Genomic DNA, 72,089 nt, shown 5'->3' with positions numbered 1-72,089 from the left:
TAAACTTTTATCGGAAAACTCTAGAGCTTTAGAAATCTAAATACAGGAAGGGTAGGGTAAGAAAGGCTATCCAAGTTGTAACTAAGAAAAAAAAAGAAAAACAAACTCTAAATAAAAAGAAAGCTAAAGACAAAAACATTTTACCTTAGGGTTTCAACTTTTTCGAGCTGCTATGGTTAGGGTTCTAAGCATGAGAAATGACTAAGGGGGTGGTCTGATATTTATAGGCTGGATAATGAGCTCAGGAGAAGGTATAGGTTGTGGGTTACAAGCAGGAGCTGTCCTGGGTGCCCCATGCAACCAATTAGAGAGAGATTGGTGTGCAGCCACAAATCTGTCCAATTAAAACAAGTTTTGTGGCCAGCCACCAATTCAACCAATAGGACATAAGCAAGAGCTGCTTGGAGGATTCTCCAGTAAAGAAGTAACACATGTCTAGCTGCTTAAGGAGGTAGACAAGCAGCTGTATCCTCCAGAAGCTTCCAGATATGCTTAACACATCGTAGATGGGCCCGAATGGGCCGTATTTAAATCCCAAACGTGTTATAAGCTTATCCGAGCTGGAGGAAATGTTTCTCCTTCACAAAAACCTAGATTTCTTAGACCAAAATATTTCTAAAATAACTCTAAGGTCATTCCTATCTTAAGGCCTTATAATAAATTTTTGATTAATTTTCTCGTCCGACTAGGACGTTCTAGGCCGAACCGCGAGCATTTTCAATCCACTAAACTTCCTGAAGCATTTATTTATTCAGATGGAAAACTATTCTAAGATTTTCTAAATTTTTCTTATGTACCTTGGGATCCACAAACATCCACGGGAAAAGATCAATCCGACTTCCACTTACTTGAGTAATTTTCTCGGCTGTTACAAGATTTTTTCTTGTCTGCGTTTTACTCTTTAAAGAGGGTTATTACATGCCTCCTCCGGCTGCTCCCATTGCACCACTGATGCCTCTTCCTGCTGCACCAGACGATTCGCCCCTGCCCCTGCGGCCGGAGTTCATCCGGATTTTCTGATGCGCCAGGTGCACCTTATGCTCGATATACCGTCAAGGATCTTCTTGCCCAGACTGGATGAGAAGGTTTAGATATTTTGGACCCTGATCGACCATGAACTTTCTGGTACGTATTTTGCTCCATTAATTTTATAGTTTACAAAATTAAGTTCTACAACATTTACGTTTTTACTACTATTTTTTTGGTTAGGACTTGACAATCGTGTCGGACAGAGCATTTCTGACACCCTTAAAAGGTATTTTGTCGAGGCTCATCCGAACTGGACTTTGAAATCGGAGAACATTAGTTATTTTTTTAATTTCGCAAAACTTTTAATTTAATTAATTATCGTAATATTATTGTTAAATTTGTTTGTTTTAGAAAAAAATGACATCAGACTTTAGCGATCAACGAGAGGGTGCAGGCGGAGTTTGTTGCAAAAGTATAAGACCTGCTTAACAGACACCGTCTCAGACTGGAAGGACCAATGGGAGATCCACTGTTATGAGTGGAAGCCCACCACCATCACAAAGAACGTATGGGATGGGCTCATCGTGTATTAGACGACGCCCACTTGGTCTTAATCACCTTGCAGTGCTCCACTTTCTGTAGAACGGGGTGAGCACGGTAATTTACCGATGCTTTACACTACCGGGCAAAATCCCCACAGCGGTATCCGTCTAGAGACTGTAAGTGTTTCCATAGAATATAATTTCATGCCTTTTATTTTAATTATATTTTTACTTATATCTATCTTTAGGCCAAGAAGACAAGACTCCTACCATTTCTATCTGAACTATTCAAGCATACCAACAAGTGATCGAGTGAGATTTTTGTGGATCCTAAGTCAAAAATAATCTGCCACAACGTGGCTTATCAGATTGAATAGAACGAGATGCAGCTGACCCAACAGTCTCCAGATGGGTTACCCGTCACGTTGTCCACACATGAGGTGGACAACATCTTTGAAGAGGTAATCTATTTACTTTAATTATTTTTAATATTTAATAATTAGATATAATTTAAATTAATGTTTTTCTTTATTTTCAAGGTTGTCACTAAAAAAAGAGACGGATGTTGGGAATAGGATACATTAACGATGTCACAAGGGCGAGATCGTCCTATTTTTAGAGACAGAAAGAGGAGACGTCTCAGATTCAAACTGATTTGACTGAGACGCAGACTCGCTTGGAATCCCTTGAAAGTCTTCTCGACGTTTTGGCGGTTGGAAACACGCTAATCCAGAGGGTGTTGGAGATTAGAAGACAGGAAAGCGGGATCCCACATCCACATCCTGTTTGGCGGAGGAGGAGGCGGAGTTAGCGAGTAGGAGAAACTCGGAGTACTTCGATGGCGTCCAACCTAGCATTGTTTTTTTTGTTTTGTATTATAAACTTAAATATTTAAGAATATACATTACATGAAATTTCTATTATTTTATAATTTTAATTTTAGTTTTAATTTTAATTATTTAAATTTATTATTAAAAAATAAATTATACAATCGAAGTAAATTCATTGATAATTTTACGATAGTTCTATGTGGAAGACTTTGTTAAATACTCATAACATTATAACGATTTTACAAGGATATACTCGTAAAACTCCTCGTAACATTTACGGAGAGTTTACAAGGAAGTTCTAGTTACATCGTCGTAAACACTTAGGAGGATTTAACAACTACTTCAATCGTAAAATTTATGAAAGAGAGCGACGAGTTAACGTTCAAAGTTCACGACTACTTTACGAGGTGTTTATGACGAAACTTAACCACACATTTATGACGGATATGTCTGATTTGTGTTTACGACAAAAATGATTCGTTGTAACCTTAACAAAGAATTTACGATTTGTAACAACGGGAGATTTAAGATAAAACTGTGATCATCGTAATGCTCCAATTACAATGAATTAACAAGAAAAACCGTTGTGTAATGCCTATGTTTTCTTGTAGTGTTGGAATGTAGGTATAGGGTGGCCAGTTAGAACTGATCGGTGATGTTAGGCGGGGTTTCAGTTGTGCCCCCTGGACCGCGGATGTATACAGCGCAGCTAGAAATCAGTAGTAGTTTTTCTCGTCTCCTGTGATTTAGTGAAACCAAATGGAGAAGACAACTTTAGTGCTCATATATTTGTTTCTTTAAGTGAAAAATCTAACAAACTCTAATTTTAAGATCATTTCTACAATAAGGTATCCTTATAATCTTACACAAATTTGCATGTTAATTTAATTTGCATATAAATATTAATAATACCAAATTTGATATCATTGAAATTATAAACTTTGTCTAATATTTTTTTAGTTTTGATGTTTTAACTAGACCTGCATAGAACCATTAACAAAATAATGATTTCTATGAAATATTATAGACGTCTTGGTTAAAGAATTTGATGTTGTATTTCCAGCTCGAAGAATATCCAATTTGGAAATCTTGAAAATTTTCCATATGCGCTATTTCCTTCAATTCTATACAAAAGATAGACCATTCTCTTGGATTTTGAAGTATAGGTATCAAATCCTTACCATCAGTTCCAAAACACAGACGTGTGAAATACCGAGTCATACATTTCAGTGAAATGATTTCACTGTGCATAAAAGTGCATCTTCTTCCACATGTAGTGGCAAGAGTCTTCTCTTAACGTTTCTGATTCCTAAAAGCTGAATTTCTTTTGATGAATCTTTCTATGACCAACGATAACCGCTGAAAGATGAATTTTAACTCCAAAAACGATTTACTACACAAATACTATACAAACTTATGGCTTAAGTTAGTTGAGTATTTTAGTTTGATTCAAACTCTCTGGTGGTCTCCAGAATTCGTCTAAGAATTTGTGTCTAACAGTCTCTAAATATATCCCCATTAATAAATAACTTATATTATTAAATTAGCAGGTTATAAATATCCTCTTTAATACAGTGCTTTCTGGAATCAGTTTACCACAGAAAAGTAGTGTAACTAAAATCCAACTATAGAAAATTCAGTTCAACAAAGTTCAAAAGAAAAAAACGAATTCTGTTGAATAGCTTATGAATATTTGTATTTTATTTATTATTTATGGTCATATACAACAGTTCTAATTGATGTTTAATGATGATATATCTGGTCCGCAAATAATTTTTTTAAAAAAAAAATATGCATAAGCTATCCAACAGGGAAAATGTGTGAACTGAATTTTTTATGGATCTTTATTTTTTGTTCATTCATATTCTAGTGGACAGTAGATAGGACAAGAAGAGATAGAAACTCTAAGCCACACATATATTGAGGCCATGAGACAAGTTTCCACGGCCAAACCGTAACCAAAAACATAAAAAAAGAAAAGAGAAGAAACAAGCAACAAACTATCTTGAAACACAGTACGCCATGGCTTCTCCAGCTTCCACTTATGCTCGAACTACATGCATTTGTTTTCCAAAAATCCAAAACAGCACGCAATTCATTGACAGGATGGGAGCATTTAGAAATATAACGAGAAGAAGGGTGAGGCTTATTCACGCATCACAAGGTCCAACAAAACCATTGCCTGGAGTAGACACAAGAATCCACTGGGAAAACCCGGACGATGGGTGGATCGGTGGAGGATCCGACACGATCAAACCTGACGATACCAATCTTTTCAGTGATGACAAATTTGCTGAACTAATCAAAGATTCTTTTGATTCTCATTACCAGTAAGACCTCAAGATACTTGTATTTTTTCCAAATCGAATTACAAATGCTATCTGTATCATTGTCAGATTCTTGGGTGTTTCCACGGATGCTGATCTTGAAGATATAAAATCTGCTTACCGGAGATTATCGAAAGAGTATCATCCAGACACAACTTCATTACCACTTAAAACAGCTTCAGACAAGTTCATGAAACTAAGAGAAGTCTACGATGTTTTGAGCGACGAGGAGAGTAGGAGATTCTATGACTGGACACTGGCTCAGGAGGTTGCTAGTCGTCAAGCTGAGAAGATGAGAATGAAGCTTGAGGATCCGAAAGAGCAAGAATTTCGGAATTATGAATCTATACCCGATATGGTTGATCGGTTAGGTGGAAGGAACATGGATCTTAGTGATCAAGCCATGACTGCCCTTACGTTCGATGTTTTGATCATTGTATTTGCCGTTTGTTGTATAGTCTATGTGGTTGTCTTTAAAGATCCTTATTACTAGGTAAGGAGCTATATACAGGGAAGATGAAATTCAGGGAAATTTGTATAGGTGGAAAATGGAACATTTATAGATTATAACATAATCTGATTACAAGTGGTCGTCGTCTAGCCATAGTTAGATTCGGTGACATCGGTATTTGACAAATTTGTTACTTTGGTCTGGGCTCAATATCAATGAAAAATGTTAGTGAGGATGAGACTAGAACATAAAGAGTAAAACGTAAATGACGACTAGTTTTTTTTCTTTCAAATTCATAGAACAAGAAAGGAAATTAGACCAATCTGGTAATGCATAAACTATGTACAATTCTCTTGAATTACCATCGTTATTACAATAAAAAATTATTTAGGATAACTCAAGTCATAAATTAGACCTCACCATAGAGTCTAAAATTCGATCTATTAGGATCACATGACTCTGAACTAAACTCCCTTGAGTCTAGACTTCAATCTCTCTGAAAATAATTCACCAACTACGTCATCACCTAATGCAGAGCAATAACATCAAAATCTTGATCACACAAGCGCCAAATATATATCTCTCCGTTTTCTTATTTTGCATAGACAATTTTCTTCATAGAGACACGTCTTCCTTTTATACCATATATAAAATTGCTACTCAAGATCTTCCGGAGCACTTTAAACAACTTTCCTTTCTCTTTAGTGGAAAACTTACTCTTCAAATTTCCATATATGTTTATCTTCAAGCACATGTTCTTTTTTCCTTTTTCAAGTTTAACAAGTCTACGCACATTACAATACACAAACTCTAACACAACCCATCTTCATGACACACACATGTAATACCTCTTGTAATACTTCGCGAACTAATACAAAACCTTATATAAAACTGCATCTTCAATCTTCCCTTTTTTGACTTTGTATGTGAGCTCATAAACTTTAGATGAAAAAAACATCTTCAATCTCTCTCTATGAATCACATCATAGTCAAAACTAATATGAAGATCTACATCTGATATTTCATAGTTTGTACTGGTTTTTGACCATGATATAAGTCTGGTTTTAGAGTATTTCGTATATATTTTGAGTCTTTTTAGAGTCATTGCATATTTAGGTTCATTTTGGACAACATTGCAGCTTTTGGAGCAATTTGGAGACTGACGGACCATGAACCTGCAAAGATCTAGTTGGATTCAATTTATGAGTCTATGTTTTAATCGACACCACCCTTGGCCTTAGTCGTCACCCTCCATTTTTTACAAGACATTCCAATTTTAAAGATATTAAAAAGTTCCAAAGTTTTATTTAATGGCAAAAGAGCCCAATTTGTGTGTTTAGATTATATATTAATTTTTAGAGTTTTTGTAACTTATGCTTGGATACTGAGAGATTAGAGCATGAAGATTTTTGTGGAGAGAGATCTGAACTCATACCTGTTGAGAGAAGATTTTGAACTCTTTTTTTACTCTATTATTTAATTACGCAATTTATTCAGATTTTGATTTGTGTTTTCTTGCTCATGTCTGAGTAGTACCATTTTTAGATTTAGGGTTCTTCAAAGGTTAATGAATGAATTGTTTGACTCGATTGAATTGGTAGGGTAGTCAATTAGTTTTTCAGCTAAGTTGTTCTTAAAGCTATTAGATTCTAGAATAATTGATAGATGAGACAGCCTGATTAATTACCTGAACTGAATTTAGATGAGTTAAATTACGTATCCACAAATTTTGTATAAATTACTGATATTTGGTTTAGAAGTTTAGTAAACTAATTAAATACTAGACTTTAACCCGCACAACCGCACGGGTGTTTGTTATCACTTTAATATAAATATTTATACTATTTTTCAAACACAATAATATGTTTTAATATTTTTTTTATTAAATTAATTATTTGAAATTGTCATACGTATTTGTTACTTTTATTATATATCTATTTAATTAGATTTTTTGTTACATATATTAGATGAGCTAAGATATACAAAGTTCATCACATTTCAAATTATTTTTAACTTAACTTTTATATTGTTAAGACTAAAATTTTATATGTAAGTTTTCAGTTTATGTTATAAAAAATATAATTTAGTAGTTTTATTTGATATTTATAACAATTTTAAAATATTTATATACACTAATTTTTAAGCATTTAGTATTAAGAGTAGCAATAGATAGAGATATCAAAGAATAACAATCCTATTTGTGTCTAACTCAATTATCCATGATCCCTAACACCCTAAACCTAACAAGCGACTACTCAGCGATAAACAAAGAAATCACAGAGACAATAGATGAAGAAAACATGTTGAATCAACATATAAATAAGATAGGGTTCATGAATCTTCTCAAGGCGAGAGAGATGAAGCCTTCTCCCTTTCAAGGTAGCAAATCTTCAAGTACAAAAGTCTCAAATGGTTTCTTGTGTAAAAACTAGCGTAGAATAGTATAGAGAAAGAGAAAAAGAAGATATATAGAGGCCACAGGCGGCTGCGGAGGAAATAAAGAGAAACTAAGGCAAATCCCTAAATAGAATCTTTATTTCCATAAATATCGGGAACAGACAGTCGGATTTCTCCGCTCGATCGGGAACAGTCACTTCAGACTGTTTTGTGTGAAAATCACCAAATTGCACTGTTTTCTGTCTCTTTGGCTCCAACTGGTCCATCTCCTATCCAGTACAACTCCAGACCTGTAATGACTCGAAAAAGACTAGAAAGACTCGATAAAAACTCAAAAACCAATTAGAAAACATATATACAATGATATCAAAAACACCATATATCAATTCCCCCAGACTTAAATCCTTGATTGTCCTCGAACAAGGCCAAGTATCAAGAACATGGAGAAAGGTTTGAAAGTGTGGGAACTCTCCTATTTTCATCAACCATACTTTAACCACAAATCTCTGAACCATACAAGCAGTAAAACTAGGACAGCACACCCTTACGAAACCCCACTGACCGCTATTCAAGATCGGCTCCATACTCTATATCTCAAATCTACAAAAGCTACACCTTCCAGAAAAAACTCCTTACATTCAATTAAGAGTGGCGTGAGCTTCTCATCACATGCATTAGTCAAGGTTACGGTTTAGGTATCAAACAAGCCTTTTATGTGTTTAGGTGGAGATAATCAGTGTTTAGGGATTACCATTTTTCGTAGAGGATGCAGGATATCGCACAAAATTGCAAGAGCGGATAGACCCATTGATGTCCACAGCCTCTACTCGTTTTCGCATGTTCTCACTTCAGCACAGTTACTCTGATTAGGCGCCTGCTCTTTCCTTGGAACAGTCGCTCATATCATTTGCATTTCCTTCATTCTTTCAACTTGGTACCCATTCTTTCACTTGACCTTCCCAGTGGCTCTTGTTTCTTTTGAAATCTTCCGCTCCTCCATCACCTTATTCTGATGGACGTTTTTTTTTTGAAGAAAACATGGTGATGATGACGAAGAAGGAGGTAACACATGATGGTTTCGATGTGCGACTGGTGGTCCTGATTACCTTCTCATTCCTGTTTCTTTCAACTGCGTCGATCCTTTCCTCTCCGGCCATTTTGCACATATCTGCACATAAGATACTGAAAAGCAAATGCATGAGGGTGGAATAAAGGCTTAGGGTTTCAAGGTGGGTACTAGCTAAAAATGAGCTAGCCACTCAGGATCAACAAGATGGATAGAAAGAATAAGAAGTCCTAAGTGTGATCTCGTTACCCTAATCTAACGTCCATGACAAGAAGAATTGCAGTCTGATGTGATCTTGGCGAGCAAAGGAATTGATGCAAAGGAGATAGAACAGATTGTACCAGAACTTAAGGATAGAACAGCTTGTACCAGAACTTAAGGAAGTCAAAGAATGCGACTCGGTGGATGCTACATAATGGATGCAATCCAGTGGATGCGATTTTATGGATGCAGCTGAGTGGATGCGGCCCCGTGGATGCCATTCTGATGATTTAAACGTACCACTTGGTCCGATGACTAGGACTAAGAAAGCAAGGTTCCAACAAGCTCTTCACCAACTCCTACACACTATCCAGGGCAGTCTAGAGTGTGCTGATCCAACCACATTGGTTGTGATTCAAGCCGCCTAGCTCATTCATCAAGAGAGGTGTTGTGACTTGCACTCTTTTCCTTGGTTTGGTTTTGTCCCACTAGATTTTTCAAACAAGATTTTTAATGAGGCTTGGACACAACACTACCCATGAGCCTCTTGATGAAACCATGCCCATTTCTTGTCCCATTTTCGTCTATGAAGAAGGATCCATAAGTCTATCTTTTAAATTTGAACTTTAGTCTTTATTTTCATTAATTATATTGTGTTTCCAAGAAGTTGTGCATGTACAGTCTTATTTTCTATATATTGGTGATGATTGGTTCGACAGTGGCTTTAAAAATTTAGATGTAGATGTTTAGATGTAGATAAATTGGTTGTAGCTGTAAAGTTGTCAGTGTAGACTTTTTCTGCAGAGACTTTTGTTGTTGTTAAATTTGTTGTAGCTCTAAGTTATAGGCTGTAGATATTTTAAAATAAAATATATGAAATATGTGTTCTATATATAAAAATATTATTTTATATGAATTAAAATAATTTATATTAATATTTTTTAATAAATTATCAAAATTTATTGTAATTTAAAATGTGATATGCAAATAATATTTCTATTATTTAAATATCTTAATAATTAAAAAACACTCAAATTCAAAATTGAAATATTTATAAAAGTTTTTATTATGATTATATAATTTATTTGATATTATAGATATTTTTTTTTTCGTTTTACAGATTTTACAGCATATAAAAAGATGATGTAGCATTTTTGCCTAAAATACATAAGAAAAAATTTTGCTTTATTTTTTTTACTGTAGCTTTAAAAATAAAGCTAAAGCATGATTGGTAAAGCTAAATAAGAACTTGATGTAGACTTTAATTTTTAAAAGTAAAGCTACAACATGATTGGTAAAATTTAGTGATTTAAAAATAAATAAAGCTAAAGTAGGGAGATAAGCCCAACCAATCACCCCCATTATGGACGAAATTCCTCAATAAAATCATCAAACTCTTTTCTTTTCAAGGCATTCTCTGAATCTTGTTTGATCACATCTTGTCTAGTGTAATTTGGATCTTCGATCCTTACATTACAAGTAAATCTGATAGTCTGAGAGCCAATTCCACAACTCTTAGAAGTATCATCTCAATCCACTGCTTATTTCACTATCACAATCGTTGGAGAGCAATCAGGCAAGTGATCAATATTTCCAGGATCACTTCAAGTGGTATCACAGCAGATCTCCATAATCCGGTTGTGTTTTTCCAGTTCTGCAACTTTTAGACTTTTCGTTTTCTGTTGTCAGATCTGTTCTAAAGTTTGGATCTTGTTAGATTCGTGATTAATCTATCTAGATATTGTTAGATCCGTGTTTATTAAGATCAGATCTACCTAGAACAAGTGTTGAAATTGCTAAATAACTTAACTTGATTCACAAAAATTGCAGATAAAAGAATTAGGGTTCTTATTGAAAATTGGAATCTGATTAATCTAGATTCAAGTCCATTACTTTCTGTTATATTATGTTTCTGTGATCTCTTTTACTGGGTTTGTGTTTGGAAAATCAACAGGAACCATGGGAGAAGAAGACAATCGGAACAATGGAATGGATCAACTGCTACTTGATGCTTTAACTGCACACATGATTACTTTGATGGATCAGAGACTAGAGAACGTCAGGGCTGAGGTTGTGCATTCAGATTGGGAGAGACCCAGAAGAATTGCAAACCAACCTACTACAGAAAGTTACTATAGCCATTCAAACCGATCCAGTGGCTCCATAAGAAGAAGACAAGACAGAGGAGATATGCCACACACCAATGACTCTCTTGGTGGCTTGAAACTGAAGATTCCTGAGTTTAAAGGCACTGCTGATCCAGAAGAATATTTAGAGTGGGAAAAGAAGATTGAACTTGTGTTCAATTTCAGAGACTACACTCAAGAGTACAAGATGAAGCTTGCTCCTACTGAGTTCAAAGAGTATGCGCTAAGTTGGTGGGATAACTTGTTTACAGCAAGAAGAAGGGCTGGAGATTTTCCTGTTGAAACCAGGAACAAGATGAAGATGATCATGAGGAAGATATTCATACCAAGCCACTACCACAGAGAGCTGCACTTCGAGCTCAGGACACTGCCTCAAGGAAGTAAATCAGTTGAAGAATATTATAAAGAGATGGAAACCCTTATGCTGAGAGCTGATATACAAGAAGACAGAGAAGCAACAATGGCCAGATTCATGGGTGGTCAAAACCGAGACATCATGGACAGACTAGAAGTTCATCACTATGTCGAGATGGAGGAACTTCTACATAAGGCAATTATGTTTGAGCAGCAGCTAAAACGAAGAAGTTACAAGTCTAGCTATGGAGCCAGCAAGCCACACTACCAGAAGGACGAAAAAACCAGAGAATCCAAACCATTTTCCAAGCCTAGAGTGGAGGAACATAGTATTAAAGGAAAGGAAGTAGCCACTGCATCTAAAACCAGAGACATACAGTGTTACAAGTGTAAAGGTTATGGAAACTATGCCAGTAGCTGGTCCAACGAAAGGGTAATACTCATCAGAGAATATGGAGAAATTGAATCAGAGAAAGATGAACAATCATAGTCTGAAGAAGAAAGGGTGGAAATGCAAGCTCGTGGAGAGTTACTTGTCGCAAGAAGAACACTGAATCTACAAGCCAAGACTGTTAGAGATGAGCAAAAAGATAATCTGTTTCATACTCGCTTTATGGTTCAAGGCAAGGTGTGCATTTTGGTTATAGATGGAGGGAGTTGTACAAACGCTGCAAGTGAAACCATGGTTGAGAAACTTGGTCTGAAGATCATGAAAATACCAACAACCTACAAGTTACAATGGCTTAACGATGAAAGAGAGCTGGAGGTGAAACACCAAGTCAAGATACCATTGTCTATTGGCTCACTAGATCAGCTCTTGCCTTACTCTTAGCAAGAAACTTATTTCAATTAGAATGTTTTCACGATGAGAATGAAGCTCTCACTTTTATCTATCAATCCTAGGGCAAGTTCTAGGTAGCTAATCTAGAAACATGCATTAATGAACAATCCTAATGATAATTACCACAATTCAGCAATCTATAGTTGGGGCTAATCCCTCATAACCTATTTAAACCTTAAATCTAATAGTGAAACTACTTAGACATGGTCAAGCAATTCATGAAAGCAATTAGGTTAGAAAACTTCATAGAATATTAAAATAGATATTAATGGAGTTCCAATCACAAATTATAACTTTGGATCTTCTCTCCAATCTATCACAATTCTAAAACCTTTTGCTGAAAGTAATAAAACTAAAAAGACATAAAAGCACCACTTTGCCTCTAACATGGTGGCAAAGCTTATATAGTTAGGTTAAAACTCGTCAGGGGTGATCTTGTAAATTGGTGAAGACTTGGGCTTCAAGTTGGATGTGACCAAACATGCTTTATGCGCGCTTCGCTGTCGATCGATGTTCAGGTGTGAACATCGATCGATATCCTCCTCCAATATCGACCGATGGTCGAGCTCGATGGTCATCTCGGGTGCTTGCTCCAAATATCTCCAAAATGCTCCAAAATCATCACTTATCTCCAAATCACTCCTGATCTTAGAAATATAATAAATAGACTCTATAATATAATAATTGATAGTAAAAATACCTATAAACCATGGATGAAAATAGGTCAAATCCATGGTCTATCAATTCGCTTTGATTCCTCGCTGGGTGACGATGTAACCCAAGAACTCGCTGGAGGTGACGCCGAAGGTGCATTTTGCCGGGTTGATTATCATGCCGCATTCGTTCAATGTCTTGAAGCACTCCCTTAGGTGATTCAGGTGATCTGTTGCGTGAAGTGACTTTACCAGCATATCGTCGATGTAAACTTACATCGCGTTCCCCACTTTGTCAGCAAACATTCGATTGACGAGTCGTTTGTAAGTCGCTCCTGCGTTCTTGAGGCCGAATGGCATTACTTTATAGCATTAAGTACCCCCTGTCGGTGATGAATGTTTTCTTCTCTCGATCGTCTGGATGTATCATGATATGATTATAACCTGAGATGGCATCCATGAAGGTCAGGAGTTCGTTTCGGGCAGTCGACTCGACTAGTTGATCGATATGCGGAAGCGGATAACTGTCTTTTGGGAAAGCCTTGTTTAAGTCTATGAAATTGACGCAAACATGCCATTTTCCATTCTTCTTTTTTACAACGACCGGATTGGCTAACCACTCCGGGTATCGCACCTTAATTTACGATTGAACGGCTGTGAGCAGTTGCTCGACCTTTTTGTTTACGGCTTTGCTTTGTTCGGGACCAAGTTTACGTTTTTTTGGGGGATAGGCTTGATAGTTGGATCTACATTCAACTCGTTATTTTGTTATGGCGGGGTTGATACCTTTTATATATGAGGTTGTCTATGCAAAAGTAGACATGTTTTGCTTCAGGAATTCGATGATTGCGCGTTGCATTTCGTCAGAGAGGAACACGCCGATTTGGACCACTTTGCTTTGGTCGGCCTCATCAACCGAGATCTCCAGAATCTCGTCCTTCTGAGGCTGGATTTGCTTCGATATCACATTGATGTGAGGAGTCGACTGTTGCATCTTTACAGTAGCGATCAATAGATCGCATGCGGCCTGCTCGTCTCCTCGAAGGGTTTGTATTTGACCGCTGGGTCCCAGTAACTATATGCACTGATGGTACGTAGATGATATCGCCTTCATCGAGTGTAACCAAGGGGTTCTGAGGATCGCATTATATGGTGCCGTTGTGCGAATCACGGAGAATTTGACAGTGTGTGTTACTCTGCACGCATAGACTGGGAGTTTGATCATGCCGATCATCGTCTCGGAAGCTCTGTTGAATCCTGTGAAGGATCAGGACGATGGTTTCATGTCGCGCAAGTCGACTCCCATCTTATCGAGTGTATCGCGGAAGATCAGATCGACTGATCTGCCCATGTCGAATAATACTTTGGCGACGTCACACGTCGCAATATCCAATTCGACGAGTAAAGGGTCATTATGCGGCATGTGGACGCCGATGGCATCATCAGGCGAGAAAGTGATATGGTAATAATTCTCGGGTTTTGATGGCCATTTCTTTGAGGTCACAGCGTGTCGACGATAATCTTTGACTGATCGAACCAAGTCCCTGCAAGGAGGTGATCCCCCCCCCCCCCCATGATTACATTTAGGAACGGGGTGCACTCCGCTCGCTTATTCCGCAGTTGAGTCTTCAGATCGTCGGATAGGTCTTCGATGATAGTTATGGCCCGTCGCTAGCTTTGGCCTTTGTTTCTTCCAACCTTTGCCTTAAGTCGGAACGCTTTGGTCGATTGAGCTTGATTCTGACGTCTTCTGATTTTGAGTTGACCTGGTCGCGAAAGTCGACGACTCGAGCCTTTAAGTGTGGTTGAATGCTATTGTTGTCGACTCGTTTGGCTTTAGATTCTTTGATGACCGTTCGAAGGGCATTGTTGGAGTCGCGCGCGCTTCCGGCTGCTTGTGCCTTTCTCTTAAGTTTACTCCTTAAGTCACATGATCCGTTCGGGCTACTGCCACTTTCACTCGGTCGTTCGATAAAATGTTCGCGCGAGTCACGGACTACAGCGTCTTCTTCTTCATCAGACGAAGAAAGTGATCGCGCGAGGATGACCTGGACGCATTCGACTCGTTTGGCTTTAGATTCTTTGTTGACCGTTTGAAGGGTATTGTTGGAGTCGCGAGCGCTTCCGGCTGCTTGTGACTTTCTCTTAAGTTTACTCCTTAAGTCGCATGATCCGTTCGGGCTAATGCCACTTTCACTTGGTCGTTCGATGGAACGTTCGCGCGAGTCACGGACTACATCGTCTTGTTCTTCATCAGATGAAGAACGTGGTCGCATGAGGATGACCTGGATGCGTCGACGGTTGTGTGGCTGCTCGTTGTCGGCGCCGGCTTTGCATTCTTCTTGTTCGTCAGGTTGGTCGTCCTTTGTGTGTTTGGGTCGAGCACCAGCTTGAGCAGCCCTGTCCTTAGGCCTCTGGGCTTTCTTTTCTTTGTTTTTGCTCCAGCTCTTGGCGTATTCGGCCTCGGCTTGGGTTGCTCGACGTTTGACGTCCCTTTCTCGTAGGATGAGAATAGGGCGTCGACCAAATTCCTGCAGTTTCTGGTGTCGTGCGCCTTGGATTTATGGTAACTGCACCATTGATTTAGGTCGGTGGATCTAGGACTCGAACTTGAAGACGCCTCTCTGTCCCAGACATTCCATCCTTTTACGCGCACGACGACTTTTGACCCCGAGAGCTCGTTTTCATTAACAACATAAACAAAAATTTTCCTTTGGTTTGTTTTATTGTCAGGGGTCTGCTGTTGAGGTTCCTGGCGTGCCTCGAATTTTGGAACTGCTGGTTTGGTCAAGTTCATTTTCTTGTGTATCGCTGCTGTATCCTCCTCCATTTGGATGAAGTTGTTTGATCTGGCGATAGCGTCTTTAAGCAACTAGGTGGGGTTTCGATAGAGATCTTCACGAAAAGGGGAGTGAACGAAGAGAGTGTTCATCAGAGCATCGACGGCGATGCTGTCCGGGATATGTACTTTTGCGACGACAGCTTTGAACTTCTCCATGTAGTCACGGAGGCTCTGGTTTTCACCCTTAGATAGATTCCAAAGGTCAGATAGGGTTGCTCCCTACCTTGTAAACATGATGTACTGTTTGAGGAAGGTGGATGACAAGTCGTGGAAAATCACTGACAGAATTTTCTTTTAATCCGGTGAACCAGCTGAGTGCTAGTCCTTGAAGACTTTCAACGAAGAGTCGGCAATACCCAGCGTATCTTTCTTTGTCGGAAAAGTTAGTTCACCCCATCGCGATGTTGAATGCAGTAATATGGTCGGTCGGGTCGGTTTTTTCTGGCGAAAGACGAAAGACGGATTTTCTCCGCCGGTCGGTATCGTACGTCGGTGACTAGTCGGGTAAATGGGGTCCTTTGGGTTTCAGCGAGAATTCGTTCGAACAGCGGCGCAGAGGTGGGTGCCTAGAGGATCTTGTCCCAGATATCCAGAACCGACTGCTTGAGCTTGGTGAGCTCCCGGATGGTCGTAAGGTCTGGTCCTCCGGGAGTTTGGACAGCGTTTTTTTCTGCTGGGTTTTCGGCGCCGGCCGTTCGATAGGTGTTGAACAGCTGTCTTCGAATCGTCATGGCTAGATCCTCGGGGTTTCCAGCTAAAGGAGCTAAGATGGCGGCGATAGCGGCGAGCTGCTTGTTCATCGCCTTTTGAACGACATCTTGCTGAGCCATTCTTTCCATTATGGTGTCGACGAAAGCTGATGCTGTTGGAGTGGCTTTGTTCGGAGGTGACTCGTTGCCGGACGGAGAGTCTGAGTTAGCCATGATCTTGCTGATGCTACTTTGTCAGGCCCCACAGTGGGCGCCAACTGTTTGAACCGAGAACTATCGATAAACTAGTAAGAAGCAGAGACGAGAACTTGTCGTTGGGTCGAGACAAAAGCGTTTATTAGATTAGAGTGTCTTTCGGTCGATTTACAAATAAGGAAATAAGCGGTAGAAAGAAAACCGGTAAAAGCTTGTTCGCAGGAAGGTACAAATCGGCGAGAAATAGAAATGAAACCCTAGTTCTAGCCGAAAGAAAGTGTGTGGTGATTTTGCGGATCCCTTTCTTGGTGTACTTCCTCTCCTTATATAGTCGCTTCGACCTTTTTTGACCTAGTTCGTTTTGTGCTTTTGGGCCTCGGCCTGTCGGACCTTCAGAGTAAAGCGCTCTGGCGAGCCGTTGGAGGAAGGCGCTTCAGTCGCTGGCTCGAGTCGACTTAAAAGCAGTGGAGAGTCCTTCCAGCGTTCTATCGCTGAGCCTAGCCGACAACTCCGATTCTATCGGGCCGGGCCGGCTGACTGGTGGGCCTTGTGGGAGGATGTAATCCAGTCCCAACAACTTGCATATCCAAAAGCATTCAAATGGCTTCAAAACATTGAAAAGTTTCAAAAATAAGGTAGTAGCTTAAAACAACCAAAAGAATTTTCAAAAGGTAAGATTATTAAGCAACAAGAGGTTACCAAATAAAAAATATAATTTTTAAATCTACTTGAAATGAAAAACCTGCAAAAACAAAATAAATCAGTGAGAAAGACATGACATAAAAATGAAAAATTGATATAAAATTTGGTGTTTTTAGGTTCAAAGAGATTAGAGAGAGGTTGGAGAATTTTAGAATAAGAAACCCTACATTTTTGTTGTAGCCATTTGAGAGGAAAAAATAGAATGTGTAAAAAAAATTTAGACTTCTTACAATGAGACAATTGAATAAAATTTTCAACTGTTGAATTGCTACACTGGAACTGTTGAAAAACAAAAAAAAAAGGATGTGGCTTCAACTCAATTGAATTAATTTAACCTATTGAAAGAGTATTAATCGGGACCCACCAACTTCTCTTGCACAATTGTGAACACAAATTGGAGAAGGCTTAGGGAAATGTCTTTCTTTTGGCTGAAAAACAAAAAGATTGGATTGGCCCATGTGTCATCACATCATTAGTTATCTAGATTTTATATATTTTTATTTAATCTTTGTTTTTAAGATATATTATCATATTGGAAATATTTTTAAAAAAACTATATATATAAAAATTCATAACTTTTTATACTCTATAAATAAATATTTGGTTCATTTGATTTGGACACAGAAAAAAAATTCTTTTTACAATAAAATTGTTATTATTCTCTCTTTTGTGTAAAATGGTTCAAAATAATAATCTTTTTTAATACTCAAACCTCTACAAATCATCCTTATAATTATCAAAATGCCAACAATTACCAACCCCAAAATGTACAAAATTTTGGTTTTTCATTAAATTTTCCTATGACTTCATATTTTCCAAATTATCGCCCATATCAATGATGCCATATTCATTTCAACCACCTCTTTATTCTTCTACTTCCACGGGTAGTGAAAATGTTCCAAATGTTGGAACAATTGAATTTCCTGGATTTTCTACACAAACAACTCATGAAGGCATAAACGGTGTTCATGAAATCACTCCCAATCCAGAGGATTCAACTACAACTCGCCGGAAAAACCCCAAATGGACTACTACACAAAATCTGGTGCTGCTCGGTGGATGGATTAAATATGAAACGGATATCGTTGTTGGCAGAAACCAAAAAAGTGAATCATATTGGGGAAACATTGTTGAGTACTGTAAGTGGACATATTGGAGCTTCGTGCAGGAATCTTTATAACTACATGAACAAAATATTGGGTATGTGGATTGGTGCTTATGATAATGTTAAATGTATGCAGCAAAGCGGTGGTCAAAGAATGATGTTTTAGCTAAAGCGCACGAACTATACTCAAGTGGTAAGAATAGACATTTCAATTTAATGTCAGAATGGCTCGTTGTCCGTGATCACCCACACTATGGTAGTCAAGTAGAAGAAAACAATGGCTCTGGAAGTAGTTGATCTAAGAGTCCCCGAAAGTGATGCAAGTGACTCTCTAATTCTGTAGGACCGAGTGCAGGTCCAATGGGGAGGGATGCAACTAATAACAAAGATTTAAAAAAAAAAGTAAAGGTGCAGCTTTGGAATCGGTTAACGAAGAATGGAATGAATTCAAACAATTCAAGAAGAAAGAGTTGGAACAATTGAAAAAAACATCTATGAGGCAAGAGGAAACAAACCAACTGATGAAATAAAACACTAAAACAAAAAAAAATGAATATGTTGAAGTTATGTGAAAAAAGATCATCTTGATGACCGGGGCAAAGAATTGTTGGAGAAGTTGACCCCCAATCTATTTGGAAATTAGTAGACCCACAATCTTCAATAATGTGTGTTTGTTTTTATACTTTAATAATGTGTGTTTGTTTGTTTTAATAATGTGTGTTCATCTTTTTCAATTTTAATAATGTATGTTTTTTTTATGTTATGATAATGTGTTTTCGTTTCTTTATCCATTAATAATGTATGTTTGGCTCTTTTTCTTTAGTAAAGTGTTGTCTTTTCGATTCTTGTAATTTTGTTTGTATTCAATCTGTGATTTTTAGATTATGTTGATATAATGTTTGTTTGAAGTCTCTAAATTTCAGCTATTCAATTTCTTATAAATAAAGCTTGTTTCCAGATGTAACAATAACACAAATCTCATATTATTAAAAATCAATGGATTCGTCATAACAACATTTGTGGTATCGACGTGTCATCACAAGGATGATTCTTAGAATCCTTATGAAAATAATGTTGGTTCATCTAAATATATATTATACATTTTATTAAACTAAGTATTTAATTTATTAGTAGCGTACAAAAAATATTATTTATTCTTTCCTTAAATAAAAATGTGGAAATTTCAATTCTACCACAAGTTTGATAACACTTTTCAAATTTACCATTAATGAATGACTATTTTCACAAATACCTTAAATTTGTGATAAAATAACATTAAGCTAATTTTTTAAAAATATTTATAGGGAAATTGCTACAAATACCACATTCATAGTACCACTTTTCATGTTTACACTAATCATTTTTACCCTCATTTTAATGAAGGGTAAAAGACACTTATACCCATAGGGTTAACTAGTCTAGACTTAGAGTTTAGAGTTGAGGGGTGAGTAGCGTTTTTGGAATGTGAAATTTAAGATTCTAATAAATATATAAATAAATACTTAAAAATATATAAAAAATAGTTTCAAACATAATTTTCGATTTTCAAAAGAAATTTTGAAAAAAATATAAACAAATTTCGAAAAAATATTAAAAATTAATTTAAAAAAAAAAGTTCGAATTTGAAAAACTATAATTCGAAAACATAATTTTTAAAAAAAATAATAACTTATTATATATATAAATAACAAGAGTATAAGAGTCTTATGCCACTTAATGAAGAAGCTGTTTTTGAAAATGTTCATTTAGTAGTCGTAAAAATTAAAAGTGGTACCATGAAAGTGGTAAACATAAAATTTCCCTATATTTATAGAACATTTATAAACCTAACCCTAACCCCTTAATATTAAACCCTAAACAATAATCACTAAAGCGTAAACTCAAATGTTAGTATTTTTTTGATTGGTGGTGTTTTTGAAAAGTGTTACTTAACTTGTGGTATTTCTAACAATTTCTCAATAAAAATACAGAATTACCTAATATGATTAACATATATATGACAATTAATGATTTTGAATAATTAATATTTGATAACAATTTTTTTATCATCCATCATTTTTGTTTATTTTTTTAATAATAAAAAATTAAACAATTACATTAACCATATCATAAAATTTATATTTTTCCTATATCATATATTTTGAATTTTTTAAGCTGATATAAATTACTAAAATTGTTAAAAATATCACATTGAAAATTTTGTGAGTAATGGTTTAACTTTTTGTTATAAAATTTAAAAATGAATATGAAGTCTCATTTATTAGAAATTCAGACTATATATATCATATAACATTTAAAAAAACAGAAAATGTTAATTTATAAATTTGAATTGATAAGCTGATATAAATTACTAAAATTGTTAAAAATATCACATTGAAAATTTTGTGAGTAATGGTTTAACGTTTTGTTATAAAATTTAAAAATGAATATGAAGTCTCATTTATTAGAAATTCAGACTATATATATATCATATAACATTTAAAAAACAGAAAATGTTAATTTATAAATTTGAATTGAAAAACTACTGAGACCTTAATATTTTAATTTATTTTTTATTAAATGTTTAAAAGTAATTATAAATTACTTAAACTGTTGAAAATCTCACAATATGTTTTTTATGATTAATGGTTTAAATTTTGTCACAGCAATATACAAATGTTAATAAATCATATGAACAGAAAGCCACAATTAATAAATAATTACTAGGTGATAATATGCGCCCTGCGCGGAATGAGTAGATTTAAATAGATTATCACTTTGAATTTATAGACATTGTAAAGGTAAAAGTGATAGAAAGAAATACTACATGTTATAAATAAGGGTTTAAACGAAATTGAGTATGTGAATATAAATTAAGCTTCGATTTTTATTTTAAACTTGTGTATTTGTTTTTTGTTTATTTGAAGTATATATAGTTCGTGGAAGTGAATCAATAAGAGTCATCAAATACTAATATAAAATAAATTATAAAGTAAAGATAAACGAAACATAGGCAATAGAATATTTGTTTTCTTAAAATAAAGTATAAATATAAGATAAAACGGAACATAAACAAGAGACTAATAAAATATATAAGAAAACAAAACTAATTTTAAACTTGAGCAAAAAACAACTGCCGTGAACATTGTCTTCAGAACTCTTCGTTTGCAATCCTATTATGAGCAATAAAAAAGATATTACCTAAACACATTATTTTACAAAATCTGTGAACCAAATGTATTACCTCATTCTAAAAGCATTGATTTCTGGAACACCATTAGGCTCAAAGACAATTTTGGAAAAAATATCAATGTTAGTAGCATTCTTCAGTCAACCTTATTATGAAATACTCCATCCGCTTCATAATACTTGATGTTTTGTAATAGTGCACAAATAGACAGTAAAATCTAATTGGTTAAACAATTTCCAATAAAGTTAAATTTAAACTTCAAATCTCAAAACTTCATGTAAATTGAAACAAGATAGTCCTTCTAAAACATCATATATATTGAAACGAATGGAGTATAAAATATATTAGCAAAATATACGAATAATATCAGTTCCAACATATTTTTGGCATTATATATTCGATATCATTAGTCGCCATTATGATATTTCGTAATGCTAAATTAATATTGAATATATCGCTTACCTTGTTCTTTAGCAGTGCGATTTGTTTGTAATATTATAGGGAACAAATTAAGGATCTAATCAATCAAATTGAATTTAAAAATCAATCAATGATGATCACATATGCATTTGGAATTTGACCTGATGGAAATTTTGTTTCTATATGATATTTGATTCGGTTAGAATTATCAATGTTTTTACCAAATGTGTCCGTTATTAATGAGTACATATATAACCAAATTAGTGTCATCTTTAAATATTATACACTGCTAATTTGGAATAGTATGACAAATCATGCAATATGTCACGCAAGTAATACGTGATTGAAAGTTCATATTTGATCTTTAGAAACTTAAATTAAGCGAATCAATACAACTAATTAATGTAGGAATATTTATATTTCGCTTAATTTGAATCGGATTCATTTACAGTAAACTGCCATAAAATTATCTAATAGTATATTACATTGAGAAATATTGCATTGACTTAAACATAGTTAATCTGCAAATGAGGAGCTTTCCTACTGCAGTTGACCTTTTATGTCCATTTAAGTGTGTGATTGGTAAAATCTGAGCGTAAGTTGGAGTAAAACTTGTTATCTTGGACTAGGCCTGGGCATTTTACCCGGACCCAAAGATCCGATCCGAAACCGATCCGAAAAAACCCGGTTCGGGTAGGAGCCGACCCGATCAAATTATCCTATCGGGTCTTGTTGCAGAGGATCCGCGGGTCTTGGATCCGACCCGACCCAAACCCGAAATCCGATGGGTAGCTGAATTAATAATGTAAACTAGATTTTGACCTGCACGCCCGTACGGGTGTATTTTTAAAAAAAAATATGATGCTATTTCCTTTTTATGTCACTATTTAGGGTTGGGCAAAAATCTCGAATTCAAAGAATCGAACCAATCCGATCTCAATCCAAATAAGTAGTACTAAATCCGAACCAGAATTGATTAAATATCCGAATTACTCAAAATTTTGGTATTTGAAGAATTGAAACCTAATCCGATCTGAACCGAATTGATTTTTAATATATATAAAAACATCCAGAATATATATAATACTTTTAAGTTCGCATAAATACTTGAAAATATATACAAATAATTAAACGTAAATATCTTAAATAGTTAAAAAATACTCAAAACTCCAAAAATACTTAAATAATTATTAATTTTCTATCCAAATATTTAAACCAAACCTATTTAAATTGGTTATCCAAATCAGAACCAAATCCTCAAAAATCTGAACTGAACACGAAGTCCAAAAAAGATCCGAAAACGAACCCAAACACCCACCCATAATAACTATATATGTGTTATCATAGGTTACAAAATATGTGTTATCATATTATTAATCGTATTTTATATGTACCATCAAATAAGTTTTCTTATAATTAATAATATTCTATACGTACAATCATATAAATAATCACATATATTATATTTTAAAATTTAATGTGAAATATAAAAACCATAATTTAAGTTGGTGTTTGAAATTGGGCTTTGTATTGTATTTTTATTATATATATTGAAAACATTTTTATAATATTTACTCGAAAATATGTTAGTAAAAATCAAATTTTGAATATATGTATATTTTTGAATGAATTTTTGATATAAATTTATTTTAAATTATTATTTTGATTTGAATATATATATCAAGTAACATAGACCCATTACTTTTTAATATAATGTAATGGACTTTCAATTTTTTTAATAGCATAAGCCCATTATTTTTTTTTTCTAACTTACTACTATTCATGTTTCCAAACCGTACTATTTTTTTTAACTACTATCCACATTGCCAAACAATCTCATTTTGTACTTGAGTTTTAATAAGATAGATTAAATAAAATGCATCAAGGGAAAATTGAAGAAGGGTTATTTGTCTAGAGAACATGGGGCTCAACCACTAGGAGACAACGAATTGTTGTTGTATCTCGCATGGTCTAGTATATATATATACACATTTTAATATAATAAAAACACAAATTTTTAATAAAATTTTTAATATTTTCGGATATATAAATATTTTCAGATATTTTCTTTTTGTATTTTTAAGTCTTTTTTAGATCGAACCCAAACCGAACTCGATCCGAAACCGAACCGAATCCAAACCGATAAATTCTAATTATCCGAATGGGTCTAATTATCTAAGATCGGACCCGGCCCGGATCCGGCACGATCCGAATCGACACGGAATCGAGAATTTGAAATTACCCTATCGGATCGTAAATTCTTAAGACTCGAAAGATCCAGACCCGAAAGAATCCGATCCGACGACCCGAATGCCCAGACCTATCTTGGACCCACCTAATTTGGAGAAAACATTTTTTTGTTATCACATGTTTTATTTTTTTTTCAGCGATACTATTTCCACTCTATCACACTAACGAGAATGTTTACTCTACTTTGGTGGGCCCATATGCATTTTACTCTACTTTTTGTTACGCCAGCATAGGGGTGGGCGTTCGGGTACCCGTTCGGGTTCGGATCGGGTATTTCGGATTTTCTGGTATTTCAGTATAGAGGTGTAGAACCCGTTCGGGTATTTCTGTACTTCGGGTCGGGTTCGGGTATTTTTAGTTCGGTTTCGGTTATTTCGGATCGGGTTCGGATATTTAGATTTTGAAAAAAAATATTAAAATTTTCATTTTTCAAATTTCTTGTATTTAAATATATAACTTTCACTTAACTATTTTTTGTATTTTTAATAGATTGAATGGTTAATAGATTTGGACATAACATTTTCAAACTAAAAAGACATTAATTTGGTTATTGTTTTTAAATTTTGGATGTAACTTTTTGTTAATTATTGAAATAAAAAGTTTGATATGTATTTTAAGTGCATAGCAAATCATCTTCTACGTAATTGTATGTATATCATATGAATTTAAAGTATGTGTAGTATCAATATAAATATTTTATATAAAATGAAAGATGTAAATTAAAAATATAAGGTTAATTATACATATGTTCGGTTATCTTCGGATATCCATTCGGGTTCGGATATTACCCGTTCGGGTTCGGATATCCAATCTCTCCTAATTTAATACCCGTTCGGATATTTTGCTACTTCGGTTCGGATTTCGGTTCGGGTTTTTCGGATCGGGTTCGGGTGCCAGCAGACTAACCAATCACAGCTATAGTGGACGTTGCAAATTATATATTGCATTCAGATATACTGCAATCACGTTTTATGTCAATTTATAACATAGTGGACGTTGCAAATAAATGGATCGTTTGATGATATCAAGATATAACATTTTATAATGATATAGACCGGTTTTGAATAAACCGTTTTGATATATTGTGATATCGATTATACCATTTTATAAATCATTTAATAAACCGGTTTATAAAGATTCATTTACTTTTAAAGACATCGTTTTGAAAATAAAACACTACTATTTATGATCGTTTTGATATATTTCGATTATACCACTTTATAAACTGGTTTTATAAAGAAATAAAACACATTAACAAAATTGTCTGACAAACTACTGGATTTGATATTATCTCTCATATCAACGCATGTGACCAGTTAACATGACTAAAATATTATGTCAAGCTACAATTAATGAATAATGGCAAAGAATGTAATAAGTCTAGTAAAGAGAAGATTTTTACTTAAGAGGCTGAGAAGAAATATGGTGTTGTCACATAGGAAATGACATTCTTGTTAATAACATATGAACATAAAGTTAGTCTTTAAAAATGATCATACTTTAATACATAAAGTTATACAATATATCTATGTCAATATTATTTAAATTTAATTATATATTATATAAAATATCATTTAAATTTAGTTATATACTATATAAAATAAAAAATGATTAATCTGATTTTTTTACCAATAAATTTATTGTAAATAAATAAGAGTGATTATTTTGATTTATACATACTTATTTCAGTTTAATTATAAACATAATAGTTATTCAATTTTCAATTATTCAATATATTTTTTTTTTAATATGTAAGTGAAGACAAAATAAATAACACATGTACAACTAATTTGTATACGTGAGGGTGTTATTGGTTCAGATATTTTAATGGATTTGAAAATACAAGTCAAATCTAGTGTTATTGGTTATGTGATTTTAAAATTCATATTCAAATTCATTGTTATTGGTTATATGATTTTAAAATCTATATTCAAATCAATTGTTATTGGTTTTATGATTTTAAAATAGATTTTAAAATCAGGTGTTATTCAATAATAATAATTTGTTTGAAGATTTGATTTAAATTTAGATTTGAATGGATTTATGAATGATTTTAAGTTAAAAATACAAAGGAGCAAATATTGAGTTGAACCTTGATATTTTTGACAAATCTGTATTATTGGTTTTCCTAATATCTTTTCGGCACTTAGATTCGTATATATGTATTGCATACGTTAACTATAACAAGCACTCACAAAGATATGATTATTTTGTTAAACGGTAGTGTGCTTGTAACTTTTCCATTTAAAAACACCGAGTACTCATCACACTTTTGAAAGTTTTCTATTTTTCCAATTGTCCAATTTCTACATTTTCCTAGTTTTTTTATTTCTATCGTAGTGGTCGGTCTATCATAGTTATATATAATCTCTACTATACGTTAGAAAATTAACACAAGAAACAAACACTTTAAAACCCTAAAAGAGCATCAATGGAAGAATCACAACAAGAACCACAACAACGTGGAAAAGGTTCTTATGTTCAATGGAGTCCTCAAGAAAATAAAACTTTGATAAATCTACTTTTAGATTGTATTGCTGCAAGTTTACGTGATAGTAATGGTCTATTCAGCAAATTCACAGTAGAGAGAAGAATCCTTTTCAGCACTACTCAAACAGAATGAAGATTCTGAAAACAAAGTATCTAGGTGCTGATAAACTTCTTCGCTTTAGTTCTGGGTTCGAATGGGATGCAACTACAAAACGGTTTACGGCTCCCGATAAAGTGTGGACTGAATACATAAAAGTAAAAAGATACGTAAGACTATTTTGTTATAATTTTTTTTCTTTGTATTAACTTTCTTTTTTTAATTTTAGGCACATCCAAACTACAAAAAAATTCGTGATGAAACTTTTGAAGAATTTGATGATCTCAAAATTATATTTGAAAGGAATTTAGCAACTGGCAGAAGTGCGATTGGATTGGGTGATACAACTGATGCTCGAACAACTGAAACTGCGGAAGCAGAAAAGGAACAACCAAATCATGGTGAAGAATTTTCTTTTAATGATCAAGAAAATTATGAATCACAATCATCCTTTTTTGGCAGCCCTTCAAATGATACTGTGGAAAAGCTCCCACTACGAAAGAGACAAAAAACTAATTCTCTTCATAAAGCTGATGATCCATCCATTCAAAAAGAAGGTGTAGAAGAAGCTAGCTCTGAGATTAACGCTTTGACAACGATCACTCAGAAACTTTTCAATTTAATAGAAGAAAGGGAATCAAGACAAAAGCAAGAAGCTGAACAAAGAAAAGCAGAAACAAAAAATAATAACTTATGGGAAGCAATCAAAGAAGTTTCTGATTTGGAAGAACATGTACAGAGTGGAAGTTAATTCACTTTCATACGAAGATACAACTTGTATATAATGATGTAAACAGTGATATAAGAACCTGTAGGCATTATCGGGGGTAATAATATTAACACGTTATTATTATGGTATCTCTACTTAACTATTTGGCTGATTTATGATAATCCAGTTATTTTGATTTTGAAATCTATATCACTGATTCTGAAATCTACTTATTTGACTTTAAAATCTATGTATTTATCAAAAAAATTTAAATTTAAGAAAGAATCCTAAATTCATTAAAATACTATAACCAATAATCCCCACATTCATTAAAATACTATAACCAATAATCCCCACGTATATTTATCCCTTGTAACATGGATTATAACCTAGTTTTATATATTTCTGCATATAATATTACTACACAAATACTAGAGACAAATTTATGTTAATATTATTCTGTAAATACAAACGTGGTATTCTCACTCCATCTACAAACACTTTAAAACTGGATTAAACCATAAACACACCAAACCGGTTCACAATCTTTTCAATTAAAATTCGGTTTCTTCAGCAATTCCTCGTACCACAATCCATGGACACTACGCGAAACGTTCGCCACAAGAACCAGAATGTCTGAAACCTCTATCACCTTGTCCGAGAGAGAAGCTGCTCCGATTCTTCTTAGCATTGTTTCCACCAATTGCTTTCTCTTCGTGTTGTTACCCGCCATAACTGCGGCTCGTGTCGCTAGGTATATGGTCTGTGACACACGTGTGAACACTGGGTCTCCCGCCTGTAGGCTTTTCACAAGCATGTTTGCAATCACTTGTTTCTTCGTCTCTGCATCGCCAGAATCAAGAAGCTCGGAGAATGTTTCCATGATTTCTGAAAGACCCGCATCGGGTTTCGCATCTAACATCTCGTAGAGTCGGTTAATGCAGGTCCATGTAATGGTCTCCACGTCAGATGCTTTATGGCTTGCAAGTGTTTGCTGAAGGATCAACACACTGCAAGAAATACACAGCAGGTAATAAAAGAGATTATACTCTGTGATTGAGAGAGAGGCTATCAAGAGGTAAGTTTTGTCACTACTGACCTGATGGAGACTAGAATGATTTTCTGGATTTGGGATTGAATAGCTCTCAGCCTGGTGAGGTTGAGTTGAAATGTTTCGGGGATAGTTTCTAAAGTAAGACCCCCAATTTCGCTCACCATTTTTAAGAGGCCAAGACGAACAAGAAGATCCACAGTTTCTCCTTTGCACTCTGACAGTTCAATACCTGCAATAGAACATCACCAGCGTGTGCACATAAATCAACAAATGAGTACAGAGCTGGATTCACCGAAATATCATGGGCACATAGTTTAGAACCCTTCAACAGCCACATACAATATTGATACCTTGTTAAGATGAAATATTAACCACTTGGTTTGAGTTAAGCTGAACTGGGTTCTTCCCAAAGATACTATAAAGATGAGTAAGTTGATAGAATGAGACCAAACCTGGAAATGCCGACGAAGGGGCATTGCCTTTTGAGACAGAGGGGACATTGCCCCCAGTTCGCATGGTGGTTGAAGGGAGGCCTGATGATCCAGGGTTGTTATTTGTGACAGCAGAAAGAGCATCTTTATGTTCATCCCACTCCTTCTCCGCCTCTCCACTAACACTAAAAAGCCAACGCTTTGTCAACGGCAGAGAGGAAGCAGCTTGGTCTGGGGAACCATACCGGCTGGAAAATGACTTCTTCAGATATTCCAGACCAGCAGGTCCCTTGAGAAGTGGCTCCAAGAGTTTCAAACGAGATTTGCTGATTTCCTTCTTCAGAATCTGTAATAAGAGGACATATCACATGCAAAAAGTATTATCAAATTAGACATCATCTGTTTCATTCGGGGTTTTTAACGCTATTATGCTTATATGGTGGTTAATGGTTATGCCTATGTAGAGAGCTAAGAAACGATTAACTATTATGTCCACAAAATAGAGCAAATAAATTGGCAAACCTGGATCTGCTGCAAAACAAAGCGTAATCCCTTGACCATTAAAACTGCATATGACGAATTGGACTGGTCTTCAGTTGGAACTATCTCTCCAAGTTCTGTCATTAATTTATGGTGCGTACTCCTGATTTCCTCTTCGTTAGCTGGAGCCGAGAGTTTCAGCAAAATGCCAAGGGAGAACTCTAGAATATTTCCAAGATAACCCATGTCGACATTTCCCGCAGCCAGTAACTGAATCATGCCATGAAAAAATATACATATAACTACATCTCGTATTTGTTATAGCAACAGTTGAGTTAAGGCTGCGGTAATAAGCACCTGTGACAGCACATCTGTATCAATAGTTTGAACAATCTCTTGTCTCCAATCTTTGGGAGATATCTCACAGAGTTCATCCCTAACTTCGTTCATGAGTTTAATAACCCAGCTGAAATCTGGCTGTGACTGTTTCATGGACTCCATGACGCCATCCCAGAAGGCCTTTTCCATTGTCTCCTTAACCTTCACCTGTAAGTGAAGAAATATGAGTCTAGCTGATAAAATAATAGTTCACAGCTATATGGAATCAGAATATGTATAACAGCTTTATGGAGTACACACCTGAAGGTTGTTTAAATCCCCGGTGCCAGCATCGAAGCTATCAGCAAAAGTACTGCTATTTTCATGGACAATTTCATTTACGATTACTTCGTTCTCACTAGCCAACGTTGCATCTAAACCTGTCACATTTGGAGGAGAGATGCCCTCAATTCCTGCTAGAAGAATGTCGTGTCAGATGAAGACATGTTGTATAATCTGTGAGCTTTTAAAGGTTACTGATTGATAATATTACCAGAGTTCAAAGACGGAGAAGAACTCGATGACCCAGGAGAAGATGAAGATTGACCAAGCGAATCTGCAGATGCTTTAGATTCTCCTACTCCACCACCATCAGTTTCGGTGAGTATGGCCCGAACAGTTGGAGACGATACCTTCAGCTGAAAAACAAAAAGAGTCATTCTCCCGATCAAGCTTTCGACCTTCCATGGTTCATGTAGACAGAATCTTGTTAAGGTAAAACGGAAAGGAGAGTAGCATAACATACCGGCTTCTGATTTAAAGAAGTGTGTTTGGACCCCTCAGGGAGCTCTGGCTTTTGAGTTTTGGCTAACTCGTTTTCTAAGAGCTTAGCATCGTTAATCTTCCAAACAACAAATCCTTCCAGGTAAGAGCACCAAGTTTCATCAAATGCTTCTAACTGAGATTTGAACTTTTTTGGACCTGGAGTTAATACAGATACATTGTCGCCTGGTCCGTCCAATATAATCTTCACTAACAATTCAAACTCTCGAATAAGAGAGGTTGCAGAATCCACCAGCGCAATTTCATGTTCACCTCTTCCTCTAAAAATTGCATCTGGATGTTGTTTGATCATGTAGGCACAAAGAAATATTCTAGCAGGGTATCTCGCAATCTTTTTGAGATTTTCATGTCCCATCTTCTTGAAATTAGGTGACCTTTGCTCGCTTTGACTTACAGAACTAGGCGAGTTTCCTCTTCGAGCTGGTGGAACGATATGCTTAAGAAGATGATTAATATTCTTCACAGTAGATCCCTGAGATAGAGTGAGTCGGATCTCCAAACGATCAAGCAGCTCTTTCACTGTTCGAATTACAGCAACAGAGTTCATCTGAATGGCCAACTGCTCAAACGGCACTGACTCAATCGACTTTGCATCAATCCCCAGATCACGATAGGCTCTAGCCAAGACAATAGTAGATTTCTTGTACTTTGCAAATCTCCTCCAGCACCTGAGAGATTATTTAAGACGACAATCAGACAACCATCAAACTAAAACAGTGAACCATCTTAGAGGCTTTTAAAGGGCAACATAAAACCTTTCAAACATCCTCACAAGGTGTGCTTGCTTCTTTCGCATTGTTTCTGATCTCTGACGTGCACCGTCAAGGCCTCTCCTTCGCCTCAGATACTGTGCTTTCAGCTTCTTGGCCTAACAAATGCCAAAAACCAATGATCACAAATCATGGCCAACTACACAAAAAATAATAAAAGGTTGAAAATGTTAAGCATACCCTTTGAAGTCGTTCTTCTAAACGATCCTTCATTTTCCTTCTTTCAGCTTCCTTTAGACTCTGCACAGAACTAGCAGCTCCAAAAACCTGTCTCAACCTCGTGTTGGCTCTCCTCCTCTCGGCTTCAAGAATCCCCATCCGTTTACTCTCCGCAGCTGCTCTTTTCTGATAAATAGCCGCACGCACACTCTCCTTGTACCTATTATCCTGAATGGCTCTCTGCATCAAGCTCTGTGCAGCACGCTGTCTCTTAGCCGCTCGCCTTTGGGCCATGGCTTTAAACAGAAGCATCCTGTTCTTCTCAGCTTTTTGAACCCTTTCTTCAACCTTGGTCTCCAACTCATCACGCTGCTTCTCAACTCTTCGCAGAAGCCCGTTCTTTGCAGCTTGCCTTGCTTCATCTAGCTTCGCTAAACGAGCTAAATCCTTCTCCAGAATGCTTAACCTGAAGCATTACATCATATCAAATATTGAAAATCCCTCTCACATTAATTTCCAAATACCTCTTTTGTTGAGCAGCATTAAGCTTTGATTGGAGTCGTTGGCTAAGCTCCTCAATAGGTGCCGATCTCGGGCTTCTAGTCTTAGGTCGTGCCTTGGTCGACAGTGATTCATAGTAATGCTACAAAACGAACAACAAAAGGTAAGGATCTTTCTACGAATTCGGCTAATCGTCAAAGTTACCTGACGACGGAGATCAGCATCTCTGAGTTTGGAATCGATCTCTTCGGCGGAGACGGGGCTTTTCGGCTCGAGAAGACGGCGGCGGAGCCTCCGGGGAAGAGTCTTTGGAGATGAGGCCGTCGCGGAATCATCTTCGTTCGCAGGAAAACTCAGGGAGATTCCTCCTAATCGTTCTGGTTCTGTCATTAACGCGATTGCAGATCGCAAATCTGTGTATATTATCGAAAGGGGAAAAAAGAAAAAGTAACTTTTTATTGGAAAAACGAAAGCTGTTCAGTGTTGACGACGCGTTAGGTTTGTTTTTCGAATTGTTGGTTTTGAAGAAGAGGAGAGGAGGGGACCCCGTAATTTCTGGACATTTCCGAAATTATCTGGACATTTCTCTTCGACCTGAATTTTCTCATCTATGGTTCTGTGGGTCCACATAATCTACGTTGTTCGCGTTATGGTCTTCCGGCCTTATTATGGTCCAGATATACATAGATCGATTCAGAAGAAAATCTACTTTTCATTTTAATCCAAAACTATTACTTCTTTTTTTTTTACAACCAAATGGTATTCTATTACCCAAACTTGAGATTATCTTCCTAAGCAGACCGGAATATAACAATCAATAAATTTTGTATGAAAAAACCTTGCAGTCCTAGATAAAGAATCGAAAATCTGATTTGCGCTCGTAGAATATAAGAGATCTTAAAGTCCAAAAAGCATATTTACATTGCAGAGTCTATGTCCTCTCCATTTATGCTGCAAAAGTATTATTTAATAAATTGTAAACTTAACTATAAATAATGCCTGACAGTCACAGTTGAAACACAGTGATAGTTAAACTCGCAGATGCAATGCATGTGGTTTGAGACGTTTTTTTTTCAACCCACTTATATTAAATTAAACTTGGATAAGAACACATACAAGGAGGCAAACTCTTTGCCGATAAGTAGAAGCTACTTGTTCCATAACTGAAAATCAAACTATTAAAGAGATAGGTTAAACATTTTACTTCATAGAAGAAAACTGGAAGCTTCTTCAAATGGGCTTCAGAATCGATCGGTATGATCCCGATCTCAAGTTCTCCCGACATCAAAGGCAAGCGAACAATACTTTTAGCTCGTCATGTCTTCAAGACTGAGCGTTGAAAAGATCTCTCGAACCAGAAAACAATAGCGAAAGGGTTCACTCCAAAGTAGATGGATGTGGTGAAAGTGATCACTCCAAACATGAGGAAATTGGTGACAAAGCTCTCTCCATTGAGGATGAATTTATTACAAAGGACTAACCCATGGTGTAAGAGACCACAAACGTCTCAGATTTTGAAATAATGATGCAAACATGATTTGTGCTTACTGGGCTGAGAAAAATATTGATGAACATTAATGAACTCACCAAGCCCATTAAGTGAAAAATATTGTCCAACTCCTCACCGTCATGGAGACTGAGAGAAGGCTGTGACAGATGAGCGGAGGAGATGCATCAACCGCGTGATCAAGGACGAGTGGGACGACTACGACAGCTTGTTCTACAATGCTTGGCTTGGCTTCTTTATCGAGCCATAACGGTTCATCGACCCATACATCTTACGGAAACTCCGGATCAAGTCAGACATCAAGGAGATGATCACGCAGCTCGGACTTGGCACCATGGCCACTTGCACATACGATCTCCACGTCAACTTGGTCAGAAAATTTATGGCCTCAGTCGAGCTCACCTACAGCACCTCGAAGGTGAGGGTAGCAGGAGATGGTACACTAACCTTCTTCGCCAGGGGAATCCGATACATGATCTCCATCACCGAGCTCTGCCGCATCTATGGTCTCGACGGATTCTGGGAGATTATTGGTACGGGGGCGTGGAACTCCAACTCCGCTACGCAGACAGACATCCGTCACCCCAACCCCTCCGGTACTTTCTACGGGCTCTTGCAAACCAGCCCAACAAGGTCAGGATACAGGAGCTTACACTACTCTTCTGTGGAGTAAACGGCTTGGTAGACCTGACTCATCTTGATGAGAACGGCAACGTGTTGACTTCAAACCTCGGAGCCGTTTTTTGCTGCGCACTTGGTGACCTGAAGAACAAGCCCTTCACGGGCAAAGGCAGGAAGAAGGAGACAGTTGGGAGTTTTCTGACACCGATCTTTGAGTATCTAGGCATCCACCTAGACCAGCGCACACCCGACCGCTCCCACAGCTTCTTGGACGAGCGACACCGACTAGTCCTCCCATTTCTATATCTTTCCCTTATGCACTTGTTTTTCTATTTTTCGAACTTGTAAGATTTATATTTTAGACATATCTATGTTTTATGTTTGAGACTGTTTACTTATTTCTTATGTTTGGAGTGTCTAACAGAGCTAACCACACTAACAGATCACATGAGTTAGATTCCAGACATGACGCTGAATTATCTGTTCTTCGCCATCGATCGACACGGAGAGAATGGTATCGATCGATGTACGGGACAGAGAGGTACAACACCTTGCTCTAACATCTCAAACATCTAACTTTGCTTATCACCACCTCTAGGCACTTTACACCGAGACGGTGTAATTTAAGTCTGGGGGAGGTCGTATTAACGCCATTTTCTTGAGTTTTGTCAAAAACTTTTCAAAAATAATTTTATTGAGTCAAGAAGGGGACTATGAATTTATGACTTTTACTTGAATGTCTAACCAATTTTTAGCACAATTCTAGATTTACTAATCGCAGACAGCACTAAAGATGCTAAAGTGGATCAACCTGTCAACTATACACACTTGCCTAGCTTGATTGAAAGAACCAAAGCTAACCTCCAACACTAACCTAGCACTACTGCTTGTCTTGGGGCTTGGTATACATGGGATCGGATTCGTCAAACAAGTCTGGAAGGTAAAGCCTTGTGTAGATTTATCATATTTTCTCTCTCTATTTCGACCCTAGATTTATAAGTAGAGATATATATATATATATATATATATATATATATATATATATATATATATATATAAAACATAAATATATATATATATATATATATATTAGTTAAGAGGAATCCGAATAGGACTTGGTGGCTTTAACCATTAAGACTTGCTTCATAAGGATTCCAACAAAAAGAATTCGAACGGGACTTGGAGGCGGCAATCTTCAAGGCTCGATTCATATGAATTATTGGATATAGGTCAAAAAGAAGTGAACAGGACTTGGTGGCAATCACCATTGAGGCTTGATTCATGGAAGCATGTCCAATCTTGGTCAATGATCTTGCAAAATAAGTAGACTTTGACCAAAGAGAGAAATTAGTAGAAAGCAAAGATAAGAATTAACTTTTACTTGCAGATCCAGATACTTGTTTGACAATCTTTGAATCATATGATCGATACTCCCAAGGTAAAGCCTACACTTTTATTTATGTTAAGAAATGAGGTTGGTCGAGGGGAATGTCAGATAAGATTTGCTAAGTTGTTGGCTAGAGGAATTTGGTTGCTAAGCTAGGATATGGTATAATGTGCTTTGTGATTAGGACTTTTTAGATGTGGAATGCGATATTGTAGAGGTTATGACTTCTGTGTTTTAAATCTGTGAGTCCCTGCTGTTTTCAAACCTCTTTCAGAGAGACTGTCCGTTTGTTTTGCTTGAGGACAAGCAAAAGGATAAGTCTGGGGGAGTTGATATACCATGAATTTTACCCCTTTTTAGTTATGGTATATAAGTGCTTTAATATATATTTATCATGTTTTAGAGTCTTTTCAAAGCAATTACAGGTTCAGTTACTTGATAGAAGGAAATGATGCTTTTTGGACACTTTGGAGTACTTTTACGCATAGAGCATCGATCGACGCTTGAAGAGCAATATCGATCGACCGAAGCCAATTAAAATCGATCGACAACCGTTCAGCGTCATCGATCGATGTTGGATCACCCGAGGATTAATCACGAAATTAGAAGATTTCATTTCCATAAAGTTTATTAATTGCAACCTAGCCCTCAGCCGCCTGTGAGGATATATGTACTAGGGTTTTGTATCATTTTAGGGCAGACTGGCCTAAAAACCTAGTTTGGAGAAGAAGCATTTTGGCTACCATTAGAAAAGCTTAGGATTAAAAAGATAGATCTGAGACTGCATAACAGAGAAGATCTTGAACTCTTTTATTTCTATTACTCTTACTTTATGTGTTCAATATTTCATTTGAGTTTTATTCAACCCATCATGACTTTGTCTCTCATGAATATGTCTGAGTAAACCCAATTGTTAGATTTAGGTTTCTCATAAAGGTTGAAACTATGTGCTGCTAATAAGACTATTAAAAATGTGTTTTGATTGTTCTTTCATGCTTGTTGAGCTTAGTGCTAAAATTAGGATTGATCACCCTCATTTTAGATCTTAGGATTAATTGAGATAACCAACCGTTACCCTCAATACCTGAAATAGCCAGCGTGATCTAACTGACTAGATAACAACGAGAGTTGGTCTAGAAGGTTAGAGAACAGCTTCAAACCCGCTCGCAAAGCTTGCTAGAAGAACCGTCAATAGACACGACCATCGTTGTGTCGATCGATTGTTTGAAAGGTGTATCGAACTATGTGCATCAAGTCACGTCGATCGAATCTTTCTCGAGATCAAAAGACGGCAGTTGAGATCCAAGATCTAGTAAAGAAAGCTTATCTGGTTTTACCATTGTCTGAGTTCAAAAACCATCAAACCCTTTAGTTTAAACTAAGTTGCATGCTTTTCATACCTGAGAATTTGCCTAAGTCTAGCTTTTTTCCCATCCTTAAAACAACTTCAACTTAAACCGCCGAACAATCACCTTGTTCGACTCATCATTTACTGCTTTTAAACAAATAAATCTCTTAGTCTATCTTTATTTCTTATCCATTAGATCTGTTGAGTAATCCTAGAGTCCTTGTGGATTCGATCCCTAAGTACTACATCTGAACCTCTTATTTGAGAGAGTAATTCACTCCTTAAGATAATTTGAGTGATATCATAACACATATCAAACATATAACATGGAAATAAGATAACTTGAAGCATTTTCAATAATTCTATCAAGAAAGTGTTAAATGTGGTATCATTATAAAACACACATGTTCTCTATGATAGCTTGTAAAACTTTCAGGATGAGTTTCCAGAAAATAAAATGAATGTGTTTTCTTGCATAAGTTTGTTTTCGAAGAGAATCAAAAGAGTGTAAGGAATGTTAGACAGTCCTTGTTCAAGATGGCTATCCTGAATTGGAACTTAATCTTCTAGAACAACCAAAACAAAACAACATAATCAAAATCTATAAGAAAATTAATTGGCTATGGAAATCTCCAAATAGAGTTCATTGTCTACAAAACAGAGAACACATATCAAACATATCGAACATGGAAATAGGATAGCTTGAAGCAATTTTAGTAATTCTATCAAGAAAGTGTTAAATGTGTTATCAATATAAAACACACATGTTATCTAGGATAGCTTGTGGAACTTTCAGGATGGGTTTCCAGAAAATAAAATGAGTGTGTTTTCTTGCATAAGTCTGTTTTCGAAGAGAATCAAAAACGTGTAAGAAATGTTAGATAGTCTTTGTTCTGGATGGCTATCCTGAATTGAAACTTAATTTTCCAGAACAACCAAAACAAAACAACATAATCAAAATCTATAAGAAAATACATTGGCTATAGAAATCACCAAATATAGTTCATTGTCTACAAAATAGAGAACACATATCAAATAGAGAACATTAATCTACATACAAACAGAGTTAATTAACTAACTGAGAATTGATAACTTTATAGTGATTGTTGATAACTTTATAGCAATTGTTGATCTTTGTATGCAGTGATGACAGAAAGAGGAACTAAACCGTGACGTTCACCATCCCTTTGCAATGTTTCTCTAAGGTGGCTTCCTAGAGGATGATCAGCTGAAGAAACTCTAATGGAAACAACTTACAACATTAATAATGGCAAAAACTTAACATTTTTGTTAAACATATAAAATTATCCTTATTAGTGAACTAACCTCATCAAAGAATATATACTTTAACTCGTTGAACGATGTCATCCCAAGCTTGCTCCATAGTTATATCATCATCATCATCCTAAGGGTGAATGCCTAGCTGCAACATGAATAGTATTTTCTTCTTTAACAAATAAATAATTATAGAATAGAGATGGTACAAAAAGACGTACCTTCTCGAGAGCCACTCAGCAGTAGATTGTTCTGAATCTTGCTTTTTCTTGAAGACATTTGATACAACAGAAAACTCTGGTAGCTGCAAGCGGTACCAACAGAGACAAGTATTCTGAGAAGAAACATGAATTTGGTCAATCATGTAACTTGCTTTGACACCAAACTTCTGATGTATAGTTTTCTTTGGAGTAAGAGACAGCTTCTCCCCATCCGCTATTAAAAACTCACCGTAACATCTCATTTAAACACTCAGACAAACAAAATGAACTACATATGTAAGTACAAAGAGATCAAGACAAAAAGTTTGAAACTTTTGCGCAAATAGTGTGGTTACCAACACAAATTCCATCAAAATGGATCATAGCATAAATGTTTTATCAAATTGAGAATTGAAAAAGTAGATCGATACCATATACTTTTGATAAGACGAAATCCAAAATATATATTATATAAAGAGAAAAAGACTAGGATAGCACCAAACCAAGTTTATGTTCCCAAAGTAGCACTCAAGATTCAAAGTCACAAAAATAAGTTTCATTAAAGAGGTAAATATACACTTATATCCCTTGGGTTAATTAATCCAAACCTTAGGGTTTAGAGTTAAGGGGTGGGGTTTTGGAATTAGGGTTTAAAATTTTATAAAAAAAAAATATTAAAATAAAAAATAAAAATTTTAAAAACAGTTTTAAAAAGTATTTTTAAATTATAAAAAGAAAATTTGAAAAAAATAAAAAATAAAAAAAAAATTTCGAAAAAAAAAATTATAAAAATTTTGAATCTGAAAACATATAATCTGAAACTATAAAAAAAAAATCTTTTTTTCATTTTTTAAATTTTTATTTTATTTATTTTTATTTATTTTTGTTTGTTTATTTAATTTTAAACCAAGGGTATTAGGGATATTTTACCCTTTAATGAATGTCATTTTTGTGACTTTCTCCTTCTAGTGCTATTTTTGAGACATAAACTTCAAAAGGTGCTATTATTGACAATTGCCCTTATATAAATCTCAATCGAAATCAAAAATCTATGGATCAAAGATACTTTTATGAAACAGAGACAGCGGCGCAGCAGCAGAGCTAAGGGAGACATACATAATGAGTGACAGTGGAGATGATGACGGTGAAGATGAGTAACACCGAAGATAATGACGAAAGAGATGATCGACGCCGGAGATTGAGAGAAGCCGTCAACGTCATAATTTTATTTTTTGAAAGATTATTTATAATGTAAAAGATAAAGAGAGGGATAATATGGTAATTAGTCATACTTTAATGGAAATATTTTGTGATATTGGACCTTAAAGTCTATATTTGAAAGGAAAACTTGGTTTGAGTCTATTTAGGACCATTTCTCAACTTCTTATCCCATTTTGGTTTTCTTTGCATTAATCTATATATCAAACGTTACTTCTCCTAATTTATATCGCGTATAATATGCCACTTTTTTTTACCTTTTCAATAATTATAGATTAAAATTTATAATTTCTTTTAGTCCATTAACTCCGCATAGAACGCGGATCAATCACCTAGTTTACCATATATTTCATCACATTATTAAACGTGAAGACGTGTTTATAGTTTATCTAATTTCACCATTAATTAATTCATGATTCATCTATTTTCTTTGTGTCCAAATACCCCACATAAGGATACTACCATATATACCTTATGCACCGAGAGAGTAATGCATAACAAAATACCGTCGACCAGCCAGTAATAACTATAATATTCATAATACAATTATGTATATCTATTTTGCAGACTGTGTACAATTATGTACTTTGTTTATATTATTTTTTATGGCAATCTCATCATGCGCAAATTCCCGCACTACAATAAATAAAATTTTGGGGTTTTTGCCAAAACTAACCCATAACTTGATTTTAATGCCAAACCTATACCCAAACTTGAATCAAATGCAAAACTAACCTAAAAGCCTAGTGAAATTACAGCTCAGCCCCTTGTGACCAAACAAAAAAACAGAAGCCATTTTTACGAATATAGCCCCAGTAAATCGTCTGAATCGTCTGAGATGTTGGAAGTCGTCTGGACGACTGAAATGTAAGTCGTCTGGTACCAGTTTATTTTAAAAATAATTTATAAATCTTGTAAAAAAATATTTTGATGCGTAAAAAATAAAAATCAAGTAATTATAAACAGTTTTAACTGATATAAATTAAGATATGATAAAATTGATTTGTTTTGAAGATAGATGAGTGGAAGTAGTGAATCATGAAATACTTTGCTTTAGGAGTTTGGCAACCATATGTTGTAGTATTGTATGTATTGTTAGGGTTAGATTTTGGAAAACTAAAATGTTTTTTTCAAAAATTAGTTTTCACTTATATGTGTTTATTTATGTGTATAGTAAACACTTTTCAAGTTTGATTTGGTTTTATGAAGTGTTTAATTAGATAATTAAGTTTAGGAGTTATGTTTACGGTGTGGACGACTTATATTTCAGTCGTCTGTTGAATAATTTACCCGGACGACGTATATTTCAGTCGTCCAGACGACTTACTTGTAAGTCGTCTGGAAAGTCTTCTATTTTAGTTTCCCGCTAAAAATATTTAATTTCCCGCTAAAAATATTAAACTCTTCTGGACGACTTACATGTAAGTCGTCTATTTTAATTTCTTCACCAGACGACTGAAATGTAAGTCGTCCAGGAAGTTGTCTGAGTCAAAAATATTTAACCTAATTGGATTTTTTGTCTCCCTATATAAAGAAAAATTTACACATTCTCTCTCCTCCTCTCAAATGGCTGCAACAAAAATGTAATGTTCATCATTCTAAAACTCTCCAACCTCTCTCTAATTTCTTTGACTTGAAAACACCAAACTTTATATGAATTTTTCAGTTTTGTCTCATGTATTTCTTACTAATCTATCTCTTTTGCAGGTTTTTAATCAAATGGTACTCATCTTCCACTAATTTAGAGGTAGATCTATTAATTTTAGATATGTATTTTTGTGTGTTCTATAAATGTAGATTTATCTAATCTTTCACTCATTTTCTCTATTTTTAAGTCATTTGAACGTTTTTGGATATGCAGGTTTTTCAGATCTGGATTTGATGTGCAGGTTTTTCAAATCTGGAAGACTTCCGGGACGACTTACCTGTTAGTCGTCTGGAAGTCGTCTGGAAGTCGTCTGGACTTCTTGGAAGTCTTCTGACAAAGTCGTCTGGACTTCCAAGAAGTCGTCTGGACTTCCAGGAAGTCGTCTGGACTTCCAGGAAGTCGTCTGGACTTCTAGGAAGTCGTCTGGATTTTTCTGAGCGTTTTGGTAAGTTCTTATGTCTGATTTTTCTTCATTTGGTAACTTCTTGTTGTATAAAGTTCTTATTTTTTCCCAAACTAAAACTCTCCAAACCCACTCTAATCTCTTTGACTTGAAAACACCAAACTTTATATGAATTTTTCAATTTTGTCTCATGTTTTTCTTACTAATCTATTTTTTTTTGCAGGTTTTTAATTAGATGGTACTCATCTTCCACTAATTTGAAGGTAGATCTATTATTTTTAGATATATATTTTTGTGTGTTCTGTAAAGGTAGATTTATCTAATCTTCCACTCATTTTTTCTGTTTTTAAGCCATTTGAACGTTTTTGAATATGCAGGTTTTTCAGATCTGGATTTAATATGCAGGTTTTTCAGATCTGGAAGACTTCTGGGACGACTTACTTGTTAGTCGTCTGGAAGACTTCTGGGACGACTTACTTGTTAGTCGTCTGGAAGTCGTCTGGACTTCCTAAAAGTCGTCCGGACTTCCTGTAAAGTCGTCTGGAAGTCGTCTGAACTTCCTAAAAGTCTTCTGGCAAAGTCGTCTGAACTTCCTGGAAGTCGTCTGGACTTCTTAGAAGTCGTCTGGACTTCTTAGAAGTCGTCTGGACTTCTTAAAAGTTGTCTGGTCTTGTCTACTCAAGTGGAATCCAAGCTTGTCTTTGTAGATGAATGATCTATCATAGTTTTGTTTGTGGTCTGTTTTGTGAATTGCATGTATACTCTTTTAGTTGTGAATTTTTTGTAAAATCAGTAATAATGTTTTCCAAGATGTATTAAATGTGCTAACAATGTGTTTACACATTTACAAATCAATGAAATAATTGACTTCAGTAGCCTTTTTCTTATCTTTGGATCTCTCATATGCAATAATAAACTCCAATGGCCTTTTTCTCATCATTAAACAAGAATGTTGGTAAGAGATGGAAACAAACAATAGTAACTAGTCAAAGCATATCATATTTTTTATAAGTATGCATTGAAAAACTTAGTCAAATTTAGTAAAACTAAGGGAGAGAACATATTTTGTAAATATGAGTTTTACATATCTTGAAGTTACTTATCACTTTTAAAAATACAAGTTATTCAAAAACTAACGTAGAAGACTTAAAAACTAGTGGAGAAGACGCGGACGACTTCAATCTAAGTTGTCTAGACGACTAAACTATATGTCGTCTGGTCAACGCAGAGGTTATTTTTGCAATTGACTTTGAAATCTGTTATTTCGGACGACTGAAAGTTAAGTCGTCTACTATTGTTTGGTTAAAAAAAAAACTCCAAAAAAGCTAGACGACTTACATTTCAGTCGTCAGAGGTTAGTTTTGCATTTGACTGGACTATTTCAGAAGTTTGACTTTTTGGACGACTTACATTTCAGTCGTCTAGTGAAAATTAAAATAATAATATTTTTTTAAAAGTAGACGACTTAAAGTTAAGTCGTCGTAGGTTAGTTTTGCAATTGAAAAAAAAAACTTCAAGATTTAATTATACACAGACGACTTATAATTCAGTCGTCCACCAGACGACTGAAATGTAAGTCGTCCAGGATTTACGAGGTTTGACCAGAATCTCGGAAAAAAGTCCTGGACGACTTACAATTAAGTCGTCTGGTGGACGACTGAATTATAAGTCGTCTGTGTATAATTAAATTTTGAAGTTTTTTTTTTCAATTGCAAAACTAACCTATGACGACTTAACTTTAAGTCGTCTACTTTTTAAAAAATATTATTATTTTAATTTTCGCCAGACGACTGAAATGTAAGTCGTCTGGGGAAGTCAAACTTCTGAAATTATCCAGTCAAATGCAAAACTAACCTATGACGACTGAAATGTAAGTCGTCTAGGTTCTTTGGAATTTTTTTTGAAACCAAACAATAGTAGACGACTTAACTTTCAGTCGTCTCAGGTTACAGATTTCAAAGTCAATTGCAAAAATAACCTCTGCGTTGACCAGATGACTTCCAGGTAAGTCGTCTACAGCCAGACGACTGAAAGGTAAGTCGTCTACAGCCAGACGACTTCCCAAGTAAGTCGTCTGACGAACAGATCTGGAAAAAAACTCGATGTCATACCTTAAATTGGTGAGATAAGTTCCTTAGCATACATAAGGCTTCTCCAAGCACACAGAATCACAAACGAAAGTCACCCACCCATAATCGTTAGCTTCTATGACTCTATGTACCATAAAAATTTTAGAATCAAAATCTTGGGTTTTTTTAGCTCATTGTGGAGAGAAAGTGAGAGATATGTTGTGTTTAGTTCACAAGAATGGAAAAAGAAGAAGGGTAAATCGATTTTGGGAGCATTAAGAGCTTCAAATTGGTTGTTCATGGTGGTTGTGGTATTGATGACAATGGCAATCTTGTAATTACTTGAAGATGATGAGGGTGAGAGAGTAAAAATGTCATTTTCGAAAAAAAAAAAAAAAAAAAATTGATGGCATTTTCGTAAATTATATGAACTTGTGGGGTGAATAGGACAAAACCAATTTTCAAAAAAAAAAGAGATTAGTTTTGTGTTTGACTTTAAGTTGTAGGTCAATTTTGCAAAAATCCCTAAAATTTTATTCACAAAGCCAAGAGTGGAAAAAAATACAAAGTCAAAGGCTAATAGACTGGATCAACAATTACATCAGCACGACAAATAGGACACGTGGAGCGATAAGAGAACCATATGTCCACACAGTGAACATGAAAAACATGTCCGCAAGGTAGTATTAGACGCAGCATTTCGTCCTCTTTGTATTCGTTCAGACAAACCGCACATACTAGCTCGCCATGTCCTGGCCCAATCCCATTAGCTTCTGTGTAAATGAACGAGGGAATTGACTGGACGCCCTTAGCGTCAAGCCCTCGCGGTGGCCGAATTGGACTAAATACAGCCTCCTCGGTGTCCCCTGCCGCCAAAGCAACGTCTCGATTTCTGCATCGCCGGAAACAATAATTGATGCAGTAAAACGCTATGAACGCTAAACTGGCCAACGCAAACACAATGGTTCCTTCGTTTCTTCTGAAGTAGGACATGATGCTAACTGTATTTTTAACATCTTCTCGATTTTTAAATGGCAATAGATAAAGAGATAATAAGAGACTTAATCTAAGAGGGAATGGTCATATTCTTATATACATAGTGAGAGAGAAGTGGCGTTCACGTTTTCTTCGTAATTTCTAGCTAAGTTCCATGCGCCACTGTACTTTGCGTTTGATACGCATCCCCTGTTTGGCTTTGAATAAAGACAATGACTCTTCCACTATCCCAGTTGCTAATTTTGTAAATTAACTAGGTTGAGTATTGTTTAACTGGTCGTCGTTGATAAAAATAAATAAAAAGTTTAATGGGACCAAGTTAGTTCAAATTTAATGTCGTTTGAATAAAATCGATCAAATATGATTTTCCTTCTTATTGACATCAAAAGAATATTAAGTTATTCAGACTCGAGATAGTTCGGTTAACCATGTTGAAATAGAACAACCACTGAGATAAAGAGTGTACGCGTGCAGTTCTACCAAGAAAATCATCACTTTTAGATTGGTTAAATATTTTTTATGCTAAACATGTACTTCAACTTTAAACTAAAAAAATTGATATCTGTTATCTATCCAAATGTTTTACCTAGAGTTGTCAAAATGGGTAAACCAACCCAAACCAAACCATATCCAAATAAATCCAGTCTTCTATTGGTTATGGTTCAACCCAAACCATTTACCTAATGGTTTGGTTTAGTCTCTAATTCATTTAGATTAATGAGTTAGTGGTTTTAATGAGTTGACTCACTATTATATAGTAACAATATTAATCAACAATACCATAACTCATATAACCTTTTTTTTCTCTATAATTTATAAATTAAAAATCATAAAATTTAATACAATGGAGAAAATTGTATAAAATGCATGTTTCACAATAATATTTTCATATTCTCAGCAGTTTCATGAAATTAAAAACTAAAGCATAGATTTATAAAAGACTCTTAAGACTCTCCTCTTCGTCACCAACGTAAAAGCTTTCGAATCTCTTCGTATTGACAGAACCAATCTCTTCCTTACCAGTGCCTGAAACATGAAATGAGCTCAGAGTGAATCAACTTGCGAAAGCTCAGAAAAACTGTCTTTGACTGTTGTAAATAGGTACAAAGATCTGAGCACACAACTAAGATACTATCAGAAAACAACAAGGTACTATAAGCTAAAGTACAAGAGCTTCATCAATACTCAATGAATCTAGTGGAAGGAACAACACTTTAGCGCTTGTAAGAGAAAAAAGGTCATTGAAGCTAAAACGATGATTAAGTTTCACAATACACTAAACCTGAAAACTAAAGCGATGATTAACTAAGTATCACAATACGCTCGAACACACCATAAAATACACAAACCAGCGGCAAACTACAAGTCTACAACAGTTCCATCAAACTCAATCTATCTATAAGCTAAAAAACAATACTTTGAGCGCTTGTAAGACCTCAAGTTTACAATGTTTGGATTGAAGGTTCTCAGTTCTCACCGGTGGAGGACGTCGAAGTTAATTATGGATTGGATTGAAGGTTCTCAGTTCTTTGGCTGCTTCCAGATTCTTCTACTCCATTTGGGCTTGCTCGAATAGTAACCATCTCACCTTCACCATTATCTGCAATACAATTGTACTGTTAAATTCATCTCAATTCACAGCAAATAAATTATGCTAATCAACAGACAAAATACTTTTACCTTCATCATCAAGTAGGTAACCATGTATCCAAGAACGCGTACACAATAGAGCCTGAACATTACTAGGCAACAATCTACTTTGATACTTGCTTATAACCTGAGAACCAATACTAAACGAAGATTCAGAAGCCACTGTAGTTATAGGAATGCTAAGCACATCCATTGCCATATATGTCAGAGCGCCAAAACGATATCTATTTTCTTTCCAATACTGCAGAACATTCAAATTAGGATGGCTCCTCATATCTAACTTTGGATCCTCTAAGTACATATCCAAAGCTGACTTTCCTTCTTCCAAATAGTCTGGAACATCATCTAAATCGAACAGATCCTGTATCATTTAAAGAGAAGTAATCAAAGATCATTTGAAACGTAAATGAATCAACGAGCATAATAAATAACTCAAACAGAACTTACATCTTGTACATCCAAGTTCCTCTTTCCTCTTTTAGCAACACGCGAGTCTACTCTTGTAGAGCTCACAACAGGAGTTAAAGGATACTTTTTCCTATACTCTTCAAAAAGCTTATAAAGCTTATCCTCTAGGTGTTTAATCTTTTCTTTCGAAGTGAAGGGATCAAGCTCATCATAACAACGCTTCAAAAGTCTAAATTTCATCCTAGGATCAAAGACAGCCCCCATTGCTAGAACAACGCTATACTGCTCCCAATATTTATCAAATTTTATTCTCATCTTAGAAATCATCTCTCTAATGATGCTATCTTCATTGCTCCTATTCACTTCCAACAAACATTGGATCTTCCAAATATGCCCAAAGTACAAGTTAGATGTAGAATAACTTGTCCCTGACATTAGAGTTGTAATACAGTAAAAGGGCATCAAAATCTGGTGGATAAGCTTTGCTCTCTTCCACTCTTGACTCGAGGGACAATGTCTGTAGCTTTTATCAACCACTTTGAACCTATTTAAAGCACGCTCATACTCCAAAGCCTTCTCAAGCATTAAATAAGTTGAATTCCATTTATGTTGAACATCCAAAGAGAAGACAGCTTCTTCATCACCTTCTATACAATCAGAGAGTGCAATCCTTCTAGCTGTTGAAGCTTTGAAATACTTCACAGTATCTCTGATCTTAGACAACGCACCACTAATAACATCTAAACCATCCTGTACTATAAGGTTTAGGATGTGAGCACAACACCGCACGTGAAAAAATTCTCCTTTACACAAGAGATTATCATCCAAATTCAGCCTATCTTTCAAAATTTCTTGCATACAATCGTTAGCTGTGGCATTATCTAATGTCAAAGTGAACACTTTTCTCTCAATTCCCACTCCTTCAAGCATTCATGAATTTTACTAGCTAAAACATCACCAGTGTGTGGAGGAAGCAAATCACAAAATGACAAAATTTTGCTCTGCAATACCCACTTTGCATCTACATAATATGCAGTCAAGACTATATATCCATCTCCTTTGACTGAAGCAGTCCAACAGTCAGAGGTTAAACATATCCTACTAGGAATATTTTCTAACTCAGACTTCAATTTTTGCTTCTCTTTCTCCCAAGTTTTAACCATGTCAGCTGCAGCAGTGTTCCTAGTATAGCACTTATAATCTGGGTTTAAATAACTAAGATAATCCCTAAGTTCTTCATATTCAACTGAACAGAAAGGAAGGTTATGCCTGATAATTACTCTACTGAATTTTTCCCTAGTAACTTTATCATCAATCTTCCTCTCTTTTCTTTCACCATCTAATCCAAGTGAGCATTTCTCAGAGTGACGTTTGAGGTTAGAAGTTCTACTAGTTCTAAGCCACAAGTAGTTTTTGGGGCACTTCTTACAATACGCTCTTTCTTGGCCATTCTCATCTTTTCCTATTGTAAAGTAGTCCCATGCATTTGATCTTCTAGCTCTTTTTGAATGAGAAGAACTTACAAGCATATATTGTGATGCACTTGATGATTGTCCACCATTAGGTCCACCACCAACACCATTTGGAAAACATTCTTCATCATGTTCCATCACTTTTAGACACTGAAATAATGTAAAACGAAATCAGTTTTAGATACTCAAATATGTTAGTTCTCATCGACCAAATCATCAACTTTAAAACAAACAAAAAATCCTAAAAAGAACACTGCTCCTAAACCAGCATACAGAGCTCAAATCAGATAAAAGCAAGAAGAGAATCAGAGCTTTCTCTAAAAACAGAATCTCTACGATACAGAACCCACAATATTAAAAACATCAACAGAAGCTCTACGATACAAAAGCTCTACGATCACCTGAAAGAAACCCTTCGATGACGAGATGAGACTTCCGGATACCGCAGATGGAGATGAGATCAAGCCTCCTAGATGACGAGATGAGACCTTCGAGAGGGTCGCAGCCGAAGAGGGTGATCGAGAGGTTCACCACCGAATAGGGTGATCGTGAGGTTTACCGCCGAATAGGGTGATCGTGAGGTTCGCCGCCGAATAGGGTGATCGAGAGGTTCGCCGCCGAAGCTTAACAAGAGGGTCGCATGGGAAGAAAGTGAAATCGCCGGAGCTTTCGCCGAAAGGAGAGAACGATGGAGAAGACCCGTTTTTTTTTTATCGCACGAAGAAGAAAACTAATTGAATTAAAGAGGAATGGTTTGGTTTGGGTTATTCATTAACTCATATCAGTCCATCCCATTTTAAACCAACTCATTAAACCCATTTATCCATTATACCCAATTATCCAATAATATCCAATTTTTTGACTCATTAAAGTCCATGGATTGGTTTGGTTTGGATTGATCCACTAATTTATACCCATTTTGACATGTCTAGTTTTACCAATGATACCGTATGTTTATAAGAAATTTTATACCGTATGTTTTAGTAATGATGTCAAATAATTTCACTACAAGAAAACACATTTATAACAACGATGGTTATTTCGTCGTAAAATAGGATATACGACAAATTAAATACGAAAGTCATTTCCTCGTTAAACGTTTGTCGTAACATATATTTATTCGCTAATTCATAAATTTACAAGGAAAGCTTTCGTCGTAAAGTATGGTCAAAAATTTCCTCGTAAAAGCCACGTAAACTATTTCCGCGTAAAAGCCACGTAAACCCTTTCCTCTTAAAAGCCACATAAAATTTTTCCTCGTAAAGTACACGTAAAGGATTTTCTCGTAAAGTACACGTAAACAGTTTCCTCGTAAAGTAGACGTTCAATTTCGTCGTTATTTACACGTAAATTTAGGATGAATCTGCGTGTCTTTCTTGGTAAATTCCTCGGTAACAATTTTCAGTTTCCTCGTTAATTAGATGTAAATTAGTTACGAATTTGCTTCGATTCTTTATTTATTACAAAAACAAAAATATAATCAAATAAAATTTAAAATTTATTTCAAAATTCTTTAAAATGTAAATAATATAAATCAATACGAAAATATTTTATATATATTTAAGTTTCAAATTTATAATACAAAATAAAAAGAAGAAAAAAAAAACTAAGGGTTGTTGTTGTGAAGCTCGTCGAAGAACTCCTGACTCCTCCTCCACATTTCTTCTTCATCCTCATGTGTGTAGGATGGCTCTGGAATGGGATTTCGTGCATTCACATCTCCGCCAACATAGTCTCAAAATGAGGATTTCCAGCCACTATAACGTCTAGAAAGCCCTCGACTGAAGCCATACGAGCTGAACGCAGACCGCGTCAAGTTCATCTCGAAACGCAGCTGAGTGAGTTCATCAGCCCGTCTCTGACCATAAGACTATGTCGCTCTTGGGACAGCATTGACGGAACCAAACCCCAACGTACGTCCCTTTTTCTTAAGGACAACTTAAAAAAAAAATTAATGTTAGTGATAAAAAAATTAGATTAAATGAATAATAATAACAAAAGATTTGAAATTTTTTACCTCCTCGTAAATCTAATCCACTTCAAGTGTGGATAATGTGACCGGTATTTCATCGGGAGACTGCTAGGTCAGATGGGTTTGGCGGTCTTCAATCCGAGCAACCACCTCGTTGTAGATTTGCGCGGACCTAGGATCTACAAATTTCCCAACCTTGTTCTTGTGGATCATCTCGTAAAGATCCTTAAGACACGGGAGTTCTCCCGTCTCTTTGGCCTAAAAAAAATTTAAGAAGTTAGAATATATTAAAATTAATAATTAATTAATTAAAATATTTACCATATCCATACGGACACCGGCGTGGGATTTTTGACCCGTAGTGTGAAGCATCAGCCCGTTTCCCTGCGCATCTTTTGTCTGACAGGAGGCGGAGCAACTGTTAGAGACTTTAATGGACGATGGCAGGGCCCAATAACGGATGAGGCCATCCCACACAGCTGTGGTGAGCTCAGCAGGCTTTACATGCTCCTAACCCTGCATGATCCAATCATCCTTCCAGTTGGATACCGTGTCCAACAATCGAGCTTTCGCCTTCCCGATAAATGATTTCTTCACCCTCTCGTTCACCCCTATGGACCAATGATATTTTTTTTGTAAAAATAAAAATTAGATTAATAATTAGTTTAAAAATAATAAAAAGTTGTAATAATAAAAAATAAAGTTTACATAATTAATTAATAGTAACTTACGGTGAACATTTTGAACCACGTCTTTCTGACGTGGTCCGGCGTCAATTTCCAGTTCGGATGAGCATCGGGGAAGTAGCCTTTGATCACCTCGGTTACGTTCCGAGTGACAGAACCCCAAACCTGAAAAAAAAACAAAAAAAGTATTTAAATTATTTATTTTTGTTATAAAATAATTGCACAATAAAAATGTAATGTACCACAAAGTTCCGTCCGGTCGGTCGGGGTCTAAGACTGGTAAACCTTCTCTGCCTGGCTGAGCGAGAAGGTCCTCGACGGTGCACATAGCATAAGGAACACTCGGCGGCACCAGCAAATCAGGATGAATCCCTCGCCGCAATCGGAGGAGGTGCCTCCTCTGGAAAATGATCATCATGCGCGGGTGGCGCATAAAACCAAGGAACCGGTAGCGGAACATACGGAAAAACCGGTGGAACTCTCTGAGAAGAATGAGAGCGGGGACAGTCTCCGGAAACAAAGAACCGAGAGCTGAAGAAGATGATGCGCATGTACGACTAACAGGTCACCAAACATCTCTATGTAATGCGGTGTAAGCTTGTTCTTTCGAACCATCTGAAAAACAAATTTTAATTTTCATTATTAACCATATAAAACATATAAATATTATTAATTAACATTTAAAAATCATCATCCTATATTATCAACAAATTCCATAAACCTATCTACAAGTTCCCTACAATAACCACCTAATCAACACTAATTACCCTAAACTAACCACCTACGCTAAATTAGAGAGGAAGTAGAGAGGAGTACCTCGCTCTGAGGAGGAGAGGAAATGACAACAAAATGATAAATGATTTGGTTCGGGTATATATATAGACTTATATTTCGTAGTAAAATCCTCGTAAACTTACGATGAATTAGCAAGGCCCGCGTTTTCTTTTTATATTTCGTCGTAAAGCCCACGTAAACTTATGAGGAATTAGCAAGGCTCGTGTTTTTCTTTACGAGGTGTTTTCGAGAAAATACCAAGGCCTGTGTTTTCTTTTACGACGATTTTACAAGGAAGATATGTAAATCCCTATAGGCCGAAACCCCAAACCCCAAGGCCCATGTTATTAAATTCCGTAGTAAAATCCCCGTTAATTAACGAGGAAATAACAAGGCCCGTGTTTTTGTTATGAGGAAATAACAAGGCCTGCATTTTCTTTTTACGACGAAGTATTTTTCAATTTACAAAAAAACCTGAAGGAAGACACCAGCACCAAAACAGTCATTATCAATTCCAAATAGCATTTGAAACTGATCAAAACTGTTCTGCTGACCGTGCACTCCCTTCAGGTTTTTTAAACTATTGATTAGTTTTTTTGTGTAAGTTTAGAATGGGAGGGGTGTGCTTATTTATAGAAGTAGTTTTCTTTGTAAAATCCTCGTCAACAAGGCCCGTGTTTTTGTTACGAGGAAATAACAAGGCCCGCATTTTATTTTTATGAGTATTTTACGACGAAGTTGTTTTCAATTTCGTCGTAAATTCCTTGTTAGTTTACGAGAAAATAATAAGGTCCGTGTTTTTGTTACAAGGAAATAACAAGGCCCGCGTTTTATTTTTACGAGTATTTTATGACGAAGTTGTTTTCCATTTCGTCATAAAGTCCTCGTTAGTTTACGAAGAAATAACAAGGCCTGTGTCTTTTTTTACGAGTGTTTTACGAGGAAGATATGAAAATCCCTATAACCCGAACCCCAAGCTCCTTAAACTTCATCACTCAATCTCTTCTTTCTAAACCCCAGACCCCCAATTGCCTTACACAAAATCAAATTCTATATTTTAATTTTCATGATTAAACAAACTAAACACATGCATTAAGTCTGAAAGTAAATCATATTAAAGAAAATTATATCATCATTCGGATACAAAATTGACATTCTCGCCATCACTAGAAACATCATGTTTTTCATTAAACTCGTCTTCAACAGCTTCGTTTGTTGTATCGTCAGGAAGATCTTCGTACTCACGATTATGCGGATCAATAAGAAGGATGTCATCAGTTTGTTGTTCAGGTTCCTCGACTTTATTGATGTGTTCTTCTTGCAATGGTTGTTCTTCTCCACCGATTATTCGTCCACGAGGTGTAACTTTGATAACGACAAACCAATTGATTTCTGATTCTCTCATCCGAGGGTATGGAAAGAAGCTGACTTGGTCTGCTTGCGAAGCTAATATGAAAAACTCAAATTTGTTGTACTTTCGTCCACCATTAACATCAACTACACCGAATTTTTTCAATCAAACACCTATGTTGATGATGGGGTCGAACCAGTCATATTTGAAGAGGACACATATCAGCTTCAATAACCCTGGAAATTCCACTTCAATAATCTCTTGCAAGATCCCATAGAAATCTGTTTCGCCTTTCATACATATTCCATAATTATTTGTCGCCCGCTGTCTACCATACTCATATGTATGAAAAATAAAGCCTTGTGTGAAATACATCGGTGATGTGGTGATCTTTGCAACTGGACCTTGAACTAATTCATGAAACCATGTGGGGTAATTTAGATCGTCATAATCAACCTGCAAAAATAAAGAGAACGTTGAAATTAATTAATCATAGTAACGGCGAATACAGATCACGTATGCCAACTTACAAAATTAGGTTAATACCTGACCCTTCAACCACTTAATAAAGTGTTGATCTTTCCTTCTGTCTACCTCACTTTTGGATATACATGGAATTGTTTCTTCGACTTGAGAAACAAATAGGCTGCAAAATCATATTTTATATTAATTAATCATTTGAAAATTATATAATTTATACATATATGTGTTTAGAAGTTTCAATATATGTTACCTTTCAAAATAACGCATCAATAGATCCTCGAAATTGAGTAGAATATAAGTGTGTGTACTATGGGCGTCTTCATCACTCGGCCACCAAACCTCTTTCAATTTACCACTGAATCGCCCAATCTGGCAAAAGATGTCTGGAACACCAGCAACTACATATGTTGGTGCGACACCACCATCATCATATCTTCTTGGTGCTCTTTTACGGGTACGTACTTTTGGTGCAAAGTAGTACGATGTGAAGTGAGATGTTTCTTGAACTTCCAGCAATTATAGAACCTTCAACTTTGGCGAGGTTTTTTGCTTTTCCCTTCAAATATTTCATGAGCTGCTCATACTGATGCATCCATCAGTAATGTACATGTCCACGAAGCAACGCCTCATACGGGAGGTGGACAGCTAGATGCTCCATGACGTCAAAAAATGGTGGAAGAAAGATCTTCTTCAAGTCGCACAATAAGATGAGAATGTTCTCATGAAGTTGTTCTACGAAATCCTCTTTAAGAGTGTGTGTGGCCAGATCCCTGAAAAATGTTCCAATGGCTTGTATAATCCAATTAAACACATTATTAGTCATATTATTTATTTGTGCATATAATAGAGCAATAAAAAATTTAATGCGTAATATATTACCTACAAGTGCTTTATGTATATTTGTTGGAAGTAGCTCCCGAAATGCAAAGGGAAGTAGCCATTGCATAAAGACATAACAATCGTGACTCTTCATCCCGGAGAACTTTTGACTCTTTTCAACACATCTAGAGAGATTTGAAACATACCCATCAGGGAACTTCACTTCTGATGCCACCCAGTTGAACAACAACGACTTTTGTTTGGAAGACAATCTGAATATCGGAACGGAAACTTGTCCATTGCTTTTTATATGTAACTCGCTTCTTGAAAAAATATCAGGCAAGTCCAATCTCGATTTCATGATGTCTTTTGTCTTCCCTGGGACATTCAGTATTGTATTCACGATGTTCTCAAAAAAAAATTCTTCTCTATATGCATCACATTGAGGTTGCGGCGCAAAAGAAGATTCTTCCAATATAGCAACTCCCAAAATATACTCTTCTTGTGCCAGTTGTGCTGAACTCCGTAAAAATCAGGCAATATTACCGGGAACATGCCAATTTCCACCACAGCGAACGGTTTCTTGAGCTCCGTAGCAATCGATTTGCGCTTCATTTTCTTCTCCATTTAAATATGGAGGAAGAGTGTCTCTCACAACGCTTTTATGCCTATACAATTTCTTGTTTCTTCGGTACAGATGGCTAATGGGAAGAGATCGATGGTGACAATTGAACCAACTTGTCTTCCTATCATTCTTCAGTTGAAACACATCTGTCATTCCATTACAATATGAACAAGATAGTCTGCCATGTGCAGTCCATTCAGAAAACATCATATAGGCAGGAAAGTCAATTATGGTCCACAAAAGCATCGCTTGCATCGTAAAATTCGTCTTCGTTGAGCAATCCTATGTCCTCACCCCTATTGACCACAAATCTTTCAACTATTTTATCAGTGGTTGTAGAAAACATCCAGAGACCTTTTTGGATATTTTGGACCAGGTATTAAAATTGTTAAGAATAGAAACTCCCGTTGAATATTGTCTCCGGTGGCAGGTTGTATGGCGGAAGAAAGACTGGCCATAATGAATATTGTCTCCCTGACATTCCAAATGGACTAAATCCATTTGTGCATAATCCAAGATATACATTTCGGCTATTGCTAGCGAATTCTGGATGTACTTTGTTAAAATGTTTCCAAGCTCTTGCATCTGATGGATGAGTCATCTCACCATCCGTCGGAGTATGCTCGGCATGCCATCTCATCCCCCCGGCAGTCTGCTCAGATTGGTACAATCTTTTCAATATGTATGTAATTGGTAGGTACCACATCCTTTGATACGGTACCCGATTATGTCCTCGTCCTTGTGGTTTGAATCGTGGCTTGCATAATCGACATTCTTCTAACTTCTCATCATCTCCCAGTAGATCATGCAATTGTCGATGCAAACGTCTATCATCTCCAAAGGCAACCTAAGACTATAAACCAGTTTCTGAATCTCATAATAAGAATCAACAGACACATTGTTTCTGGCAAATACTCTTTAAACAAGTCTGCTCATGCGTCCATGCAACTTTCACGTAGATTGTGATCAGTTTTAATATTCATCATTCTAGTAGCCAACGATAATTTAGAGAGACCTTCTCTACAAACACAGTAATTGGCTGATTCGCAGCATCTAACATTTCATCAAACTTTTTTGCATCTATAATAGGTTCTTTGACTTCATCATGAGCTACAAATGCATCAGCTACCATATCATGATCCCTATCACACTCTATCATTTGCTCCTCCTGATGGTAACTATGTTCATTATGCAAATGATAAACCGGTTCATCCTGAAAACTGCTATTACTACTACTAAATATAGTAATGTGGCGTGAAACCTCTATTTATTAAATGCTTACATACATTTCATGAGTTGCCAATTTTGAATTGTTGCATTTCCGACAAGGACATAACATCTTACTGCTTTCCTGGGCGAGCGGAGTAGAATCTGCTTGATGCATAAATGTCTCCACCTCCGAAGCTCTGTGCGTATACATCCACCTCCGAAGCTCGATAGTATTTCCATCAGCCGACATTTTGTTTTTTTTTTCACGTTTTTAGTTTTTTTTTCTTCTTTTTGGTGTGTTTGAAGTGAAACATGATATACCATAGATTTTACCCACTTTTGGCAATGGTTTATAAGGGTTTTAATATATATATTTACTACGATATAGAGTCTATTTAGAGTATTTGCAGGTTCATGGATGATTTGGAAGAATGTGGTAATTTTGTGTCTTTTGGAGCATTTTTTATTGCAGAGCTGCACAGACGCGTCAGATGTTTAGCTATGGATGGAGACCTTCCCACCGTTAGATTGATTCCATCATTAGATAAAAAATATATCTTTGAGTTATCTTTCCAATTGCACCGGTTTGAGGTCAATCAGCATCCTATAGCAGACGTTATGCCCATTTTACTGAAGAGTGGTCAATCTGCCTCGCGAGAGAAAGCTGTTGAGGAGATAAAGGACTGTCGATCGACGGTGCACCCTTACCATCGATCGACGGTGATGCCAGAATATGGGCCAAGCATATTTTATGACCTACTGAAGCCCAGAAGCAACCACAAATTACTAGAATACCCTTGGACGACCAAGAACCCTATTTATGTGTTTTCCAAGCCATTGTTGACGGCTACGCTTTCTTTTATTCATAGTTCTAGGTTAGGAGAGAAAGGAGGAACTCCTTCGGAGTCAAGGAGTTCCTCGTGGAACTCCTTTGGTTTCTTTATTGCTTTTATCTATTCTATTCATCTATTCTTTCTATGATTTTCTGTGACAACTTCATGTCTCAATAGATCCACATATTAGGTTTAGGGTTCAGATAGTTACGAGGGATTAGCCAAAAATATAGAACTGCTAAGTTGTTAGAATATGAATCAGTGGAATTGTTCTTAATGCATGTGTTCTAGAATAACTAACTAGGACCTTACCTAAAGATATTAGGACGCAAGCAAAATCTCGGTTCTCTGTCTGAATTAATTTACATTGTGCTAGGATTGTAAGAAACAAGCGGAAGCTGATTTAGGAATCGTAGTGAACTTATCAAACCTGTTTACCTGTTCGCTAAAGCTTGCTAGAAGGGTCGTCGATTGACAACTCGGTAGTTGTATCGACCGACGGTCTGAAATGTGTATCGATCGACAACTCGTTGATAGCGTCGATCGACACTTTGTCAAGATCAATATTGATACCACTCAAATTACCCTAGGGATCAAATCCACAAGGAGCTAGGGAACAATTAAATCTAGTGTTTATTAATTCTAAAGGTTGCAAATGTTTAAATGAAATAGCAATAGTAACAAGCGAGTAAATAATAAATGTAACTTGGTTGGAAATGATATTAGATGCAGGGTCACTATTCGGTGTTGGAGATTATAATACCTATAGATGCCTAACTGTTGCATGCATGATATATTAGAGCTCAATCGCCTAACTTAGTGATCAGTTGTCGCATGTTTCACTGGTTAACAGACTAGATCTCGTGTCTCAACGGTTAGTATGTCGACAACGAGAGAGTGTCGATCGATGGTCTATTAAGACGTCGACCGATACACCTTTGCCAACGTCGATCGATAGTCAGTTGAGGACATCGATCGACGAGTTCTAGCCAGGCCTATGCGCGAGTATGATATGCCCTATTAAGATACTAAATTGGCGGTTAGCCCTCTCTATCAGTCCTAATATAATAGATAGATGTCAGGATGGGATAACAAGGGTGCTTGAGTATGCAATCCTATGATCAACTTCTAGTTAGCAAGGCTAAAACAAGCAATGAATACAAATCAATCATGAATATCACAACAAGGCAGATCTATAGTTTGGGGCTAATCCCACAAACCTATATGAAACCTGGATCTAATAATTGAACTACTCAGACATAGCAAAACAATTCATAACAATAAAGGAATAGAAACTCATAGTATATATGAAAAGAAATGAAAACAAGGAGTTCCAATCACAAGTGATCTTCTCTCCCAAATGAAACTTGTAACAAAACTAGGTCTAGAAAAGCTCTCTGCCGTCAAAACACTTAGGCAGTATATATTCTACTAGGTTAAAAACTCGTCAGAGCATTTTGGTAATTTGGCTTGGCCTTGGGTTTTAAGTCTGCTGAGTCCAAAATGTCGCGTGTCTGGTGTGTCGACATCGATCGATGGTACTTGTGTACATCGATCGATATTAATCTTCATCTGTCGAGGCATCTCCTGGTATCGATCGTCAGCACTGAGGCGCATCGATCGATTGTTCTTCCTCTCGTCGACCTCTACGTGGTCAGCTCGAGTGAAATGTCCTTTAAGCTCCAAAATGCTCCAAAGTCATAGGTTTACTTCGAAATGCACCTGAACCTGAAAACATACATAGAAGAGAAGAAAACATAGATATATATATATATATATAGTAAAACACCTATATACCATGGATAAAAATGGGTCAAATCCAAGGTATATCAACTCCCCCAGACTTACCATTTTGCTTGTCCTCAAGCAAAACATACAGGCAGTCTCTCTGAAAAAGGTTTGAAAATATTAGGGACTTAAGATTTTAAAGCAAGAAATCTTTCTTCAACAATTTTGCAACCACATTTACAAAGTCCTAATCACAAAAGCACATAAAACAACTCATTAATTCACGTCTGACATCCCCTCTACTGATTTCATTTCTTAGCATAAATATAAAGTGAATGCTTTACCTTGGGAGTATCGATCACAGGATGCAAGGATTTCAGACAGGTATCTGGAGCTGCAGGTAAAAGTTAGTTCCTAGTTTCTCTCTCTCTAATTTTCTCTCTTGAGTCAAAGTCTGCTTCCACTGCAGGATCAGTTACCAAGATTGGACAGGCTTCCATGAATCAAAACTTAATGGTGGTTGCCACCAAGTTCTGTTCACTTCTTTTTGACATATATCCAAGAGTTCTTTGCGAAAGCGAGCCTTGAAGATTGCCACCTCCAAGTCCCGTTTCGAACTCTTTTATTTGAGTCTTTATGAATCAAGCCTTAATGGTTTTAGCCACCAAGTCCTGTTCAGACTCATCATAATTAAACAATAGATCTTATTTTTTATTTTTTTATTTTTTTTTTATTTTTTTTAACTTACTAACTAATCTAGGGTCGAAATTTAGAGAGAAAAAATATGGTAAATAATCTACACCAGGCGTTACCTTCCAGACCTGTCTAAAGAATCTGATCCCATGTATACCAAGCCCCAAGACAAGCGGTTATGTCAGGTTTAGTGTTGGAAATCAGCTTTGGTTACTTCATACGGTTCAAGGCAAGTGTGTAGTTGATAGGTTGATCCCCTTTAGCATCTTTAGTGCTATCTGCAATCAGTAAATCTAAAATAGTGCTAAAGATTGGTTAGATATTCAAGTTTAAATCAATATAAGATTATAGTCCTTATTTTCAATAACTAAGCATAATTTATTAAAATTCCTTTTCATATAAGAATAAAATAAATTATATTCGTAAATCTCCTCCAGACTTAAATTACACTGTCCCAGTGTAACTCAGCCGAAGTTATGGTGGATAGTTTATGATGTACGAAATGTAACAAGTAAGGAAGATACATCTGACCGGAGTAGATATTGATCGATGTGTAAGTGTTATATTGATCGTCATGTGGTTGTCTCTGTCGAACGATGTCGACGTCTCGTCGTCGGTCGATATTCAGGTCCTCCTACTTGGGTCTCCTAAATCTGAAAGAAATAAAACGAAAGTAATTAAATGCAAGCTAATAAAACCAAAGTAAAATACCTAATAGTGGGTTGCCTCCCACTCAGCGCTTGGTTATAGTCATTTAGCTTGACTGTGGTAGTGATTGGCTATTGGGTGGAGAAACAGATGCTTGTTGGAAAGCAAGCATCCACGTCATCTCTGCACATTCTGGACCAAGATGCAATGAAACTTCTTGTGGCCTCATCATTTCTTGTCCATTTGTCATCCATCTTCTCAAGTACATTGGAGATGTTCTGTAGCCTTTCTTGAACGTTTTCAATGCTGATCTGGTGCCAGCCTATGTTGTCATAGGCGTTTGCTGAAAGATCTGTCAGTTCCTTTTGCATTGACTCTATCGTCTTGTGTATCAGCTTCTCACTGACCTCGTCGATCGATGCGATTATGTGTTCATTGGTCTATCTCGGCGAGTTGCCATCGATCTATTTTGCTCGTGTCCTGTCGATCGATGCTGATATCGGGTGTTGGGCTGCGAGTTGCCTCTGAATGGCTTTGACTTCTTTCTGTAGCCATTCTGCGTGGCTGTCTAGTCTACTGATTTTGTTGTCGAATGGAAAGTAGATGTCATCGCAGCGTTTGTCAAGTCGTTCCTCCATGGTATCTAGAGCAGTGTAGATCTTGGATGTGATCTTGTCAACCTCTGCTGCTGTGTATGGAAGTAACTCCACAGGTTTCTTGCCATCGATCCAAGGCCCTCGTAGCCTGTCGATCGATGCTGATTTTGATTGCAAAAAACTTTGATTAGTAATGTTCTCAATATCCATTTGGGCATGAAGTAATTGACTAGACAATTTGTTTAAATATATCATGACTGGTGATATAAAGCGGTCATGCATGTCCTCGTAAGTCCTCAGCCTCTCATTCATGGCTGAGACTTTAGCGTCGAGCGTTGTGAAGGTACACATGGCGATCGATGTGGCTGGTTGTTGGTCCTTCTTGCGAATGGTGTCCAGATCTTGCTGTAGTAGCTCGATTTTAGTGCTTAGCCAATCCACGTTGTTGTTGAGAGGGTAGTAAACGTCTTTTATCCTCGTGACCATGTAAGAGACTTCCCATTCATCCTTGTGTTGTGTTGAACATTGCGGTTCTGCAGGGATCTGGGCTGTAGGAAGACTGACGTCGATCGATGTTGCATGTGTTGCGTCGATCGATGCTGAGGTCGTAGCTTCCTTCTCAAGCTGTTGACGTAAACTCTCAATTTATGTCCTCATTTCTGCCATACTTCTGAAAAGCTCATTGTAGCCTCTATCCAAAGGCTGATGTGTATCTTCTACCAATGTTTTGAGCTCCTCTCCCAGTTTCTCCTGAGCTCCACAATTACCAAACACCATCTCATCGATTTCATCTTTGGTGTAGAGTTCTGGTGCCAGTCTTGTGAGTGTGAAGGAAGTGGCATGTTCTGGAAGACAGATGTGGCTCTCTTCAAAAAGAGATGCTATTTCCAGTTGAACAACAACGACTTTTGTTTGGAAGACAATCTGAATATCGGAACGGAAACTTGTCCATTGCTTTTTATATGTAACTCGCTTCTTGAAAAAATATCAGGCAAGTCCAATCTCGATTTCATGATGTCTTTTGTCTTCCCTGGGACATTCAGTATTGTATTCACGATGTTCTCAAAAAAAAATTCTTCTCTATATGCATCACATTGAGGTTGCGGCGCAAAAGAAGATTCTTCCAATATAGCAACTCCCAAAATATACTCTTCTTGTGCCAGTTGTGCTGAACTCCGTAAAAATCAGGCAATATTACCGGGAACATGCCAATTTCCACCACAGCGAACGGTTTCTTGAGCTCCGTAGCAATCGATTTGCGCTTCATTTTCTTCTCCATTTAAATATGGAGGAAGAGTGTCTCTCACAACGCTTTTATGCCTATACAATTTCTTGTTTCTTCGGTACAGATGGCTAATGGGAAGAGATCGATGGTGACAATTGAACCAACTTGTCTTCCTATCATTCTTCAGTTGAAACACATCTGTCATTCCATTACAATATGAACAAGATAGTCTGCCATGTGCAGTCCATTCAGAAAACATCATATAGGCAGGAAAGTCAATTATGGTCCACAAAAGCATCGCTTGCATCGTAAAATTCGTCTTCGTTGAGCAATCCTATGTCCTCACCCCTATTGACCACAAATCTTTCAACTATTTTATCAGTGGTTGTAGAAAACATCCAGAGACCTTTTTGGATATTTTGGACCAGGTATTAAAATTGTTAAGAATAGAAACTCCCGTTGAATATTGTCTCCGGTGGCAGGTTGTATGGCGGAAGAAAGACTGGCCATAATGAATATTGTCTCCCTGACATTCCAAATGGACTAAATCCATTTGTGCATAATCCAAGATATACATTTCGGCTATTGCTAGCGAATTCTGGATGTACTTTGTTAAAATGTTTCCAAGCTCTTGCATCTGATGGATGAGTCATCTCACCATCCGTCGGAGTATGCTCGGCATGCCATCTCATCCCCCCGGCAGTCTGCTCAGATTGGTACAATCTTTTCAATATGTATGTAATTGGTAGGTACCACATCCTTTGATACGGTACCCTATTATGTCCTCGTCCTTGTGGTTTGAATCGTGGCTTGCATAATCGACATTCTTCTAACTTCTCATCATCTCCCAGTAGATCATGCAATTGTCGATGCAAACGTCTATCATCTCCAAAGGCAACCTAAGACTATAAACCAGTTTCTGAATCTCATAATAAGAATCAACAGACACATTGTTTCTGGCAAATACTCTTTAAACAAGTCTGCTCATGCATCCATGCAACTTTCACGTAGATTGTGATCAGTTTTAATATTCATCATTCTAGTAGCCAACGATAATTTAGAGAGACCTTCTCTACAAACACAGTAATTGGCTGATTCGCAGCATCTAACATTTCATCAAACTTTTTTGCATCTATAATAGGTTCTTTGACTTCATCATGAGCTACAAATGCATCAGCTACCATATCATGATCCCTATCACACTCTACCATTTGCTCCTCCTGATGGTAACTATGTTCATTATGCAAATGATAAACCGGTTCATCCTGAAAATTGCTATTACTACTACTAAATATAGTAATGTGGCGTGAAACCTCTATTTATTAAACGCTTACATACATTTCATGAGTTGCCAATTTTGAATTGTTGCATTTCCGACAAGGACATAACATCTTACTGCTTTCCTGAGCGAGCGGAGTAGAATCTGCTTGATGCATAAATGTCTCCACCTCCGAAGCTCTGTGCGTATACATCCACCTCCGAAGCTCGATAGTATTTCCATCAGCCGACATTTTGTTTTTTTTTCACGTTTTTAGTTTTTTTTTCTTCTTTTTGGTGTGTTTGAAGTGAAACATGATATACCATAGATTTTACCCACTTTTGGCAATGGTTTATAAGTGTTTTAATATATATATTTACTACGATATAGAGTCTATTTAGAGTATTTGCAGGTTCATGGATGATTTGGAAGAATGTGGTAATTTTGTGTCTTTTGGAGCATTTTTTAGTGCAGAGCTGCACAGACGCGTCAGATGTTTAGCTATGGATGGAGACCTTCCCACCGTTAGATTGATTCCATCATTAGATAAAAAATATATCTTTGAGTTATCTTTCCAATTGCACCGGTTTGAGGTCAATCAGCATCCTATAGCAGACGTTATGCCCATTTTACTGAAGAGTGGTCAATCTGCCTCGCGAGAGAAAGCTGTTGAGGAGATAAAGGACTGTCGATCGACGGTGCACCCTTACCATCGATCGACGGTGATGCCAGAATATGGGCCAAGCATATTTTATGACCTACTGAAGCCCAGAAGCAACCACAAATTACTAGAATACCCTTGGACGACCAAGAACCCTATTTATGTGTTTTCCAAGCCATTGTTGACGGCTACGCTTTCTTTTATTCATAGTTCTAGGTTAGGAGAGAAAGGAGGAACTCCTTCGGAGTCAAGGAGTTCCTCGTGGAACTCCTTTGGTTTCTTTATTGCTTTTATCTATTCTATTCATCTATTCTTTCTATGATTTTCTGTGACAACTTCATGTCTGAATAGATCCACATATTAGGTTTAGGGTTCAGATAGTTACGAGGGATTAGCCAAAAATATAGAACTGCTAAGTTGTTAGAATATGAATCAGTGGAATTGTTCTTAATGCATGTGTTCTAGAATAACTAACTAGGACCTTACCTAAAGATATTAGGACGCAAGCAAAATCTCGGTTCTCTGTCTGAATTAATTTACATTGTGCTAGGATTGTAAGAAACAAGCGGAAGCTGATTTAGGAATCGTAGTGAACTTATCAAACCTATTTACCTGTTCGCTAAAGCTTGCTAGAAGGGTCGTCGATTGACAACTCGGTAGTTGTATCGACCGACGGTCTGAAATGTGTATCGATCGACAACTCGTTGATAGCGTCGATCGACACTTTGTCAAGATCAATATTGATACCACTCAAATTACCCTAGGGATCAAATCCACAAGGAGCTAGGGAACAATTAAATCTAGTGTTTATTAATTCTAAAGGTTGCAAATGTTTAAATGAAATAGCAATAGTAACAAGCGAGTAAATAATAAATGTAACTTGGTTGGAAATGATATTAGATGCAGGGTCACTATTCGGTGTTGGAGATTATAATACCTATAGATGCCTAACTGTTGCATGCATGATATATTAGAGCTCAATCGCCTAACTTAGTGATCAGTTGTCGCATGTTTCACTGGTTAACAGACTAGATTTCGTGTCTCAACGGTTAGTATGTCGACAACGAGAGAGTGTCGATCGATGGTCTATTAAGACGTCGACCGATACACCTTTGCCAACGTCGATCGATAGTCAGTTGAGGACATCGATCGACGAGTTCTAGCCAGGCCTATGCGCGAGTATGATATGCCCTATTAAGATACTAAATTGGCGGTTAGCCCTCTCTATCAGTCCTAATATAATAGATAGATGTCAGGATGGGATAACAAGGGTGCTTGAGTATGCAATCCTATTATCAACTTCTAGTTAGCAAGGCTAAAACAAGCAATGAATACAAATCAATCATGAATATCACAACAAGGCAGATCTATAGTTTGGGGCTAATCCCACAAACCTATATGAACCCTGGATCTAATAATTGAACTACTCAGACATAGCAAAACAATTCATAACAATAAAGGAATAGAAACTCATAGTATATATGAAAAGAAATGAAAACAAGGAGTTCCAATCACAAGTGATCTTCTCTCCCAAATGAAACTTGTAACAAAACTAGGTCTAGAAAAGCTCTCTGCCGTCAAAACACTTAGGCAGTATATATTCTACTAGGTTAAAAACTCGTCAGAGCATTTTGGTAATTTGGCTTGGCCTTGGGTTTTAAGTCTGCTGAGTCCAAAATGTCGCGTGTCTGGTGTGTCGACATCGATCGATGGTACTTGTGTACATCGATCGATATTAATCTTCATCTGTCGAGGCATCTCCTGGTATCGATCGTCAGCACTGAGGCGCATCGATCGATTGTTCTTCCTCTCGTCGACCTCTACGTGGTCAGCTCGAGTGAAATGTCCTTTAAGCTCCAAAATGCTCCAAAGTCATAGGTTTACTTCGAAATGCACCTGAACCTGAAAACATACATAGAAGAGTAGAAAACATAGATATATATATATATAGTAAAACACCTATATACCATGGATAAAAATGGGTCAAATCCAAGGTATATCAACTCCCCCAGACTTACCATTTTGCTTGTCCTCAAGCAAAACATACAGGCAGTCTCTCTGAAAAAGGTTTGAAAATATTAGGGACTTAAGATTTTAAAGCAAGAAATCTTTCTTCAACAATTTTGCAACCACATTTACAAAGTCCTAATCACAAAAGCACATAAAACAACTCATTAATTCACGTCTGACATCCCCTCTACTGATTTCATTTCTTAGCATAAATATAAAGTGAATGCTTTACCTTGGGAGTATCGATCACAGGATGCAAGGATTTCAGACAGGTATCTGGAGCTGCAGGTAAAAGTTAGTTCCTAGTTTCTCTCTCTCTAATTTTCTCTCTTGAGTCAAAGTCTGCTTCCATTGCAGGATCAGTTACCAAGATTGGACAGGCTTCCATGAATCAAAACTTAATGGTGGTTGCCACCAAGTTCTGTTCACTTCTTTTTGACATATATCCAAGAGTTCTTTGCGAAAGCGAGCCTTGAAGATTGCCACCTCCAAGTCCCGTTTCGAACTCTTTTATTTGAGTCTTTATGAATCAAGCCTTAATGGTTTTAGCCACCAAGTCCTGTTCAGACTCATCATAATTAAACAATAGATCTTATTTTTTATTTTTTTTTTATTTTTTTTAACTTACTAACTAATCTAGGGTCGAAATTTAGAGAGAAAAAATATGGTAAATAATCTACACCAGGCGTTACCTTCCAGACCTGTCTAAAGAATCTGATCCCATGTATACCAAGCCCCAAGACAAGCGGTTATGTCAGGTTTAGTGTTGGAAATCAGCTTTGGTTACTTCATACGGTTCAAGGCAAGTGTGTAGTTGATAGGTTGATCCCCTTTAGCATCTTTAGTGCTATCTGCAATCAGTAAATCTAAAATAGTGCTAAAGATTGGTTAGATATTCAAGTTTAAATCAATATAAGATTATAGTCCTTATTTTCAATAACTAAGCATAATTTATTAAAATTCCTTTTCATATAAGAATAAAATAAATTATATTCGTAAATCTCCCCCAGACTTAAATTACACTGTCCCAGTGTAACTCAGCCGAAGTTATGGTGGATAGTTTATGATGTACGAAATGTAACAAGTAAGGAAGATACATCTGACCGGAGTAGATATTGATCGATGTGTAAGTGTTATATTGATCGTCATGTGGTTGTCTCTGTCGAACGATGTCGACGTCTCGTCGTCGGTCGATATTCAGGTCCTCCTACTTGGGTCTCCTAAATCTGAAAGAAATAAAACGAAAGTAATTAAATGCAAGCTAATAAAACCAAAGTAAAATACCTAATAGTGGGTTGCCTCTCACTCAGCGCTTGGTTATAGTCATTTAGCTTGACTGTGGTAGTGATTGGCTATTGGGTGGAGAAACAGATGCTTGTTGGAAAGCAAGCATCCACGTCATCTCTGCACATTCTGGACCAAGATGCAATGAAACTTCTTGTGGCCTCATCATTTCTTGTCCATTTGTCATCCATCTTCTCAAGTACATTGGAGATGTTCTGTAGCCTTTCTTGAACGTTGTCAATGCTGATCTGGTGCCAGCCTATGTTGTCATAGGCGTTTGCTGAAAGATCTGTCAGTTCCTTTTGCATTGACTCTATCGTCTTGTGTATCAGCTTCTCGCTGACCTCGTCGATCGATGCGATTATGTGTTCATTGGTCGATCTCGGCGAGTTGCCATCGATCTATTTTGCTCGTGTCCTGTCGATCGATGCTGATATCGGGTGTTGGGCTGCGAGTTGCCTCTGAATGGCTTTGACTTATTTCTGTAGCCATTCTGCGTGGCTGTCTAGTCCACTGATTTTGTTGTCGAATGGAAAGTAGATGTCATCGCAGCGTTTGTCAAGTCGTTCCTCCATGGTATCTAGAGCAGTGTAGATCTTGGATGTGATCTTGTCAACCTCTGCTGCTGTGTATGGAAGTAACTCCACAGGTTTCTTGCCATCGATCCAAGGCCCTCGTAGCCTGTCGATCGATGCTGATTTTGATTGCAAAAAACTTTGATTAGTAATGTTCTCAATATCCATTTGGGCATGAAGTAATTGACTAGACAATTTGTTTAAATATATCATGACTGGTGATATAAAGCGGTCATGCATGTCCTCGTAAGTCCTCAGCCTCTCATTCATGGCTGAGACTTTAGCGTCGAGCGTTGTGAAGGTACACATGGCGATCGATGTGGCTGGTTGTTGGTCCTTCTTGCGAATGGTGTCCAGATCTTGCTGTAGTAGCTCGATTTTAGTGCTTAGCCAGTCCACGTTGTTGTTGAGAGGGTAGTAAACGTCTTTTATCCTCGTGACCATGTAAGAGACTTCCCATTCATCCTTGTGTTGTGTTGAACATTGCGGTTCTGCAGGGATCTGGGCTGTAGGAAGACTGACGTCGATCGATGTTGCATGTGTTGCGTCGATCGATGCTGAGGTCGTAGCTTCCTTCTCAAGTTGTTGACGTAAACTCTCAATTTATGTCCTCATTTCTGCCATACTTCTGAAAAGCTCATTGTAGCCTCTATCCAAAGGCTGATGTGTATCTTCTACCAATGTTTTGAGCTCCTCTCCCAGTTTCTCCTGAGCTCCACAATTACCAAACACCATCTCATCGATTTCATCTTTGGTGTAGAGTTCTGGTGCCAGTCTTGTGAGTGTGAAGGAAGTGGCATGTTCTGGAAGACAGATGTGGCTCTCTTCAAAAAGAGATGCTATTTCTAGTAATTTCCTGATGTCATCATTTGTGACATGTATCATCTCACCAGCTACGCCTCGTGCGTGTCCACACTCATCTCTGTAGACTCCATACTCGTCCCTTTGTTCCCAAGTGAACTTTCTGGCTCCGTACATGTCAAAAGCGCGGTTCCCAAATTCATACCGTCTGTCGATCGACGTCGGGTCATCTCTATCGATCGACGTTGGTGTTACCCTGTCGATCCATGTCTCAGTTGTTCCGTCGATCGATGCTTGCGTTTTTGGTTGGCGTGATAGATCTGGATTGATTTTTGCTGTGGCGACTCCTACGTGGTTGTTAGGATTTGTTTGAATGACGTCTGGAGTGCAACATTGCTGTGAGAATAGGTTGTTAGGTCCATTGGCTACTTGAAAGATGTCTGTTATGTCTTCTCTGGACACTTGTAAGATCCTTCCATCCATTGCACGTGCGTTGCCATCTGGGTCCCTGAAAATACCAAATTCATCAGGTGTTAGAAAACCGTAATCACTGTTTGCATAATCATTCAATTTAGAAATAGAAAGATTAGGGTTTAGAGTAGTATCTAGATACAGTTGCATCGATCGATGGCAGAGTAATTTCTGCAGAACTTGTGTTCTTAAAATGATTGCTTTTCATGGATTTTTCTGTTGATGTAGATGGAAGGGTGTTCATCTTTTTTGCTTGTGTGTCTGCTCTGACGTGTGTAGGTGGTTTCGGGGGTGCAAAACGATTTATATAGGTATCTATAAACCTAGTTGGAGAGGGAATATTCTCCTGCTCCTGAATTTTCGCTGCGGCGCGAATATCGATCGATGTTCCTGTGTGAGTGTCGATCGATGTGAGCGGTTGTTTTGCTGGACGAGGGTGGGTATCGACCGATGTGGAGTGCACAGCGTCGAAAGATGTTGGAAACGTGTTGGTGAACTTATGTGTTTCAAGTCTTTCATCCTGCAAAGACATTTCTATTGCACGTTCTTTCCAATAATCATCATCGTATTCCTCTGTATGTTCCTCATTAGGTGAAGTAATTACAGTGTCAACTACAAAACTTTCATGGAAACCACTGTCTGCCCAACTGCCTATGGAATAATCATCATGTCCTCTCTTGCTTGGAGGTTTGAAGGCAAAATTTTGGTAACAATGAATAGGTGGAGCGAAATGGTCAACTGGGTGCATTACGTCGAGTGACGTGTTGTTGCGGTCATCGGTCACCGTTGACTCATTGGAATCGATCGATGGAAAGGTTGGCGTTTCGATCGATTCCGAGTACTCTGTTTCGTACTCTGATTCATACTCTGCTCCACAATGGCATGTGCCAATGAGGCCAAGTTCTTTACCATAATCCACATAATTAATGACCTTTCTCTTAGATCGGATGGGGTCGTAGTGGATGTTTGGGTCTATGAGCGTTAGACACAATTTATTTTTGTTCATGTCACATACAGCTCCTACTGTAGCTAGGAAAGATCTTCCAAGCAGAAGTGAAGAGTTCCAGTTAAGCTCGATGTCTAGGACATGAAAATCTACAGGGACAAGGGCATTACCAATCTGTACCTCCAGATCTCTTATGATTCCTCCTGATCGTTTCTCTGAAAGATCCACGAAGGTGAAGGATTCCGTTGAAGGTTCGATGGTCAAACCAAGCTGGTCTGCCATGATCCTAGGGAGGATACTAACTGATGCTCCTGTGTCACACATTGAATGGGGAAATTCAACACCCTTGACTACGCATGGTATTGCAAACTTCCCAGGATCACTCTTCTTCGTCAATGTGATCATGTGTTTATCTTCTCTCTTGCTTGATGAAACATTCTCCTAATGTCCTCCTCAGTTACCTTTGTTTCTCTGAAGAACATCCACAACCGGTGCGTGATGTAAGCTTCATCAAAAGGCTTTTCAATTGGGATTTTGAGGACTCTTTTAGTGAAACCATCCATCTCCTTATCGTTAGCTTCCCTCTTAAGGTTTTTAGGAATCTTCTCCTTTCTTTTCCTTAACCTTCTCCCTTCAGCTTCTTGTTCTTCTTGAACTGATTCTGGTGAACTATTTAAAGGGTTGGGTTAGCTAATGGTTTAGGTGGTGGTATGAGTGCGTTGATGTAATCATTATCGATTGAGGGTAACCGCACTCGGTATGTCAGAGGTGCCTGTCGATCGATGGGAGGTGTGTTGTGACGATCGACGTCGGACTCACTCTGTCGATCGATGGTTGGCTCAACCGATCGATCGATTTTATCATAGAAAGGGGAGGGTGGGAGGATGCTTAGCTGCGAATTCTTCATGAGTTAGAATTCGAACCGCATTGTATTCGGTCGATTTAGCGGATGACGTCGATCGATGACTGGAGTAATCCGTCCATCGATCTTCATCATGGTATGTCGATCGATGCGAGTTCATCGACATCGGTCGACACCATTGAGAACCGCCGAGACTCATGGAGCTTTCGATTTCGAAGTCTCCTTCCTCAAGCTTTTCATTTCTCACCACTTGCCAGAAATCATCATTTATGATGACATTTACGTGGTGTTTCCCTTTGTCGGCTCCTGCCTCTCTAGCGAAAGCTTCTTGCCTCTATATAGTCTCGCCCGTCTGAATTACTTGGATTTCAAGTTTTTTCACCTGAGTCCCTAAGGTCTCGATTTTGGTGTTCAGATTGTTGTAGGCGGAGTCTATTTTACTGTTGAAATCCACGATGATTTGTTGTTGTCCCAACAGTACTCGATCAAGCATTTCTTCGATCTTGCTTTCCTGAGTCTGGGGTGGTGGATTTTGGTAGTAAGAGTTCGAGTAGCTCTTGTTGTTGTTGAAGGGTTTTTGAAATTGTGAACTTTGGTTACTTCTTTGACCATTTCCAAAGAAGTTTCTGTTTCCGCCTTGGTTTCCAAATTTCTGGAATCCGGTACTTCCGATGTAGTTCAAATTTTCTTCTCCTTCCGTATCTCCTACTTTTCCTTCAGCTGAACAGACTTGCTTCCTAAGAAGCTCGTGCACCACATCTAACTTAGCTCTTATTTCGTCCATCTGTTCCTTCCCGATAGAGGCTACAGACTTCTTCCGTTCAAAGTCAGTGTTTTTGGGGCTGCTGTTGTTAGCAAGCTTTTCAATAAGTCTCACAGCTTCCAACGGATTCCGAGTAGTGAAGTTTCCTTCACTCGCCGTATCAAGAGCCATTTGATACTGTAAGGCGAGACCTCGGAAGAAAGTGCTTAGCAGCTGCACTTCGTTAAATCCGTGGTGTGGACAGTCTCGCTGGAAGAACCTAAATCTAATCCACGCATCTTTGAAGGACTCTCCAGCCTTCTGCGAGAATGTGGAAATTTTGTTCCGAAGTTCTTCAGCGCGCGCCTCATCGAAGAAGTTTCGTAAGAAAGCATTCTTGATGTCGGTCCAGGATGTTAAAGATCATGTGGGTTGCTGCCTAAGCCAGTGCATCGCTTCTCCATTCAGCGTGTATCTGAAGAGCTTGCACAGCAGGTAATCTTCGGGGACTCCTTCCATCCGAATAGCAGCGATTAGATCCTCGAACCGTTCCAGATGGTCCATAGGATGCTCGTGCGGTAACCCAGAGTAGGGTATCTGCGACACGAGAGT

General features: G+C 36.9%; 4 protein-coding genes and 1 non-coding gene across 11 annotated transcripts; 3 read left to right on the top strand and 2 right to left on the bottom strand.

The window, feature by feature from the left end:
* The first annotated feature begins 4,257 nt into the window (after nt 1-4,257).
* On the top strand, nt 4,258-5,272 carry LOC103838834 (NAD(P)H-quinone oxidoreductase subunit T, chloroplastic). Its single transcript, XM_009115285.3, has 2 exons — nt 4,258-4,671; nt 4,738-5,272. Exons 1-2 carry the CDS (start codon nt 4,364-4,366, stop codon nt 5,159-5,161), a joined length of 732 nt encoding a protein of 243 aa, XP_009113533.1. The 5' UTR covers nt 4,258-4,363; the 3' UTR covers nt 5,162-5,272.
* A 12,535-nt stretch (nt 5,273-17,807) lies between these two features.
* On the top strand, nt 17,808-19,970 carry LOC103838865. Its single transcript, XM_033278403.1, has 3 exons — nt 17,808-18,399; nt 18,469-18,525; nt 18,667-19,970. The coding sequence occupies exons 1-3, from the start codon at nt 18,063-18,065 to the stop codon at nt 18,813-18,815; spliced, it is 543 nt and encodes a 180-aa protein (XP_033134294.1). The 5' UTR covers nt 17,808-18,062; the 3' UTR covers nt 18,816-19,970.
* Nucleotides 19,971-27,847: 7,877 nt separating this feature from the next.
* LOC103838833 lies at nt 27,848-32,643 on the bottom strand. 2 transcript variants are annotated; one of them, XM_009115282.3, is made up of 12 exons: nt 32,228-32,643; nt 32,047-32,165; nt 31,544-31,988; nt 31,349-31,461; nt 30,556-31,261; nt 30,304-30,448; nt 30,072-30,226; nt 29,790-29,978; nt 29,475-29,702; nt 28,974-29,298; nt 28,567-28,750; nt 27,848-28,477 (listed from the first exon to the last, which is right to left on the bottom strand). In XM_009115282.3, the coding sequence occupies exons 1-12, from the start codon at nt 32,411-32,413 to the stop codon at nt 28,018-28,020; spliced, it is 3,255 nt and encodes a 1,084-aa protein (XP_009113530.1). In that variant the 5' UTR covers nt 32,414-32,643; the 3' UTR covers nt 27,848-28,017. The 2 variants fall into 2 exon arrangements, with proteins under 2 accessions (XP_009113530.1, XP_009113532.1); XM_009115284.3 differs by having other exon boundaries at nt 30,072-30,223; nt 32,228-32,641.
* An 11,457-nt stretch (nt 32,644-44,100) lies between these two features.
* Nucleotides 44,101-57,675, bottom strand: LOC103838832 (RING-H2 finger protein ATL39). Of its 6 annotated transcripts, none has more exons than XM_033280042.1 (5): nt 48,627-57,668; nt 46,793-48,375; nt 46,376-46,706; nt 46,173-46,295; nt 45,498-45,721 (listed from the first exon to the last, which is right to left on the bottom strand). In XM_033280042.1, exons 2-4 carry the CDS (start codon nt 47,681-47,683, stop codon nt 46,195-46,197), a joined length of 1,323 nt encoding a protein of 440 aa, XP_033135933.1. In that variant the 5' UTR covers nt 47,684-48,375; nt 48,627-57,668; the 3' UTR covers nt 45,498-45,721; nt 46,173-46,194. The 6 variants fall into 6 exon arrangements, 5 of the variants coding, with proteins under 5 accessions (XP_033135935.1, XP_033135933.1, XP_033135932.1 ...); XM_033280041.1 differs by having other exon boundaries at nt 46,793-50,455; nt 50,519-57,668; XM_033280043.1 differs by having other exon boundaries at nt 46,793-53,654; nt 53,742-57,668.
* Nucleotides 57,676-71,724: 14,049 nt separating this feature from the next.
* Nucleotides 71,725-71,830, top strand: LOC117128687. The gene has a single exon (XR_004452081.1). It is a non-coding gene; the product is annotated as a small nucleolar RNA R71 (small nucleolar RNA).
* The last annotated feature ends 259 nt before the right edge of the window (nt 71,831-72,089 follow it).

This window comes from Brassica rapa, chromosome A09, assembly GCF_000309985.2.
Source record: "Brassica rapa cultivar Chiifu-401-42 chromosome A09, CAAS_Brap_v3.01, whole genome shotgun sequence".
In the NCBI taxonomy this organism is placed as follows: Eukaryota; Viridiplantae; Streptophyta; class Magnoliopsida; order Brassicales; family Brassicaceae; genus Brassica; species Brassica rapa.
The sequence above is the reverse complement of the archived record's forward strand: the minus strand, read 5'-3'. Positions and strand labels throughout refer to the sequence as shown.

Bases quoted from the DNA above. Each gene is read 5' to 3' on its own strand.
- LOC103838834 (XM_009115285.3), top strand. From the start codon at position 4,364: ATGGCTTCTCCAGCTTCCACTTATGCTCGAACTACATGCATTTGTTTT. The intron at 4,672-4,737 runs GTAAGACCTCAA...TATCATTGTCAG, and splicing joins TCTTTTGATTCTCATTACCA to ATTCTTGGGTGTTTCCACGG.
- LOC103838865 (XM_033278403.1), top strand. From the start codon at position 18,063: ATGATGCCATATTCATTTCAACCACCTCTTTATTCTTCTACTTCCACG. The intron at 18,400-18,468 runs CTTTATAACTAC...AAATGTATGCAG, and splicing joins TTGGAGCTTCGTGCAGGAAT to CAAAGCGGTGGTCAAAGAAT. The intron at 18,526-18,666 runs GTAAGAATAGAC...AGTGACTCTCTA, and splicing joins GCACGAACTATACTCAAGTG to ATTCTGTAGGACCGAGTGCA.
- LOC103838833 (XM_009115282.3), bottom strand. From the start codon at position 32,413: ATGACAGAACCAGAACGATTAGGAGGAATCTCCCTGAGTTTTCCTGCG. The intron at 32,166-32,227 runs GTAACTTTGACG...TTCGTTTTGTAG, and splicing joins ATGCTGATCTCCGTCGTCAG to CATTACTATGAATCACTGTC. The intron at 29,979-30,071 runs GTGTGTACTCCA...CTTCACTTACAG, and splicing joins GGGATTTAAACAACCTTCAG to GTGAAGGTTAAGGAGACAAT.
- LOC103838832 (XM_033280040.1), bottom strand. From the start codon at position 47,683: ATGCTTGAAGGAGTGGGAATTGAGAGAAAAGTGTTCACTTTGACATTA. The intron at 46,707-46,792 runs GTAAGTTCTGTT...TAAATGATACAG, and splicing joins GGAACTTGGATGTACAAGAT to GATCTGTTCGATTTAGATGA. The intron at 46,296-46,375 runs GTAAAAGTATTT...ATTGTATTGCAG, and splicing joins TTACCTACTTGATGATGAAG to ATAATGGTGAAGGTGAGATG.